Source organism: Amphiprion ocellaris, chromosome 14 (assembly GCF_022539595.1).
Source record: "Amphiprion ocellaris isolate individual 3 ecotype Okinawa chromosome 14, ASM2253959v1, whole genome shotgun sequence".
Classification (NCBI taxonomy): domain Eukaryota; kingdom Metazoa; phylum Chordata; class Actinopteri; family Pomacentridae; genus Amphiprion; species Amphiprion ocellaris.
The window spans coordinates 14,444,425-14,516,513 of record NC_072779.1 but is presented as its reverse complement, the minus strand read 5'-3'; the positions used below and the strand labels follow the sequence as shown (position 1 = coordinate 14,516,513).

Genomic DNA, 72,089 nt, shown 5'->3' with positions numbered 1-72,089 from the left:
GACTCCAGGCTTTAAAGTTCAATAGAACATTCCACGTAATAATACAAGAAATCTACAAACAATATGCATAGTGATCAAACAAAAACCTCCGTAGAGCAAAAAAAATAAGGCACACCACAAAAGATGAGAGTGGTATTAGTCATGTTCACTGCTATTTTAAAAGTAATCAAGTTTTGAGTTGTCGGTTTCCTTTAAAACAAATCTCATAAGTGTTAGCCTAAGATTTTTTCCAGTTACCATATCATTTCCTATTTCACAACCAATGACCTCTGTGATTTTTGTGTGCTAGACCTTACAGACCTCACAGGCTTTGGCCAGAGACAGAGCTGTGCATTGTAATAAGATAAGAAAGGACAGGTGGCCCAGTGATCAGGTGCCAGACTGCCTGCTTTAGATCTCAGCTGAAGCCTACTGTGCGTCTACTACAGCTATCCTCATATCCACGTACAGCGCTTAAATAGTACATAACTGTGAGAGAAGTTTCTACAACCTCCCACATGCTGAACTATTTGGGGACTCATTTATAACACAAAGCACCTGCTGTAGGACTAGCACTAGCCAAATAGTCCCATTCTACTTAGTATTTCCTGTTTGAATTAATCGACGGGACATGTGCCAGAAAGTAACAGTGCTGACTCTAGAACCGGCTTGTCAGTAATTTTTTAACATTACCAACTGTTTTTATAAGTCACACGCCAAAGGACTTGAGACTCTACCTGTGACGTCAACCACTGAAATATACTGGCTCAGGTAAGATAAAGAAACCAGCGGGTAAACATATATTACACTTTATTAATTAGAACAAATCTTCCTTTTCAACCAAACTGACAGACCAGCATGACTCTTACCTTGAAGCTGTTTAAATCGTCCTTCCAGGATGTTAGAGTATTGCACCTGATTCACAAATGCTGCTGGGGACAAGCAGGGCTCTCTGTCCCTGTGGTCAAACTCCATGGTTGGTTTTCTCGATCTCTGCTAAATATTCCTCAGACACAGAATGAATGGGAGTTTTCCTACATAGCACAGAAGGGGCAACCCTAAAAAATGTACCAGATCCTTCAGAGGGTTTTCCAGAGAAAAAGTTTTATATATCCGAAATGCCTTGCTTTATCCCTCTCTTAGATTCCCTGCTGTGCCTTAATAAGGCACAACACAAGCTTGAAAATATTGCCGCCTGTTCCTTTCTTCATCTAAAGTATGTCCCACCTTGTCCAATGAAAACACAGCAATGAGTGCAAAAGTGGAGGGTTTTTCAAAGAATCATTTCAGACAGAACTGCAGAACAAAATGTTCTCTTGTTTCATTTATTTTACCACACCGGTGGCCTCTGAGCAAAGTAAAAAAAACCTTTGGTTGTACTCCCTCGTGGTTCTGGCGAAGAAACCCTGTGTATTCCTTCCCTCCAAACTGTGAACAGGCATTTGCTGGAGCAGAGCACAGCAGAGCAAGCTAACCGGCCACGGTTGGATAGCTGTGTAAACAAAGCCTGCTGTGCAGTCTGAAAATTGTGTCATTTGCATAAGGTGTGTTTGAGGGAGGAGCACAAAGGAAGAACATGGCAGAAGGCTAGGAGGAGGGAGGAGGTGTAGAGGTGGACTAAACCATTACAGTCTTTTGCTCAGTGTAGCTTGAGGTGGATTATCTAACTCCACCTTAATTCCAGGGAGCACTGGGGTGTGGCCTGTCAAGAAGGTGCATCACGAAAGTCCCCATTAGATTGCACGGTCTTATCCCTGCGTGGTTTCTTCTTATTTCTATCACTCTCTAAGACAGCATTTGATCTCCCCGGTTCTGCACATGGGGGCTGCCTCACAGTAAGGCGTTAAGACAGGAAGGAAGTTGTTGAGAAAGTCTCAGATACACAACAAGCACTTTCCTGCCTGAACAAGATTTTAAATTGTCAACTTGTGTGTGTGTGTGTTTGTGTGTGTTTATCAGCAGATGGTGAGGCAGGGGTGGGGGTGGAAGTGAGTGATTATCTGTCTAAAACAATTATAGGACTATATTGTTTTAACACGTTTTATGTCGCACTAGATTAGGAACAAGTGTGTAAATGATGATGTTAAGGAAACTGTATTTCTTCTTGTTCATGTCATTATGGTATTTTCTCTGTCAGGTTAAGAAACTGTTTGCAAACACGAGAAGAAAAAGTGCAGAGAAGTTGCAAAATAAGTGTTTTTACTAAATCAATGAACAAAGGCACACCATTTCATCACAACAGTAATTATAGCCTTTTAGTGCATACTTAAGATTCTCAAGCAAGTTTATGTACTATGTTCCAAATATTAATAAGAAATCATTAATATTTCACATTTATGTAAAGCATACTAAAATTATTTTTGACAAAATCAGTGTATTAAGTCTAAAAAAAATTTAAATGTAACTAACACTGAATGAAACATTTATTATTTCTTGCAGCTAAATTAACACCCTGAAAAATGTAACTACAAGGCAAAGTTACAGATTCAATAAATGCCTGAGCAAGAATTACACAAGACTATAAACACAGTGAGTACTAAGGTCATAGCCTTTCTTCTGAGAGGATGGCTTTTTGGTCTGGTCAGGGGGCAGTGGCATAAAGGTCTCATTATTTTTTGTTTGTCCTGATGAGCTGGCAGCATCTGGATGGGTCTCATTGGAGGACTAAATGCCCCAGGCTTTCTGCGACTGGGTGTTTATAGAGGAGGACTTGCCTAATGAGATCCAAAGCAGACACACTCCCTTCTGAGGAACAGATGATATACTATGGTCACATGCAGTGGCAAAACTAGTAAACCACAGTGAGGCCTATTTAGGATCCCATTGGGGATACATCAAACATGGCAATCCTGTTTAACATGAGACACAGATGTGATAGTGAGACTGCATGTCTGACATAACCTTCTTAACACATCATGTTAAGGACGTTTCCTCCCTATGCCTGCCATCAATAGGGTGTATTATTCAGTAAACATACTAAACAGCTACTTTATTAATCTTGTGTAATATGTACACAAACAGAGAGAAATCTGTCAAAAGGAAATGTGGGAGAAACTCCTGCATTGACCACAGTGGAATTAATGATTATTAATGATGGCCTGGTGTAGTAAATGAACCCAGACAAAAAAAGAGGAAAAGATAGAAGCTGCGAAGGGAGTAAGCACTATCAGAAGGGGGAAAAAAAGGAAAGACCTATTGCTCAGCAGATAAATTTTATCCATCTCACAGCCCAACCCCTTTTAAGGACCCAGGGGAGGCTAGACCAAAATCCAAACACTGGCAGTAAATATCTGATCTAAGGGGAAATCCCCCTGGAGCAAGTAAGGTTCAACTCTCATGAGAGTGCCACCGTCAGTCAACTTAGTCCCAGTGTCTGCAAATGTGGCCAAATGCATGAGTAAATTAGCATAATATTTTATATTACACATTCGCTCAAGTCCTCAAGCTTTTATGTCATTTCATAGTTCATTATATATACATGAAATATGACTGCATGGTCTGAATTTATTCCAGATTTAAATGGCTTGTGATGTCTATGATAACAATGTGAATATATTGTGAAAAATAACTGTTAAAAGAAAGCATGGATACTTTTAAAAAGCCTTGCTGTCTCCAACTGTCGAAGCTTTCACAAGTAAATACATGTAACTGTTAGAGTGTGGGGCGTTGCTTAAAAAATGCAAATATGCACAGCTTGCCTTGCTACCCACACAGTATAGGACAGCAGATAAGTGGTTATCTAGGCAAATTATTATGATCTTAACTCAGGGGAGGCTCTCTGGTTTGAAACAAGTGGCACCCACTGCTGATTCCAACACACTGGAAGATGCAGAAGAGGTGTGAAGTAGAGAATTAGGTAATCGAATTACACAGACAAAAGCAGAGAGAGAGATTGATTGAGAAAGACTGTAAGTGAGAAGTGTAAGTCAGCAGCACCTAACAGAATGCAGCAGGTCTTGTCATTTGGGGATACATTGTAAAAGGTGGGCAGGAGTTAAGCCTGGGGGGAAATAGCTGCTATAGCACGTCGAAGAATGTGCACATCATGTCCGCACTTGTTAAACTGAGATGGTATCACTGGCATTCACACAAGAGTGCACACACGTACACACACACACACACCCTATCTACTCTTGTCACACTTATGCAAAAGATATTACAGCACACACTACAACATAGTATAACATAACACAATTACATGACGGTAAAAAATCTCTTTAAATAAAGTACAATGTGTACACAGTCAGAAAACAGCCACACCTAAAGTGTGTTTTCTGTTGGCATGAGGAAATGTGTTGGGCCTAATTTGTAAGTGAAATGAGGTTTATCTTTCAGAAATACTTTGACTGCAGCAGTGCTGAAAGATCATCTGAGTATGTGGTTTCTGCTCCAAATGTGTGTGTTTCTACATGTGTCCCTATGTGTGTCTTGGGGCCTGCCTGTTGCTCCCCTCTGCTGGGTTCTTTATGACACTGCAACTTGTTTTGACGATCAACATTACAGTTTTTATCTGCACAGTGTGCAACCAGGCCTTCAACGGGGTAGTTAAACAAATACACATACACACTGGATGTGGATAAAGATTTTAACCTGGGTCGCCTTCTTTGGAGCTTTCCAACAAAGCCAAGCAGGCGTGCATCTGCACTCCTTGGAAGGATGTCAAGAGTGTCAAAGGTAGACAAGCATCTTATGAAATAAAGCTGTCATCAAAGTAACATTAGCACTGTATCAAAAAAAAATGTGGTCTCTTCAGTAAGGTTGTAGTAAGGCCACCATCTGGGCATAACATGGATTTAAATGCAGAGAGCTCTGGCAAAAAAAGAAATACTTATCCAGAAAAAAGAATAACCTGGCTAAAGTTGCTCTTTGGTGAACTGACTATACAGCTGGCTGGCTTTGTCCTCTTTTTGAAAGTATTTCTGTCTTGCCCTAAAAAGAGAGAATTGTGCCTTTTGGGACAGAAAAGAATCCAATCTGTTCCCCAGTCTACAGAAGCTAATTAGATTTTGCACATTGCTGTTAGTCTTTGATTTTGTCTAAGCTGTCATCTGTTCCTCAACTCTTGTTGCATATTTAAAAGTGTTATTTTGAAATCTGTTGCCACATTGGCCATGAAATAAGATGCCGTTATTTCTGATAAATATTGAAAAATGGCTTTAAGTATACTCTCGGACTAAAGATTTCACAACCCCAACTGTTCTGTTTGAGTGTCATTTTACAAGTTGTGTTGCACGTTGTTCCTTATCCTTAATGCCACTCATGGTTTATGTTGTCTTGCCACAGTGGACAGCATCTCCTGACTACCTCACCACAGAAATAGACAGAATGCAGAAATCTGTCAAGCGTCCAAGAATTTTGCTGTCAAAGTCTGTCATGTTTGTACATGTTGAGGGCAAAAAGGAAGTCTTAAAAATGTCACAGAAAAAATAGTAACAGAAGAATTCCTCGAGGTCCCTAACTGGCTGTCAGCAAAAGCTCAACAAAGGAGGGTATCGGTATATAAATACTGCATCTTGTCGATTACCTTTAAAGCACTGACATACATCACTTTAGCATCTGATCTACAAAATTTTAAGAACAATTTCAAAGATTTCAATCAAAGCACTTCTAATTAGGTCTTCTAAAACTATGTAGTACCATTATGTTTGATGTAAGACTAAGCAGTATGTTCTAATAATGATATTTAATGGAGTACAACCACATTACTGATTTTTGCTTGATGTCTCTTTTGCTTGCATATAAGAGAGTACTTTTTAAGTCTTGTGACTACAATTTGATCGCAACATAATTCCATCACACCGTTCTGCTCAGCGTGATTTTATAGAGCAAGCAGTGCAATTTTTCCATCAAGTCATGATTGGAAAATAAGATTGTTTTTCTCTTCTCATTTGCAGTTTGCTTTGCTGTGAAACTGCCACACATATTCTTACTACTATTACCCAACTATTGACATTTAATAAGTTGCACTACAAACACCTTTAAGATAATCCCCTCCACCACAACCACATTCACTGCAGCCTCAAAAATGACCACAGAGCTTAATCAACACCTTGCACACAATATTAAGGTAGGGTTTGTATTGGATTGAACATGCTCATGCAAGTGTAACTAATAAACTGTACCCAGTATAATTTCAGAGTTATAATTCTGTGAATTAAAGTGTGACCTATATGAGCCAAAAGAATAATGTTTCAGACAGAACCAGATGTTTGTATATAGGTGTATGCATGTATAAATCAGTAAGTGGTAAAAAGGTGTCTGGCAGCTGTCCAGTTTGGCTAGTTGCTGGAGGTTCATGACCAGCTAAACTAGGACTTTTATACGCTAAAACAGGCCAGGAGTCGAGTGCCTGTCAGCAAAGACCCGCTGTAGCAAATAATGTTGTTAAAGTTCAGGAACAGCAGGACTCTGATTACATGCAAGTGATAAAGTATATCAGTGACGCTCTGCTCAGTGCATAAATACATTTTAGAGCTGGCAGTAAATACTGACAGATTTCCTGGACTGATAAAGTTGCAGTGACAGTACTTCTGAAAATTTGTTCCAGGTGAGAAGCTGTTTCCAGCAGCTGGACGAACTTTAACGTCACTGAACATGTCCTTCCATCATGTAGCTATAAAGATTATTTTGATAGAAACCAACGTGAGAGATTAAAAACATTACTGGTCATTTACTGTGAAAGACTGCAGTGTCTTGGCTTTCTTTACTTTGTCAGAGTAATCATTCAATGGCACTTTTGAGTGAAGTCATTATTCTTTGCTATTTTATTTGTATTCCAAATGCTGACAGAATGTAACCATGTACACCGATGAAGCCTGAAGTGTAACATACCTGCAAGAGCCTTAATGCGTGAGCGTTCAAAGAGGCGTGCTGAACTGTTCTCATTATCCCAGTCAGTCTCTGCTGCCAGGTCCCAGCGGTTGTTGATGTCATTATACTGCTGCTGGATCTCCAAGCTGTCAAAGTCTGTTGGCGAGATTGTGCTCATGGTGTCCAGGCAGGAGGAAAACACATTCAACCTACAGTTTTGACACAGAAACACAAAAGCATCCAAAGTCAGCATCTACAGCAGGGAGAGAACATTGCATAATACCAGAAGCTTCCCAAAGCTAACCCTTGAAATTTTTCTGAGCTAATGTTTGGAGGATTCAATTTTAGAAACTGAGAGTCTATTCCTATTTCAGCTGGGGCAAAATGATGCACATCACCCACACTCTTCACACACAGCCTCCCAGCTGCACTCTAGTTTTATATACTCAAATGGCATATGCAAATGTAAGCTACAGCAGTACAACTGCCAGAGTCAGTAATAGATGGAAACTTTGAGATATGTTCAGGAACTGTCATACAGTCGTTAAGTTAGCCGACCACCAATTGAACAGAAGTTCCCGTAATCTAATTTTATTTTGACCGTTAATGGCAGAGCAATCCTAGTCGACATTAAGTAGTTCTTAACTTGTGCATGCACGATTAAGCTATACCAACACACACCAAACCAAGCAAGCAAAACCACTGCACACATACATCAGCAGTACAAGCACACACACACCCATGCCACAGTAGGCCTGGGTTGTACCGACACAATTACAGGTATTAATGCAGCAATACCTGAGAATACCTGTTGATGCCTACACAAGATATCCCACTGAACAAAGTTTGTGACTGAAATTAGTAGGAATGTAATATTAAAACAGGAAGTGACATTCATCAATAGGCCTAAAAAATAAAGAAATGTCTAGTCTTGAACACAACTGAATGACATTTATAAAAAATTCACACCGTTACAATAATCAGAGACAGTACCTAGTTTATGCCAAAATATCAGTATCATCTCATGCTTTGGTGCTAATTCTGTACTACTAATACACAGAACTAGACAGCTTGTATGGTGTTCTTGTTAGCTGCCACTTTTACTATTTCCTCACATGATAAGCTTGTGGCATGCATGGGCATCCATATGCAAGTAGTACATGGTATGAATAGCAAGAGGACGTCATCAAAATACTGCCTTACAGCCCTACACTGGTAAGGCGAAATTATTGAGCTGTTGTCCTTGCATCCCTGCTCACCATGCAACATCGCTCAGATCCTGCTGTTTGTACAGATTCAGCATCCAGTAATAAAAATAAGGCTTCCTAATATGGCAACACTCAATACTTCATACACAAGAAGGTCAGTCCCACTCAATTTCTCCAGCTGGGTGAGTATCAGATTTTGAGGCAGAAGCAAATGCATGTTCTTCTCTATTTAGTGTATCGCATGTAACAATTATTCAAAGGAAAATGGTTCAAATTCTTGTAGGACTGCATAGGAAATCATTTACACTTCTGGTAATATTTGTACACATGCCTGATCTGGCTATTATAGACAGGCAAAGACTGCAAATACAAAAAAAGATCTGTATATCCCATTCTGTTATTATATCAAAAACATCACATTTTTGCCAAACATTAATAGTTTGATGATACTGATGAATCCTCAACATCACACAGAGCAAATGGACAATATACTATACCATGTGATATCAGTAAAAATGTGCTATTGTTGACAATGTGTGTTAAAAAAATGCACATGACAAACTGCATGTAACCAGACAGATCTTGTCTTTGCTATTGTATTATGCACTGAGACACAATGGGGGACATACATTAAGATTAAGCCCCATGCCAGAGAGACCCATTAACTAACTGAGGTCATTTGCTTAAGAGCATTGAACAGATTAATAGATGATGTTCAGTAGTCAGTTTGCTAATACCTGTTAGTTTATCTTTTGTTGTGTCTACTAGCTGTCGCAGGCTTTATCAGTAAGCAGAGAGGAAAGGAGGTAGAAAACTGGTGGGTCGTTGCAGGAAGTATTTCTATAGTAAGCGTGAGCAGATTGCCAAACCTGTCCTTTGATTCAATATTGCAAACAGCAGTTCTCCAGATTTTAGTAATACAGAACAGTTTGTGTTTGTCTTGCTAATGCTAGCATTGATGGTGCCTTAAGAGATGTGCAAGTTATCCATCCCATGTGCACTAACATACCCAAATATCCTCACAGATGCTGACTAAGGAAATTTGTGTTGATAACAAGTAAAATGGTTTCTCTTCAGCCTACAAGATGCTGTGTCCATGATTTCCAAAGACAATTTTCTTCTTTGCCACAGTCCATCTTAGATGAGTCTAAACTCAGTCAAGGCAGCAGAATTCCTGGATCTTGTTCACATGTACAGCAAGCTGTGCAAATGTAGCTACTTACAATGGTTTCTGGAAGTGTCCCTGTGCACATGCAGTGATTTCCGCTAAGGAGCCATGTCTGTTTTTAATGCGGTGCCACCTGAGGGCCCACAGACCACGGCCATTTAAAAGCAGCCTGCCTTGGCCTTGTTCCTAGTCTGCAGGGATTTCACTAGGTTCATTTGATGATACTGTTTACTGTAGATGTAGAAATTCCAAACTCCCCAATTTTTTTTTCAATTTTACATTGAGAATTATTCTTAAATTGTTGCACTATTTGCCCACGCAGTCTTCAACAACATGGTTAAGCCTTCCCCACTGTTACTTCTAGAAGACTCAGCCTCTCTGGAATGCTATTTTTGCACCCTGTAATGTTACTGGTCTGTTGCCAAGTAACCGAATTAGTTGAGAGACTTTTCACCAGGTGTTTTTTCTTTATTGCAAAGCTTTTTCTGTCGTTTGTGCTTCTCTCTCATTTTTAAAAATGTTTTCCTGGCATCAAACTCAAAATTAGCAAATCTATAAATATAAATACATATTGATATTCTGTCTTTCAGCAAATTTCAACAAACCATAGGTGTAAATGATTTGCAAATCACTGCATTCTGTCTTTATCTGTTTTTTACCCAGCATCCCAAGCTATTCTGGAAAGGGGATTATATAAACTTTGCTCAACATGCCTGATATGAGGAGTTTTGTTTAGTCTGTGTTAGAGTATACTGTGCTACAGTGAGAAGATCGGAGGAAAAGGCTTGACATCAGGGAAAAAACAAGACAATTCTCTAGAGGAAATTAAGTGGGCTAGCGGAGTAGCATATCACGCATTAATGAGGTTATGTGTTCTTTTTCTGTTCTTTTCCTTCAGGTCTGACTAACAAGCATGATAACAGCTGATGGCAAAGATTTATCTAGGTGAATGTAAAGTTGTAACGTGTCTGCTAGGACCATTCTTGGACTAGTCATGCCATGCCGAGTCAATGCATCGCTTAAATCTAATCTGAAAATCAATAACAGACAGCTGCCAGAACCAACACCTATCAATAGTGTACATTTCTTGTGTATAGCATGACTGGGTCTATACATAGTACTCTCCTTTCATCATTAAGTGCAAAAAATGCATAAAAGACAAGCAATAGCATTCTTGAGCAGAGTATTAAAAAGGGTGAATGATGTGATGAACATTCGAAAAGCTTAACTTCAAGATCAGTTTGTAGCACTTTGTAAGCTTTTCTGTCTTAAATCACTTACAGTAATTAGCCATAGCTGTATAGGATGGAAGCGATTTACTCTGAGCCAAATTATTAGGCTTCATTGAGGCATTTGTATTGTACTTTCTTGGCAATTATATTTTATTTTTGTTTTTTGTTTTTTTTTTTACTAATTTTGCATTTATTGGACAGTTTACTGTAGGTAAAGCTAGTAAATAAAAAAGAAAGAGGGAGATGAAATAAAACAATGTTAGATTTATGTGTACGCAATTTAAATCTGTTAAGCCACCAGGATGCTTTTGTTGATTTTGTTGAAATCATGCACAGGTGATTCTGTTGTGCAGTACAACAATTAATTTACCATTACCCATCACCTAAAAACTTTGTCAGATTTCTCAGAATAAATTTTAACCTATAGCCCATTGTCCATCATCCTTAACCCTTTGATACACAACATGGATCAAAAGTGACCCAAATCCAGTGGAAAATGGGTATTTCCTGACTCACACGGCACATCAAAGGGTTAAACCGAAAGTGCACCAAACTAGTGCAAAGACAAGTCAAGCAAGTCACACAGATCCTTGCTATAAAACAAAACAAAAGAAAAAACAAACAAACAAAAAAAAAAAAACAAAAGCTTGGCCAATCCTATTAGTGCTAGATTAAGAAGTGGCTTGGAATAGAAACTAAATGCAGGGATTAGAGAAGAAGGTAGAAAACGCCTCCACATTGCCCCCCGACCTGTCACCTCTCTATTCACTGGCACCCCAGGCCTTGGCAAGTGCCTTGAAGCCACTTACTGTGCAAAGGCAGTCTAATAGTATGTTTATTCTCAAATGCTGAACCATTTCAAGGCTGAAAAGACACAAATACTCAAAGCACTATTACACAGGCAGTCATCGCTTCACAAATTTCATTCTTTTCAGCTTATGTCTTCCTCATAACCATGTCAAATTATGGGGAATATGAAAAAAAAAGAAACCATAACACATGCAGGCCTACACCATGCAACCAACTGTGGTGTGGTGCAGCAGACAAAAAGCGGTAAGATTTGTACATGGCGTCACAGCATGGAAGCAAGAGCCACGCTGCTACAGGCTATCCAGAGCAGGCCTTGCAGTGATACAATGAGGCAATCTGTTTGTGGGAGTGGACCGGGGTGGGGGCAGGACCAGTGAGGTCACAAGAGTCTAGCAGTGGCAAACGAGGGGCAATCCTCCTCTTGTTGTGGGTAGAAGGAGGCTAAGCTCAGTGTCTGAACTAATCACTTCTCAATGGATCAGACAAACAATCCCCTGACCTACTATGATACAACCTACTGCACTCATCCTCCTGCGCACAACACAGTGTGACATAAAAACCGCACATACAAGCTGAGCTGACCTATTACACCCTACCACCACCAACACGTACACACTCCGTGCTTCTAAAAGCCCAACGCACAAATCCACCCACCCAGCATGTAGCCATATGCTATCGACATTCAGCACACAAAGTGGGTCGGTCCAACACCTACAACCATTTTAGCCTGTGGGATGAGCAATTGCCTACCCATAGTCCAGACAGAAACCAGATGAGAGATAGACAAGAAAACTTAAACTGTAAATTCTGTACAAAGCTACAAGGCACAGAGAAGCGCAAACCTTTAGGAGACATCAGAAGTTATCCCCAAAGCTAGCACTATGCAACATCCAACAACAAAGCTCTTATCAGAAAAAAAAAAAGACACAGATGGGTAGACAGATGTGGCACAAAAAGGGGGCATAAAAGAGGTTCCATGAAAGGAAATCCCCTCAAGCTAATCCACAGATACACAACAAAAGCCACACATTAATGTAATGAAAGAGTGTGAATCAGTCACATATCCTTCATGTGTCAATATGCCTTTGAGAAATGACTGAACAATTATTAGGGCAATCAAGACAAAAATAATAATTAACTGCAATAACAGTAAAGTAGGGTTGCGTCAACAGAAAGAAAACTGAAGGTAGTACGTTTTCTGTACTGTTGTGAAATGTCCTCAAGTTATGGCTTACATGAAAACTAACCTGCTAAACTATGTTTTCTAAACTCAAAATAGGAAAGCAGGACATGTATCGCAAGACTGTGACAGCTCAGGAAAATATTGCTTCTGAAAAAGGGAAGAACGGAAGTAGGGCAGATAGGAATGCCTCAAGGCTAAAGCCCAGCTTCTGACTGGGCAGACACACATCAGGCTATCGCTCACAACGGAATAACACCGGGCAAGAAAGCAGGGCAGAGCCGGCGGCATGCTAGGCAGCACCACCACCTCTTTCTTTTATCACCCTCTGTCATCCCCTCCTCCCTTCCCAGAGCTGCTTCCCTTCGCCCAGCTGGTCTGTTTGTCACTGCACCCGTTAATCAGGGACAGAGGGAAAGAGGAATAGAGCCCACAATCAGTCACCCGCAGGGAATTAGGCCTGTGCACATTAGCCAGCCACACTGCCACCGTGCACCAGGGGAATAGGGTAGACACACACACACACACACACACACACACACACAAAACCACTCCCTGTAGCACCAAACAAAAGGAGCCTTGCCATACAATTCCAACCAAAAGCCACAGTACAATACTAACATTCAAAATACTAAAATACAATCTGTAAAATATCCTTCTTTGGTCAATATGCATCGGAAGAATTACTAAAATTAAAGAAAACAGCTGTCTGATTCTGGCTGCATTATGAGCATAAAGCATTCATGAGATTCACGTATACATATATTAGTTCAAGTTCAGGTGGCACTTCTGTACTGGCCTAAGTCAACCTGCCCATGACACTCAGATGAGGCTGGAGGGTGGGCAGGCAGATCCCGAAATGCAGCACACAAAGCCTGCCCCGCCAAACTGGCCCCACACAATGGAGGAGTCAGCAGAGAGTTGAGGCCAGCCGTTCAAGCCTTTCCTGTTTGCAGAGATGAGGCGGCCTGAGGCACATATGCATCAGAGGCCCCTCCACAGGCTGCTGATCCTGGCCTGAATGCCCTGATGAATAGGACAGCAGCGGTCCTTTGTTGACCTGTAGCATCACATTCATCAAACACTCAAGCGGCCAGCATGCCCTCCGCACATCGACGGAGACATGTTACTTTGGTTTTTGGAACCGGCACTGAATACAGCACAATGAAATGCATTAATTTCATTCCATTTTATTTCCATTATTTCTAAAAATAAATAAATCAATCAAAAAAGTGCGCCTAAATTTATCTAAATGCATTATATCAAGAAGTCAAATTGGTATTTAAATAACAACATGTTTAAATATGTTCAGTAGAATACAACATTTCTGGATTTTTTTTTTCAGGAATTCAAGCATATCCCTATAGACTTTTAAAATGAAATCAAAATCCATTAATATTTAAGATGAGAAAAGCAGATTTCCCATGATATTATCATCACCATACAGTTCAAAAGACTACTGTGTAATATGAATGAAATTTCAGGAGTAAATCATGCATCCCTGTGCCCTAAATAGTCTTCAATAGCGTCATAGTCCAGTGCATCACAGGTGAGTGGGCAGCACAAGCTGCATTTGATTATCTCTTTAACAAGTTCCACAGCCGAACATACCATGCATTTTAGAAGTACAAGAAGATATAATACAGATTTACAGGTACACTGAGGTCCAATGGCAATTAAGGGTCATCCATAGCATTGGCCTCAATAACACTACTAATAATAGAGCAAAGTTATTGTGTTTGGTTGCTGCTCCTGTCCTGCTGCGGTGTTGAATAAGTCCTGGGCTTAGACAGTGCTTCTAAATAAATTTGGCTGGAAGTCAAAGTAGAAGCATCAATTTCCGGGACTGCCAGAAATCCAAATTAAAAACACCAGAGAATTAAATATTCATGGAGATCAGGCTCATCCATTGTGGATTGGCTCTTGTCATTTTTAAACACACAAGAGCTAGTGCAGGCATAAGCACAGTCAGCATGTCTGTACATCTGCTCTTGTGTGTGTGACAATGCATGGTGCTATCTTATTTATATCAGATACATATCACTGAAAACACCTATAACAACACAGGAAGCTTTTTTTAATTTGTGGACAATGTAAAACACCTGACACCAACAAAACCATCCAACCAAGACATGAATATGGACCTAAAAGTGAAACTACATTAGAAACCCAACACAATGTCCTGCTTGTTCTTAAACTAACCCTAACCCTAAGCAATTTCCCCTCAGGGATCAATAAAGTATTTATGATTCTGATTCAGAGCCCAGCTTGGTAATATACGCTCATTTTGTTGACAGAGTAAAAAACAGTCTACATTTCAAGTCTAAGGGAACATTTAAATCACCAGGTTGGTGTTCCTTGTAGTAGCGGTGTCAAGCAGCTGCTGTTTGAAATGTTCTGAAATGACGTGTGACTTCTGAGCCTTCATTTAGTAAATTGCAACCTTTGTTGAAATCGTGCTCACTTCAAGTAAAAGGTAGTGTTGCTTAACCCTAAAAAGGCACAGACTGATGAAATGAACACAAAAAGAAATGATATTACTTATCCTTATAGTCAGATAATTACAAACAAATGTTTTTTATTTGCTTTTTTTAACCTAAGTAGTAAAATGCTGTCCATGCCAGTATTGTCTGACATAACTCTACGCCTTGAATTGGCAGTGGGATATTTTACTTTCAGATTTCTGGGGGGGTGTTGCAACATTTTTGACCCTGTGAAGCCCAGGTGCAACAATTGATCACAATTTCCGTCTCTGCATGCAAAGTCTTCCCACACAAAGGGCACTGTACAAAGTCCTTCCAATAGCCTAATCTTGAAAGGGGATGTCTATCCATTAACAGCATGCTAGATATATAGTTTTAGTAGTACATAATGTGGCATGAATACAAAAAAAAGTAAAAATCAGGCATGTTTAGATGGTTGTGTGGCTATGGCTAGTTTCATCCTGTTATCAGACGAGGTGTCTCTACATTTTCAACATTGTTTAACATAGACAAAACAAGTGGGCTGTCCTTTTTTTAAACTATTGGGCTTTTAGCTGTGTTTGTGATTCCAACTTTGACAGTTCCACAGTTATCATAGTGTCTCTCCCTTGTAATTTGGCAGTTGCTTGTCTAACTTTAGAGTTCATAGGGCCAGAGTCATGCCAAACCTGGTGAACATTCCAAGTATATCAAAGTAAAATTAAGAAACTAGTTTTATGCAGGCACAAGATTTTCATTAAAATAACACTAACATGAACATAATATATTGCAATAAGTATGAAAAAACAAGAATGGGGTCAGTGCAGACCATTTAAACACCCATCCTTTAAAACATGTGCTAGGCCTGAATGCCAAATATCGTTTATCTAAGAACTGTAAATGCTATTAAAGCAATCAAATACCTTTCGATCAGCTGCACTCACTGGTTACTGTTCAATTATAGATGGAAGATAATTTTACATGTATATTAATGACACTTAAACACTTAATGCATATTTTATGCAGACGACACAGTATCTCAGGATAGTTTTCTGGTTTATTTAGCTGTTTGAAAAATGAAAAAAAAAATCTTCCGTTGCATAAAATAAGATACAGCTATTTGGAGATAATTGTAATGATCTGCATGATGCTTTGTCTGAAAGATGCTGAGAAATGCTAATCATGCTGTTGACCTACTTTGTAGAATTCTGAAAATAAACTGGCAGGTTGTGGTGAGTGAAAACCTCAAATGTATCTCCAGAACGTCAGATTTTCAAGAACAAAGTTAAAACTGTGTTAGTTTTTTCCTGACAAGCATACCTGAACCTGTAAAAACCCATTAACCAAGACTGGACATTCTTTATCTTTTTTTTTAATGCAGTTTATTTTTCCAAAGCTTGGTCTCCATTCTCTGCCCAACAAGCAGATTTTAAAAAGAAAGATTTTGACTTCACGTCGTCGTCAATATCACTTTTGGTCTCCACAACAGAGAGTACATGTGGGAGTAGCTTTGCTCTCAGTGTGTTTCTTACAACTATATAAAAAACACTGGACAAATTAACGCAGGAAAAAGCACAACAATTACCTATTTTAAACTCTAGACACCAGTTTGAGGTGTTGCTGTGTACAAACCTAAATAAAATGAAACGTCAAATGAAGCACTGCACATAAGCAAGCAGCCACACAAGGCGAATGCTGGGTTAGTGACATGGTTCACCGCAGCAAAATGAAAGTGTGAATGGCATGAATTGAAAAAAAGCTTGTTCGAGAGGGATTTTGAGAATCAGCACTATGGGGGGCCCACATTCACAGTCCCATTCTATTGTCGGATGTTGTTCGTCTAGTCAGCCACCCAGCCAATTCACAGCCATTTCTCATCCATCTATCATCATATCCCATCTGTTTTGCCATCCACCAGTTTCCACAGTTGTTTCAATCTGTGGCCATGAACACCATAACAAAGTAGGACCTCCCTAGTATTCTTTGAGGCTAGTTTTCAACATGCAGACTATATATATTCTAAAGAAAGAATGTTAGTGCATTAAATCAAGTTTAATTTGATACATGTTCCAAACGGAAAACCAAACAGTGCTTTTTAAATTATATACAATAAGTCAGAGGTAACTTTTATCACAGCAACACACAATGCCCTTTGCTTCCCTTTTAAAGCTGCAATGAATAAACATTATATATATAGATATATAGATAGATATATATCAACCAACACAAACAACAACAAGGCTCACTGTCATCTATCTCACAGTGAGGTGCAAACATATTTGATATTTCAGGAAGTTTCAGTTTTGTGTGCACGGTGCATTACAGTTTGTCCATCAGCATCTGAAAGAAGCCTTCTCATGCTGGCTAATGTTGTTTGCACAGGGAGGCTGGGTAAGCAATGACAGAGACAAAGAAACACGTCAACTACACAATGGCCAATAAATTATTCCAAGTACACTGAGCGTTTGACGCACAATCACATTGTATTATTTTCCTTGTAATTTCCCCAGTTGCCCTTTTGTCAAATCACAGCAGGCCTCTGAGGCTAGATGTCAGCCTCAGCTCCAAAGGGATGTTTTTAATTATTAAATATAATGTACATGGTCTGCTTCGACCTCATACCTAATACTGCCTGCCGGCAATGCTCCACAAGAATGATACCAACAAGGTGAAGAATGACAAAGGGAAAGTCATCATGACGCCCTCTAGTGGTACCATTCACGGTTACATACATATGATTTACACTAATTAAAATGACTGGCCAGTCGGTTCAATTATCTGTTTCAAAAGCAGATTCTATCTGTAGCAATACAGGTTGAGACCTACTCCACAATAAATGTGACACGCAGTATGTGTGAGCAAAATTGAATGTTTGAATTAGTACCTCCGTATAATTTGTGATAATATATATAAATTATATTTTGGATATTTGTGTCACTGTTTTTAAATCTGTGCAGGCGTTCATGCAATAAAAATAAATTTTTCATTTTTCAATACACATTTCAGCTGCCAAACCATACAAAGCAGCCAAATTCAAGACAATATAATGCAATTTTGACACTGTATCTCTTATTTCTAGTATGAACCACATCTCAGACTACAGTTTACTTTTCATATGTTAGCATGATTATCAAAGCATCACCTTTGCACTGTATTTACTTGCTATTCAACCATGTTGCTATTCTGACCTTCTATGCAGAGCTGTGGTTCATACCAAATACATGGAAATGGCAAAGTTAAACTTCTGATTGGATGTGAAGGTGCTGAAAGCTGCAAGGCAAGTTATAATGGAGAGCGCATTACAGCACACTGTAAACCAAGACCACATTCTGTTTCTTATCTGCTGCTCATTTCCTCAATTGAAAATAGAATAAAAATATTCTTTGAGCATATGCATGTGTTTATTTTGGAGACCTCAGAGTTGCTTCATTCATTTTACTACGATTATGCTTGGTTCCTCAATTATTAAACTGAGATTTCCAGCAAAGCTTCAAGTCAGACTATAACAGAAACTATAAAGTTGCTGCTTGGTTTAGAGACCAAGCAGCGATGACTAAATATCAAATTGTGGACTTCGTACAAGAGGCTGTGAATCATTTATGAAGTGTATCGGGGGGTATCCCTAGCCCACTAATCAAAAATAATAAACTGCTGAGGATATCCAGTGCAACGTTAGGGCTATCCCTGTTATGGTGACTGATCAGCTGAGCCTTTACTAAGTAGAAAAACAATTAAATAAATTAAAAGACTCATTTGGCAGATCCTACGGAGGAAATAAAATAATCCAAGTGGGGAATTGCTAAACAGGAGTCATTAAGAATATACATAAACAAATAAAGGAGAGCAATAAACATAAGTATACGTACAATAATTACAATCTGATTGCATTAATAAGTTATTTACTGCCATGCTTTTTTAGCCATTTGTCTGAGGTTGAAAAAAACATTTAGCTGATACTGTTTTGTCAAATTGCCATCTATATAAACCAGTTTTGTGATCACAGTGAAGAGGAGGCAGTAGGTGGGTAAAGGAGGCAACTCATGGCTTCTATTCGACCCTCCAGATGACTGCAGTTTATTGCATTCAGCTTGTACATCAGTCGCTTTATAAAAGTGAGCAAAAAAACCCCAAAACAGGTATGCTTTCCAAAGACCTGCTGACATATGACCATCCTCAGCTGGAAAGACTCTGATTTGGTTTCACAAAAAAGCAAGAATCTCCTTAAAAAACTCAGAACCATTTCCTGACTGACTGTGAACTTATCTGGGCCAAAACAACAGCTAAGTGACATCACTGTATGCAACTGTAAAGTTTTGCCTTACAGCATCTCATCCTTTCAACTCTGTTTCTCAGATTTCAGCTTTCCATTTACCACTGAAAAGTAATAATCAATAGACACTCCGAGAATATACTGTATCTTGCAATACCCACTATTCTCTCCATCGTGGGTGTTAAGCACCATGCATGCTGTGCAAAAATCCAAATATGAACAAAAAGCTCATGGAGAATGTTGATTTAACAGTAAATATACATACTTGTGTGCTTTTCTTTTCTAATATTTTATCAATGGGCTGCTGATTTTTCTGGGAAACATGTTCCTGCACGTGGTAGCCAGTAAATGTCAGCTACCTGCTAGATCTGAGGTGCTGTTTTGACTGACAGATATGCATGAAGAAAACTTACACATTTCTAAATAACGTGTCCGCTGGTTTTAGTTTCCTGTGATCTTTTGCCAGCAAAGGCCACCTTTTAACACACTTTTACCTGATGCATCTGTGCTATGAGTCACAGTCTAGGCCAGGCACGCAGTAGAAATCTGTATCATAACATAACCACACAGCCCACAATGTCGAAAGAAAAAAAAACTGCAGCTTTACAAGATGCCAGCAGTGTAGCATATATTAGTATGATAGGGGGGAAAAAAGACAACCGGGGACAACGAGCAACAAGGCTGGGTCGGTTTAGCAGCAGATGCTGAATCAAAGATCCACAGGCTGGCTGTACAGAACACGCAGATAAAATGTGGCTGCGTTTGACATCGATTCAAACAAAGGCAAGAAGACACAGACATACAGAGAAATGGTTCCCAATAACTGAGGCGTTGCAGTGACACATTTATGAAGCAGGCAGCTAGCATACGAGAAAAGCAAGTGGGTTTATGTCTGCCCGAGTTACAGAAAATGCAACAGAAAAACGTTATGTATTGGCTTGGGAAGCTAATAGCAGTGGCAAGCTAACACCTGAACACCAGACTCCTCTCTCATCAGCTTTGTTATTAGTAGGTAGCCTGCTGCTAGTGCTGCTGCTGCTGCTGCTGCTGCTGCTGGATAAAAAGAAGAAGAAAAAAAATCACGCTTACCCGTTATTTTGTCTTCTGGTAAAAGAACTAGTCGATATTACGTCTGTCGTGTCACTATATTGGAGCAGACATGTACAAAAAAAAATATCTTCCTTGGCTAACCGAGGCGTGCGGCTAATTCGCTAATTCGAATTTTAACGGTTAAAAATCCCAGGTGACACTGATCACGTCTGTCCGTTAAATCCGCATCCTCGGTTAGAAAAATAAAGAAAAAAAAACACCCGCTTTCCGCGCTGCTACCCGGTGCAGCGCGTTACGAAACCAAAACCAGCCTCTCTTTTTCTCTCTCACACACAAAACGGTCAGCGGGGAAGAAGAAGAAGGGGGGAATAAAAGAGACACAGAGGCGATGAGCAGAGCCCCGTTTTAGAGGCAGGTACGAGACGGATATCCGCAGCAGCAGCAGCAGCTTCTTCTTCTCCCCCCTCCTCCCCGCGGCCGAGCATCCGAAGGGCCGTCCGAGCTACACCGACTCCCCGCCGCCTGCGCTCCCGTCCAGCCGGGAGAAGAAAGAAAAGAGTGGACGCGGACGTTGGTGCTGGTGGTTAGGGGTGTGCGTGGTGGAGGTGGAGGGGTAGGTGGGTGGGTGTGGGTGTGTGGGTGGATGTGTAGGTGGGTTTTCTGACCCCTCGCAGTCACATGGGAGACACAGTGCACGTTCTCACTGTTCTCAACAACAAAGATCAACACTGAGAGAGAGGAGATGCTCCGTCCTTGTGTCTGGTGCTGTCCCTGGTGCTAAAACTGGAAGCTTTCACATTCACACATCACTCTGCTTCCTTTCTTCTTTCTTTTTTTTCATTTCAAGTTTTCGAAAATCAGGCTATTGCCCATGCATCATTGGTTAATTCAACAGGGGAAATTCTGCAAGCATGGAAAATTTGCATTGAATGCACAATGCAGCTCCAACCATTTCCTCCTTTGTGTGAGTTTCTTTAAAAGGTATTCAATATACGGCGATGTCTTCTTTTTGGAACCCTCCTATCTATCTATCTATCTATCTATCTATCTATCTATCTATCTATCTATCTATCTATCTATCTATCTATCTATCTATCTATCTATCTATCTATCTATCTATCTATCTATCTATCTATCTATCTATCTATCTATCTATCTATCTATCTATCGTAGTTTTTACAAATTCCCATTATATATTCTAATATATGGGTGACAAATAAAATTTTAACCCTTGACCCCTACAGTGAGGGGATGGGTTGCATCAATATTTAGAGCACATGCATTTGTCTCCCCAATGAAAAAATTAAAGAAGTAAATCACTTTTTTTTTAAATAGATGCAACAATATGTAAGTATGCAGAGAAGGTACAGATTGGTGCAAAAACAGTCACCAGCATGCAAGAAATTACATGTTTTAATCTCAGACTTTCTTGGAGGCGGATCCCCAGACTCCTCATTTAATGTATCCTTCCTTCTTTCTAATGTTTATACTAAACCTACAGCCATGTCTGGTGCTCTGTTACACTATGGGAGGCATTTTGCTGGCATGGTTTGGGTCCATTTGTCTCCTTATAGGGAAGGGTTCCTGCAAATCAATACAAAATCATTCTGAGTGATAATCTTTACCCTTTGATGAAAGATTTCTGTCATGATGGGAGTAGTCTTCTCCAGGATTACAAGCCTACATCTTCAGTATAAGGCCACTGAATGGTTTGATGAGTATGAAAATGATGTGAAATATGCTGTGGTCCCCAGATTTCAACACATATCGGAGATTTTGGAGCTATTTCTTAGACAGCACTCTCACACCATCATTAAAACACCAAATGCAGGCATATCTTTTGGAAGAACTGTGCTCCATCCCTGTTGTGTTCCAGAAACTTGGAAAATAAAGGTACACTGAAGGCACCACGCCTTCCTAAGACATTTTATGTTGGTTTTTCCTTTATTTTGTCATCCGTCTGCAATTTGAACTGCACAATTAGTGATCCACTGAAGCATCCCCACTCTTTACTACGTCAAAATATATTTTTAGAAATCAAAAACCCATCTCAGACATTCCAATCTTTCAGGTTTTCTTCCATTTCTTGTACAGGTTTATCTTGGAGGAGCTGCAGTTGCACTGAATAATTCCTGAGACACTGTGCCACACCTGGCCAGTGTGTGACATAAAGCAAGTCATCAAGAACTGGGTTATTCATAAAGCACTGGAAGATCCTCGTGCAGGCGAGCCTCAAGAGCAGGATAAGTGTCTTCCCCTGTGCTTTTCTCTGCTGCAATTTATAGCGATGTGAGCAGTGATTTGACGTTTATGGCAGTCGAGTTAGAAAAGATGTTCTCTCTAGAGAGCGACTCATTCATGTTGGAGCCCTGCAGACAGGAACCAAGAAAGGCACCCAAACTCTGACACCTAAATCAGCTTTGAGTCTTTTTGTGCGCTCGTCTGCGCTGGGTGTGTATCTGTGAGCATGGGTGTAGCTGGGCCAGTTAAGTGGTAGTGGTGAGGACTTTATGGGATGATGGGTCTCTCAGGGAGGGCCTCGCAGTTTGGGAAATAGCACGCTACTCATTATAAGCAGTTAGTGGTAATGCCAAAACTCTGCTGTGTTGTTAGTGCGGTTCCAGTATTTTGCATTTTCTGCTGTGGATGTGTTATTGCACTTGAAGCTTTCCAGCTGCAGCTGTAGCACCGATGGCTGCCACGGATTTGCACTATCAACATATTAAAGTAAATTCGTCTTCCCTGCTTTGCACCTGACTCATTCCAGTGGGGGCTGAATGATGATTGAGCGATCGTTCCTACAGCAAGCATCGTGCCTCAAAGAGAACACTGTCAGGCAAAGTTGTGGGAAAAGTGGGCGTTACTTGCACTTCAAAGAAAGAAAAGGGAAATAAATTATGCATAGATATATACATTCTCTTAGAGAAATGAGCCAGTAGTGGTAGAGTAGAGGATTGCTTAAGGTTGGTCAGTAAACAGTCAGACTAAAATGCTGGTTGCTGTTTGGGTTAAAAAAACATATGCTTATGATTTAGAGCCTTATAAGCTTGAAGGGATTTTAAGCAATAACAGCTGGATTTATGACAGAAAATGTACTTTTAAAGCTCGATAACAAGCACAAATGAGATTATGTGATGTCTCTGGCTGTCAGTGTGTTTTAATCAAAGCTTTCTTTAGATTTTTTCATAAACAGCATATGCTCTCATGATGGTCTACTTCTCACAGTCGTTTTTTCTATGATTGCAAGTAATGTTTAGCAGTACTGGTCTAAATGTCATCCCTCTCTCACTACCACAGCTGACGTACTATTGCGTAAAGCCCCAACCCACCAACCCTAAGGAAGGCGGCACTGCGGTTGCAATGTGCATCCTCTTAATGAATGTGTGTAACTCTGAGAGTCTGAGCTGTAGGGCTGCAACTAATGATTATTTTCACAGTCCATTATTCTGTTGATTATTTCCTTAGTTGACCGAGTAGTTGTTTGGTGTGAAAAATGTCAGAAGTTGATGAAAAGTGTTGATCAGTGGTTCCCAAAGCTCAAAATAATGTCATCAAATGTCTAATTTTGTTCACAGCAGCCCACACATCTTTTTAGAAAGACTTTGATGTATATTGTTACAATCTTATTATCCAGCCATGTAATCTTGGATTTACCTAATTTACTTTTCTATGGGACACTTCTTTTTTTTAGAGCTGATGTTTGTTATTTTGTCACATTGTTTTGTTTTTTCTATATAATATATTGACATTCTCTGAAGGATGTGAGTTATAGCAATACATATTGCTGTACACTTTGTTTATATATATTGAGCTTACATAGTCTTAAAAAGACTAAGCATTGACTTATATCAGCCTGTTACAACCTCTCTCTCTTTATGAAAATGAAAAAAAAATCCGGTTCAGGTGGATTTACATTTCACTTTCTAAAGGATACAGGTTAAATCTGAACAGACTCTCTGTCCAGATGCTCTACAGTACTTTATAAGGATAAAAGAAGACCCTCAGCTGAGCTGCATGCATGTGTGTCAGCATTGATAGCACACACACAGAACCTGTTTACGCCCTCGGCTGCAGTCCCCACCTCTGCTCGCAGACCCACACCCCAGCACAGAGCTCATCCACAATCCACCGTGACAAAGGGAAAGAGCTGAGCGCAGGATATAAGGCTGCCACTGGCTGCCAGAGTGTGTCCAGCACAGTCATTTCTGCAGATTGCAGCAGTTTGAGCTAAACCCTCCTCTGTCTGCTCACTATAGATGGGACCCTGGACGGGTGGGGTCACCATCGGTGCGTGCAATGACCAGGGTGGAGCAGCGAGGGAGGGAGGGGAGTGTTTGGTAAAGTTGGTGTGACTATACCTTCACAGCTGGGTGGATATTATCTCTTTTCTTTTTCTTTTTTCTCAGCACAATAAGTGTGTGTGACTGATATTCCCAACCTTATAGCCGAATCATATGACTCCAATCCCTGGTAATGGAGGGGGTCTCTGTGCTGCCCTTTAGTAAAGTGTCAGAGGCGGGACAGACGAAAGCTGGAGGAAAAAGAGGGAGAGTCTACCCCAGAGACCACATGTCAAACAGGTCCCTGAGGCCTGAAGCAGCCAGCTAAACACATATCCTGGTGCTGATATGTGCAGTATTATACCACCTTTCCTTTGAGATAGTATAAATTGTGAGAGGGAGGCTTTTTTCAGTCACAAACATGTAGTAAAGGTGCAGCTTCTCTTCCATCTACATCAAAGATTTACTTATTACCACTGGGTACATGACTTAAAATGTAAACTCCATTTTAAAGAAGATAGCTCATCTTTACATCTTTCTTCATGTGAGCTGATGTCCTGCCTCCCTGTGAGGCCGCCCTGTTGTTTTTCTCCTTATTAGCAACAGCTCCGATGCTCTGATAGCCATTCTTCTTCCAAATTTGGCCAGGCATATAAATATTTTCTAATGCAGATAAGCATCACTTTTCATTTGTCTCGAAGAAAAAAACACAGTTCAGTGTTTGTGGATCTGAACATTAATTTACGTATTTATGGGTACAAATTAGCCAGACGTTGGTTTGCTATTTTATTTTCCTCCGAGGGATTTTATGATTTATCAGCTGTCTTTTTGTTCCGTGCTGGTTTATGCAGTAAGCTCATAGGAAATACACTATATAAATCAACCCCTCTGTCACCAAGAATCTACAAGATACTGAGTAAACAGGCTTTCCCAGGAAGGTCATAAAAATACCTTTCCACACACAATGTTTCCCACTTTTCTCTCCCCATTGTATAAATCAGCCAGTGCAATTACAGTGATACTGATGACTGAACAAATCTGAAGTGACTGACAGACGGACCTAATCATTCTAATTAATTAGAGGAGCCTTGTCCAGAGTTTCTGCACTGTAAATGGGGGGAGAAATAGCAGATTGTCTGTGTTCGCCAAGTAGCAGATGTGAAATATGCAAGTCATCTCCAAGCATCATAATTATCTTGATACGTTATGTCATGTTTGTCCCTCAGCCTCCAACTAAAGTTGTATTGGCCAAGAAAGGATAAAGTTTAGTCGCTGCAGTCTGCGGCCACCAGCACCCAATGGGTTATACTCCGGTCAGCGCGACCTACTAAAAGATATTTATAACCTCAACACCACTTTTTTGAGTCATCTCCCAAGGACAGCTCTGCTATTTCTGCTTTGGCTCTTGCTCATCCTCTGTCTCTCCCGTCCCTTTTCTTCTATCAGTTTCTCCCTAAACTAGTTGCTGAAGGTCACCCTGCTGCTCCAGTTTCAAATTATATAATAATTAGACAGAATGAAACCAGGACAGCGAGGAGCTGTGGAGCCCCAAAGGTGCAACGTGACCAACGGAGCTCAGGACCATCTATAGGGCTGTGCAAAGAGGGAGCGAGACGGTCTCTGTGAGTTATGACACCCAGTTCTTGGTGTGCAAATCAGAGGACAAGCTGTTTCACAGGCAGTTAACATTTATGAATCACATGATAACACTGTGGTTTCATTCATATGTGAACTGGGAGGCTTTCTAGGTGGGAAATGACAACAGGTGTGGCAGCTAATTGAAAACACACCTGCAGTATCTCCAATACATGACACAAGACAATGTGAGACAGCTGCATTATTTACACGTGTAATTCAAACTTCCTTTTTCTTGAAACTATTACAGCATTTATCATATCAGACCAAAGTCACAAACAACGAGAAAACCTTCAGAGTTATTTTGATGACTGACAGAAACAAAGATAAGAAGAAATGTAATGTAATGTCTTTATTGACAATGAACTTCATAAACTGAGGCTTCAGTTATGATTACAACATCTACAGTGTCTTTACCCCACAATTTATGAAACAAGAACAAATGAACATGAATAATACATTTATTGTACTGGAGGAGCAGTGGGATTATGAATATTGACATTTATACCTTATATTTAACTCCCACTCACACACCTCAGATGTGCTACATAATCTTTTCCATTTTGCCATCAGATATGATGACATCATATAGTGGAGACATCCGGAGGCTGAGAACCCTGTTAAATTAATGGAAACCAGATTCAGTGCTGCTATCATGTATCAGCACCTCCCTCTAGTGGAGGATTTTTTTTTATTTTTTTTTTTGGCCTCATTTTAGAATTCCTGCAAAATCAAAAATGAAAAAAATAAACAATATTGGAGCTATTAATTGGATTTTAAGCAGCAGAACTTCATGAAAACCATGCTGTTTTATGATTTCAACATTTTAAAATGTTGACCTATGAACATTAACCTAAATAATAGGCTGTGGGACAGATTGTGTATCAGACAGTATTGTGTAGAAGAAAATCTTATATTTAATGCATTGTATTAAATGGTTTTGGATCACAACTCAGACCAATGCTGCAAGCAATCAGCTGCTCCTCACTGACGCTGCTTTCTCTGATCTCAGTTATGCTCTAATAGGCTGTAAAAGCAGGCAATTTAAGGCTTTCCTGCTTTATTCTTTTGTGAATGATAGATGCACAGTGATGTGTAAATGTAGACAATTATAATGACAGTCTTTGATTTTATTCATTACAGGTCATTGAATTAAATCAACAAATAAAATTTAAAAAATACTAAAAACATCCCCTGAGGTTTGGCAAGGAAGACACAGTGCACTCATCTGTATCCTCACTGCAGTATTTCAAGCTGTTCAGTGGGCTACGAGATCCTTTTCACCACCAGTAATATTTTTTTTTTCTGCCAGAAAGCATAACACAACACGGCATCACAATAAATTCTCCAATTAGGTGTGACGTTGACGCGATACAAAAAGTGAGTGGAGCATTAATATTCTTTCTTTGACCACAGAAAGCGAGTAAGAACAAAAGGTCTGATTAATGAACAAATCTGTGACCTCAGGGGGATTCAGATAAATGCCTCGGTGCTGTTCTGACTCATGGACTGTCTGAGCAGGAGTGCAGCCTCATCTGTAAAGCTTTTTACTCACGGTGCTGTTTCACTGACTGTCTGCCTCCACAGGTTGGGATAGGACTGGCTAAGTGGGACGACTTCTCATTTATCATCTCAACATCAGCTTTAGTCGCTGAATAAACTAACTTTGGGGGTTGTTTTTCAGACAAAACTGTTGTGAAACCTAACTGCATTGCATTATATAATGCAGGAACTAAGAGTCTGGGTGGAACTGGAGTAAGAATAGATATTTTTTTGGTGTTGTGGAATATGGTCAAGTAATTTTAAATCATTCATTTGCAGAGAAAAATGTGCTTTTTGAGTTGAATAACCCAACCAAGGATGCTTACAGTGAAGTCATTTGGCTATGAGGCAGACGTGCATTAAACTAAAGTTTTATCTTCATTTAAATAGCAGAAGTCAACGAGCACAACTTTTTTTCTCAGTTTCTGTTTCAAAATCAGAATTAATTAACTGTTGCATTACATTAATAGCTAACACCGGCTCATATTTCATCAGAATGACTGCTGTGATACTGACATATAAAACACTGATCTATAGGATATTTGTAGGATAGGATCATATTCGTGAGTTGTTCATTTTCATTTACATTATTTATTCGACAATAGTTATTTTGCTTTTTTTCCCCATTATTGAGTAGTCAAAATCTGAATTATTACATATTTACATTTTCTCTCAGGTACACTTGTGTTTTTGTTTCTTTTTTATCAATAGCGGCTTAATGTAAAGCTAGATCCCGCCGTATGACCAGAGAAGAAAACGTAAACGTAACAGTGTGCTATATCTCTTTTAGGGTGGCATCTATACAAATCATGACAAGTGCGACAACATGACATTAGTAGTATCCCTAAACAACTACACCAGTACAAGCAATGTTATGGAATAAACACAAATCAAGACTTCACATCAATGGTATTCTCTGTGTACTTGTTGCAAAGCCTAGTGTGGCCTGCATGAGTCTCAGCTGCTTCTCTGATTTTTAGAAACACAAACAGCCAAATTGGAGGCAAAGCTACTTTTTTTTCAATCAAATTTTCCTGAAGTTATGAGGTCAGGTTCATATCTCAGAACATGTAGAATGAGACACATCTACAAAAGAACAATAAACAACAAAACAAAGAAATGGAACTGGATAAAACTAAATGCAAGAGTTCACCTGATTTCAAATAGAAAACAGCAGTAGATGAGATGGAGCCAAATGACATTTAATAGTTCAAATGAAACTGAAAAGAAATCTTTACCCGCCACAGCTGTGCACTGACCTGTGGCCTGCTATAGTTACTCTGGCCTGAAAAACCAAAAGCTGCATTCTACTGTAAGTTTCACAAAGTGCTGCTTGTGTTCTCTGTAGGAATTATAGTGACACAAAAGGGCCACAAGATGTCGCTGTTCTTCAGATTCTGATAAGGTCAGTGGCTTTTTAGTTTTTGTCCCATATGCTTCTCTCAGTAGCATTTTACTCCAAGTTGAACCAGCCCCACTGAGTTATTTATAATGCTTTGTTACTGTGGTGTTTAATAAAGAGAAATTGAAATCTGTTTGCGAACAAAGAAAACGTTCAAAAATAGATGTCTGAGGTTCTGATACAGGCCATCCTTCACCCCTCTTAATGCAGTCCACTATGAATTCAGCAAAAAAGAAAATTTAATATGCTACAACTTTGATATTTCTTTTTTTTACACTATATTTCTGTTCCTCGGTCAAGCTTTTACCAGTTATTCATTTGGATTATTGTGATATTTAAGTAGAGCTGGATATTAAACCTCAACTAAAACAAAGTGAATCATTCATTTATTTTTGAAGTACTTATTCTACTACTAGAACACGTTGAAATTTGTTTTTGCTACATTTAATGTTTGCATGACCCGCTGAACTGGATTACACTTGCAATTAGGTAGAAATAAATGGAAGTTAAATATTTCCCATGGAAAACACATTACTGACAAATTTAACTTTCTCTGTTGGACAGTTTACAAGTGTCATTAAAGAAAGGGATGATTTAAATGTGGAGGTGTTTCTGTAGCAGCAGAACAGAATTAACTCAGGTATTCTTAGCAGATGGCAGAAGATACAAGATTAGAGTACAAGATTAGAGTAGCAAACACTGGCAGGAACCTGGTCTGGGGCTATTTAGGGCCAACAACACGAACTTCAGCCTTCTTGCATGACATCTTATGAGTAATTGTGTTATTTCCACAAGTAACTCAATCACTGGATATTTGCATATCTTGCAGGAACGTGTTTTCATCTGTTAGGAAATAATCGGATAGAAGAGAATCATAGTTTATCTGTGACTTTTTTTTATAAAGGTTACAGCAACAATCTGGTTGCACAAACATCTCCGGGGAATAATTTGCAGCACTGAAGGAGCAGCAAATTTACTGCCACTTTAATGCTCGAAACCTTTCCGTTCATGAAAATAAAAACAAGATGAGTCTTGATGCTGCAAAACATTTGGTTTCAAATATTAATACAGTGCTATGTGTGAGGCAGCCAAAGAACGCCTTTAAAAATGCAAATGTACACAAAACAGCACGTTAACCAGCCAGAATCAGTGGGAAAAAAGAAAATAAATCTACGAATGTCACAGACTTGTATATTGAAGTAAAAAGTAAAATAACATAGAAGTAAACCTAATAGAAGACGTATGGAAGCCTTGCTATGTGCTGGGTTTATTTGCTTTCTAGGCGTGTTTGAAAGGCAACACTGAATCATCCACAGTACAGACCTGCATGACTTCTTAACCTCGAGAACTCTGTGCCTCACTGTCTGAACTTAGAGCATCACTATTTTCTCTTCATGTCTTCATACATGTAAACAAAACCTATTGCCCCTAAAACACAAGAGAAACAAAAGCATGACTGGTTGACACGTTCTTTTTTTTAATTAAATTCTTCTTATCACAACAGCGTCTTTGGTTTTCTAAATACTTTGATGCAGCAATTATGACAATAGATGTTAAACGTTCTTGGTTTTCCGGGAAAAAAAGCTACATTTAGCAAATATTCCCACTATTTTCATTGCTTAGTGCATGAACTTCTTTTTTTTGTAAAAAAAATCTTGCTTAAGTACACTTAGGTGCACATGTCAAATTATACAAAAACCTCAGGTTTCTCTTATTTTACATCAACAAATAAACAGGAGTAGGACAGGGGCCCTTCTGCTGAACAAACTGTACAATAAAACAAAATCAGCAAAGTGTGGCTAGCAAGAAAATACAATTCATCTGATTGAGAATTAAACATGAAAGAATGCGGATTAAATGGGAATGTAAAGGGGAACACCACATCATGTAAAAGTTCATTCCTGTGGTATAGAAGCTTTAAATGGGTCGAAGACAACAGTTATGCCGTGGGGATCTTTGAAACACATTTCCTTATTAAAACAAGAGTTTGCTTGAGATTCAAATTAAGATCAATGCAACAGGGAGAACGCAAAAAAGCACATTTTTAAACTTAAACTACAAAAACAGTTTTAAAAAAATAATTATTACAAAAAATGCTTAACAAACAACCATATTCCTCGTCTTTATTGAGTACTTTTTAAAATGTGAAATGGCGACTGAAAGAGGAGCTGACGGTGATATGTTTCGTACGCTTCATATGAGCTGTTGCTATGATGTGGCTCCCGACGAGAACACGTTTTTTTAGGTTCACTGCGTACACACAGTCCCATGTTTATACTATGAAATAGAAGTGTACGTACAGCATGTACAGGGTGGGAGTTTGAGTGTGCTGCGTAGACGGGGACAAACAGAGTGGCACCCGGAGGTTACCGAGTTCTGCGACGGGCGCACACGTTTGGCCTGCGTGTGGCCACAAAGCCGTGTTTGCAGAAGCACTTGTATGAGCCGGCGGTGTTCACACAGCGGGCGTTCTTGCACGGACTGACACGGGCTCCTGGTTCTGCACACTCGTCAATGTCTGGAACAAATAAACACCAGCACGTATCAATGAGAGGGAGCAGAAATGAAATGAATCACTCAGAGGCACAGAGTTCCCATGTGTGCATATATATTGCTCAAAAAGCATCACATTTTTAATGAAAAAGAAGTATGTTTTATATATATGTAGCGAGTACAGACCTATACAGCGGGTACGGGAGTGGTCTAGCCTAAAGCCTGGGTTACAATCACACATGGTGCCCAGATAGGAACGGACACAGCGGCCATTTGCACAGCTGCACTCGTCCGAATCCTCTTCTGAGCTGTCACCTTTTCATGATCAAACAGGTAGGAGACAACAGAAAATGTGACAGAGAGAGAGGTAAATAAATAAGGCTTACTTGAGGGCGAATAGACGGGCCTGACATGCGGGGATACTGACTACAAAGATGGTCTTACCTGGGTTATAGTTGGCGAAAGCTGCCAAGAAATCCTGCTCCCCATCGGACTCGGTCTCGAGATGCATCTCACACAGACGGCTGAACATCTCTGTGCAAGAAATAAACTTGTTTTTAGTTCAAAAGAAGGGCAAAGTGGCACCATGAGAGGCCAGGGGGACCTTCAGTCGGCTCACCTGAGTTTCTGGGTGGACAGGTGTTACACTCGGGCCCCCAGCCTCGACCGTAGTGACAGCAGCACTCTGAGTAAGTCACCACCATGCCGTTCCTGGCCTGGCTGCACATGGAACCCTCGTCAACCTGCAGGAAACACACATCCTTGTGGGCTGCAGTGCGATCTAAGGACGAAAAACAGACATGAAACTTTATATTCTCAGATGCACATGAAGTTCCTTCCATTTGCATTGAAATTCATAGTTGAAGTAGAGAACGTCGCATTCTGACAGTTCGGAGCTCTAAGAAAAACATCAGGTTTGTGTGAAACGCTCTTCTGCAGGAGAACCGTTGTCATTTCAGATGTATTCAGCATGTGCCACAGGAAATTCTCAAAACAAGTGGAATATTTAGCTTGGAGGAAAGTCATTCCATCAGGTTACGTTGAATCTCAATATATGTTCAGTAAAGAAATGAGTGTGTCACAATGCAGTGGGTACTTGTATAGCTCAGAGTGGTCATAACACTTGTTTAGCCTGATATGACGTGTAGTAAATGTATTCTTAGTGCAGGTGATGCTTGAAACTGTTAACTTTTGCATATGTGCATGAAACTTGATGGACAGTCTGGGGCCGTGTCGAAATTTGTATTTGTCATGTATTTTGCACCATATCACCTGATAAAACAGAAAAAACTATGTATGTGTCTGTTTTAATGGTCAGAGAGTACAATGACAGTATAACGCAGCATCATTAACTGTCCAGGTGAGAAGTTAATGGTGAATCCAACAATGTGAGAAGGAAATCACAACATCATCTGCCTTTAAGTGCACAGCTCTGTGTCAGTAAGAAGGAAATAGTGCACAATAACCTCAGTAACAACAACACAATCAAAATGTGTTACTGAAATGCATTATTTTGAAGTGAATATTTGCGTTTCTTAAGCTAAGATGGCTATTTTGAATGTTGCTCTAGTCTTTACTGTCACAATATTTTCAGGGTTAATGAACAGAATCTGTCCACAGACATCATGTTACCACTGTGACATTTCCCCATTAACTATTAAACTGAACAGTTTCTGATGTTGCGTATGGTGTTATTGTGATCTTTGACATTCATTGAGCAGACTTCATCTTTACTTGTTTCAGGATTTATAGTGCAAAAATACAGAATTTGGTTTGTACGGAAATTAAAATGGCCACCATGACTGTCAAGATGCATTGTTAATGGCTCCATTTCTTAAAATGTTCAGATTTCCAAACTGTAAAGATGTAAAAAGTTTCATGCTTTTATGAGACACAGAAGATATCATTTAGGGTATCTGTTAGTAGCCAACTTAACCAACTATACTGTTCATGCAGTATGGAGTACTGTGGCACATAGAGACTAATGCATTTTAATAGACTGTATTTATTTACAAATACAACTATTAGAATGAGGATACAAATGTTAAAGTTACCACATAAAAAGTGCCAAAAATGTCATATCTGCAAATAACAACCAGTTTTATATTGATATCACATTTTAAGTCGCCACCAGATCCATAATAGATTTTAATATGTACAGTGCAGCTGGCAGCCAAATTACAATTATCAAAAGTGACAAGTTCACACCTACCATTCCTTAGTGTTATTTTGTCAGATGTAAAAAGTATTATAGTGTTTATTGCAAATAATAAAACAGCTAATAGCAGCCCACTGGCTTCAAAAACATTTCAATATTGTGACTCATGTACCTTGCATGCAAAAGTATCATTAGTGAGCTCAGAACATTTTCCACTAAATGTACTCAGATGCTGAGTCTGTCTTTTCTCTAAACAAATCATCCATAATAGTAGAGACAAAAGAAACAAACTGTTTTGAACAAAACCATGCAGGGGAACTGCTAAAAGTGATACTGTTTTGTGCACTCATTCAATATAACTACACAAAGTGGTTTCTGTCCAAGAATAGGAAACTGTCTCTATTAAAGGGCGTAAAAGGGGAAACAGTACATCGTAAAGCCAGCATTGGCCAGATGGGACACACACTGGGAGGCATTGCAAAGAGTAACATGAGTGGCAGATGTCGAGGTAAGCCAAAACTCATTTTAAAAGGCCAGGCTCAGGTGAGCTGACACTGATTTTACCCACCGTCATAGACGCACTGTTTCAGCGCTGCACTGAAGGTGAGGGGAGGGTCGCAAAAACAGTGAAAGGAGCCGGGCGTGTTCTCACACCTCCCATTCTTACAGTACGAGGGGTCCTGGCATTCATTCACATCTGCAAAGGGCACCACAGACACTGGTTACAGTATGAACATCTGCTTGGGGCCAGTCTGTAGGTGGTGAACACAGTAACAAATAAACTTGTACTAAAATATGAAATTTCATATAATTTACAGTTGTGAACAAAAGTTTACATACACTCATCATGGAAGTCTTGAGTTTCAAATGACTCCTACAGCTCTTAATTATCTGTGATGGAATCACTGAAACACATCTTTGTCACATAAAACAGTCATGCATTTTGGGTCTTTCATGAATTTATTTCAGATCTTCTGGAAATATGACAAAATCTGCCAAGTAAAACATATACATACAGCAGTTCTAATATTTGGCTAAAGGTCCTTTGTGCCATTTTCACATCAGTTAGGCACTTTTGGTAGCTGTTCACAAGCTTCTGGCAAGCACATGTATGTTTGTTGTATGTATGTGTGACCACTGCTCTTGACAGAATTGGTTTTGAACTAAATTTCAGGTCTAAATTTGTTAGCTTTCTGACACTGACTCATTTCTTCAGCATAGTCCCGAGGTTCTTGATGTTATTTAAGTCCGGACTTTGGGGAGACCAGCCTAAAACCTAACTTCTGGCCTGATTTAGCCAATTCTTTACCATGTGTGATGCATGTTTTGGGTCATTGTCTTGCTGGAACAGCCAACTGCATCTAAGACCCTTCTGTCCGATGGTTTTAGGTTTTCCAGAAGAATGTAGAGGAGATTCTCTTTCTTTGCTATTTCATTTATTTTGTGTAAAGCTGCCTGTTTTGCTGTTGGCAACACAGCAACAGAGCTTGATGCTGGTTGGTGTTCTTGAGCATAAGGACCTTGCCTTCTCTCCTCCAAACATATTTCTGCTCATTATGGCCAAATAACGTAACTTTTGTTTCATTTGACCACAGGACTTTCATCCTGAAGGCCTTTTCTGTGTCCATGTGATCAGCAGCAAACTACAGTTGAGCCTTAAAAGTGCCACCTCTAGAGAAAGTGCCTCCTTCATGCATAGTAGCCTCTCAGCCCATGGCAATGTGAAACAGCCTTGGACACTGACTCTGGTGTTCCAGCAGCTTCTAATTCATTGCAGACTCTTCACCATCTTGACCAATTGTTTCTAAGCAGCAGGGGATACTTTGTGTTTCTACAGTGATACAACTACACCATGCACTTTATACTTAAAAACATTTGTTTTCAAATCATTCAGATGATTTTGGAATATATACTTGCTATGAAATGGCTCCACGTGTCTTTCTTGACTTGTTCAAGCCAGTGATTTACTTTTTCAGATCTGTGCTGAGGTCCTCTGTTCTCCCCATTGTAGTGTTTCTGGCTCAGAAAGTTTCTCACTCAGAGGAGTCAGCAGCTGTAGTCAATCGTAATCACTCATGAGAAGTTAAGAGGCCATGCCACTATGAAAATTAGATTAACACAACTTTCTGTATCACCAAAACTGACAACTGAAGTTGCTGTATGTATATTTTAGATCCAGTAGATGTTGCCATATTACCAGATCTATACTAAGTTTATGAAAGAACCAAAATGTATGATTGTTTTTTGTTGCAAAAACATGTTTCAATGATTCCATCAAAGAAAATTACGTGCTGTAGGAGTCATTCGAAACTCAAGACTGCCATAGTATACATGGTCTTTACAAGTGTACGTTTCTTTACAACTGTAGCCTGCAATAACTGCTCCATCTGTGAAATGTTCTGTATGATGTCCAGTTGTTTCTATGGTTGCGTAAAGAATATTTGTTTCACTCTGTACAAACCGTTGAAGCTGTAGTGTGAGGTGGATCTGCATTACTTAATCCACCTTCTTTAGGTAACAGGACGTCATGAATAAATGTAGCTCTGATACGGTCCAAACAAAAACTGTTTCAGCTGGTAATGTTATTGTGTCCACCCCCTTGTATGTTCTGTTTTTTTCTGTTTATGCTTCTACCATGAATGTTGCATGCAAGATTGTGCTTAAGACAAAAAAAGATTCAGTCATGCACAATGCTGCAGCTGCTGTCTCGTAAAAATGCAACCACACTGTGATATCTGCAAGGTTAAAAGAGGGAGCTTGGTTCCAGCAGCACTACAATGTGCCAAGAGGTTAGCAGGAACTGCTATGTAGGCCAGGGTGTACCGCTGTGTGGATGCATTATACGGATAAAGTTTCTATTTATTACTTTATTTTGGGTGTCTGTTTTTTTGAGCTTGAACAGAACCCAACATGGTGTCACTAGACTGAAACCTGAAGAACGAGGGTCTAGAAGTCTTGCAAAACAGAAATATTTAGGGTTTTCCAGCTCTTCAATAAATCTTATTGCCCTATTTCCAAGACATTCCAGGACAAGCCATACACACTTTCATTCAGTCCCTAAAACTTAACTAACTTGAAACTGTAGATTCGAATGGCTTCCAACAATGCTTTTGCTATTTTGTTTTTTAATTTAACTACATTTTTGAGACAAATTATTTCTGTCCTTAGTACAGATACAGTAGTGCTCTGGGTACACAGTTAACGTCAATTTTACATCAACCAAATACTTTCTTTAACCATCAGTTTCAAGACAAAATAGGTGCCCAAGCATGTGGTTTTTAAGTTCATCGGAATCTAACAACTATTTATTCATGCCATAGTTGCAGAGATAACTGGGAGACCAGAGCCATCCATACTTCATATTCTCAAGAAATCAGGAATTGTCCCAAACTCCAGGAGGTGGGAGTGTTTTATTTCAATGCCAAGATGCAGCAGCTTAATATGGAGTTCCTTTCAGTGTGGAGAAATACAATTTCCACTGCTTGTAACCCTACTTCAAGCTTGTGACCATATGTGAGACTCAAAATGAAGAACATTCAGCATTTTGCTGTCTAACATCACAGCCAGCTTTAACATTAGCTTTATCACAGTCAACATGCAGAACCAGAGGTCAATGTCAAGATTCTGAAGAAGAACCAGAGTAATTCTACCTTTGGTAAGACAGAACCTCCCTGTCAAACTTGGGTCTGTGCCCCAACTCTGCCACATTCAGCAACAAACTGCTCCTGTATACATGGCATGCACTAACTAAAAGGACAAGTTCATCTGCACGTTGGCAACAGCACCTCAGTGTCACTGAATCAGACATTTTCCAGACCTCAGCTATGTAAAATATGACAAACATAAGCAGTGACAGGGACACTTTGAATGCTGGACCACATTTTTACACAGAGAAATTCCTACAAATTACTTCTGGCAACATGTTCACAGGACAACTACCCCAAAGTCATTCTTCACTGCCACTTCATACTACTCACTGCACTCAATAAATGTGCTTCAACTAATACTGCTGCTACGACCAACCTTCTTTAATTGGATGCAGTGTAACTGTAACTGCATGTCCCCATTCTCTGATCATACTGTTTTTAACAAAACCTGACTCTGTGCAACTCAATATGGAATGGCAATCAGTTGAAAGTCATATTTTGCTTCAGGTTTTATGAAAGCTATACAAAAATTCTCCTTTTTCCAAAGTGGTACGAAGCTAACAAACATCACAAAATCCAAGGATGTGTGGCTTTTTCAGAAATCCAAGGGACATTTGTAGATGTAAATGTGGATTTCCCCATGATGAACGTAATATTTGTTGATTATATTTGCTGATTGTTTATGAGTCATGCATCTTGAAATTTAGGCAGCAATTCCAAGAAATAACATTACAAAGGTGAACAGCGATTGGAATTGTGCTGCATGAAGAAAATATATCTTATAACCTCAGTGTGTAAGTATTATTTTTCCATCACATGTATAAAATGTTAGATATATGCAAAAAAAAAAAAACCCAAAAAAAACAAAGGTTGCTGAGTATTTTCAAGGTTGTTCCAAGCACTGACACCTACAAAAAAAGTTCATTGGACTCCTTCACCTTCTTTTCCAGTTTAGGACAGAAAACAGTTTTGCATCACATATAATGTGTCTCACAAGCGTTTTGCTCGGTCTAAACTGCTGTTGCCCACCACTGGCTTGCTGTTATCTGTACCTGCTGTACTGCAGAGGGTTTCCACTCACCAGCCTGCTCCTCAGGAGTCACACAGCTGTTCCGGTCAGTAGCCAGGGCCCAGGGTGGAGAGCAGATGCAGTAGTACGACCCTGGCGTGTCCACACAGAGGCCATTCTTACAGTTTTCTGGATCCTCACACTCGTTTACATCTGCACAACACAGAGACAGGCGCTCAAGATGACTCCTCTAGCAGCTAGATAAATGCAGTTTAAGCTGGGAGAAGATAGTTTACTGACCTGCAACCGTCACCATCACACACTTCTTCTTGTTGTAGTCAGGGGTCCAGGGCCGGTTACAGTTGCAGTAGAAGGAGCCTTCGGTGTTGACGCATTGACCATTAGTGCACAGGGATTCATCGTGGCATTCATTCACATCTAGGGGGGGAAACAACAGCATGTTGCAGATCATCTATAAAACTGCTGAGAAAAGCTTTAGGTGTCATTTTATGCCGTTTATCAAAGCACTTACCAATGCACTCGAGGAGGTTGCTGTCGTAGTAGAAGCCTTGTTGACAGTAGCACTCATATCCTGGCAGCGTGTTCTCACAGCGACCCTTCTTACAGATTTCATCAGCAAACAAGGAGCACTCATCAATATCTGCAGACAAGAAAGAAAAAAATGTTTTTTTTGTTCACAGGTTCACAGCTGATGTGTTTGCAATGGTGAATTATGGAAAATGGTCTGACAGCTTTTTCTGATAAACCTGTTTGGACAAGGGTCACTACAAAGGTAGTTTAATTCAAGTGCTACTGAGATGATTATATCATGAAAATAAGAAAATATGCACCATGGTAGGCAGGCAGGCTGTACTGGAATCCCTCTTCATAGTAGAGACCTTGTCCATTTGGACAAAGGAAGTGGAACTCGGCTGGATTGGAGAAGAGAAGGAGGTTAATAAACAGAACATTTAAAATACAGTAGATAGATTCAGATTATGGCTTAATATTTGCCATTTGTGAGACATATCTAAGTCTACTTGTAAGTAAGTAAGTAAAATGTAAAATGTATTTATATAGCACCTTTCGCAGATATAAAATCGTAAGGTGCTTTACAACAATAATGAAACTAGAATAAAAACAAAAACAATAACGCTAAAGGTATTAAACTGTTAAAACAGGGGAGCAGCAGCTAAAATAAAGTGCATCAAAACAACAAATAAAATGAAGCAGTTACAGGTCAACAAAGGCCTGTCGGAATAAAAACGTTTTCAGCTGCCTCATAAAAGCTCCACAGGAGTCGACCGATCTCAACTGCAGGGGAAGAGCATTCCACGGTTTTGGTGCAAGAGCTTGGAAAGCACAGTCACCACGGGTTTCATACTTGGAACGAGGGACAGCAAGTCATTTTTGTTGGCCTGACCTGAGAGCTCTATTGGTTGCGTACGGCTGAAGGAGGTCGGAGATATACTGTGGATATACCGTTGTGAGTTCACTTGCATTTCTATGCACAGAACAATGCAAATGTACCTGAATGGGAGACAGGACAGGGGTAGATCTCACAGTGATCCCCCCATCCCACTCCAATGGAGCAGCAGCACTCCTGCTTGGTGACGTTGGTTGCCAAGACGCTGTCACAGAACACGGTGTCATCCAGGTTCAGGTAGCACTCCTTCTTCTCATCCGTCAGCACTCGAACTGCTACAGGAAAAATAGAAATTACAGATTTTAGTGAGCATATCCAGTGGACTTCAGATTTCCTTCAAATTTTAGTGCTTTAAAGTTTGTGCCTTGGTTCATACACATATAGGATTTGGTCATTCATGATTATAATTGGATGGATTTCAGGATTTCAGATTCGCTTCGGATTTGAACTGAAAGTTTGTGGTTTGGGGCAGACTGGGATTACATGTTCAGCATTTTAAGCTCTGGGATGAATGTGGCTCTACAGTAAACTAAAGGAATCAGAGCAGCTTACCCTCGCAGCTGTGTTTGTCCTCCGAGAGGACATAACCGTGGTTGCAGACGCACACATACGAGCCCGGCCTGTTCTCACAAGAGCCGTAGGGCTGGCAGAGACTTCTGTCTGCGGCACATTCGTCTATGTCTGAAAGGTAAATCACAGGGCCTGCTCTAAGCATTTGTTTCAGTCCAAACACCGTCTGAGTTGCAAATAAGGCAACATTTAGTTATTGTTAGATTTGCATAAACATTTAACATATTGATTCTCATCCCGACGAAATCCACCTGTAATTAAATTGAATTCTGGCATCATACACACTGTCATACACAGAAATAAATAATAAAACACAAAAATATAACAATGCGCATTATAATAACGACAAAAGCTTATAATTGACAGATGACATTAAAGATAGGAAGTCACATATGAGAAAATTCTTGAAGTCATTTTAAATTTGTTGCAAAAGTTTGGCAAGAAGGCAAAATCATGGTGATTCATCTCGTATAAGAAATTAAAGAAAACAGATAGAAGATAAAGATTTGCTAAGAACAAAATCAAATGAATAAATATGAGAAACATCTGCTGCACAGCAGTTGGATGTCACACATTTGAAAACACTGACCTTGGCATCCCCTGCCTCCAGCCAGCGTGTACCCCTTCTGACACTCACAGTGGTATGAACCCATGCTGTTAATGCAACGGCCCTTCAGACAGCTTGATGGCCTCTCACACTCATTGATATCTGAAGGAGTTAAAAACAACGAAACGTGGAGGGAAGTTGAAGCTCTGCACCTTACTCACTGATCTGACTCAACTCAGTCAGTTGTTATTTGTACAGTCTGATGCTGATGGACAAGCCGGTGAGTGTATTATGTTCTAGGTCAGGGGCGTCAAACATGCGGCCCGCGGGCCAAAACCGGGCCGCCAGAGGGTCCAATCCGGCCCGTGGGACGATTTTATAAAGTGCGAAAATTACATAGAAGACATTAACTGCAGATTGTAAATTTGTAAAACTATAAGTTTAGAATAATTTCCAGAACATGACAAGTTGTTTTGATCATAAAGTAAAATACTGGATTGCTCACTGTTGTTTTGTGTCTAACTTTTGTAATATTTTGTCTTATTTTTGTTGTTTTTTTTGTCTTTTTTTGTCTGACTTTTGTCGTTTGTCTCATGTTTTTGTCATTTTGTTTCTTGTTTTTGTCGTTTTGTTTCGCTTTTGTCTCGCTTGTGTTTTAGTCTTATTTTTGTCATTTTGTTTCGCATTTTTGTCATTTTTTTGTCTAATTTTTGTCTAATTTTTGATTAGCTTTATGGCATTTTTGTCATTTTTTGTCATTTTGCGTTTTGTTTTATTATTTATATATATATATATATATATATATATATATATATATATATAATATATATATATATATATAAAAATAAAAATATAAAATTTTATAATATTTTGTCTCGTTTTTGTTGTTTTTTCTCTTTTGTTGTCTGACTTTTGTCGTTTTGATCATAAAGTAAAATACTATATCATTCAGTTCCAGACACCTGTGACTAAATGTTTTGTTCCTTTGCAGATAAACTGTGATCTGAAAGTTCAAATGTGTAAAGGATGAACTGAGGCATAATAGTGCTGAAATTTAATCTATTTTTCTTAAGAAATTTCAGGTTGTTCATAATGTTTTGTAAAAAGATAATTCCTGAAATGTGAACATTTTTGCACTAAAACAAAGGAAAAAGTTGAAGGTGTGGTTATTTATAGGTTATTATGCTGTGATTTTACTGGTTCGGTCCACTTGAGATCATATTAGGCTGGATGTGGCCCCTGAACTGAGATGAGTTTGACACCCCTGCTCTAGATGATAAAAGAATAGCATATCAGGTTAATGTAACACGACTTAAATACATGGTTTCTTGAATAATTCATACCTTCGCAGTGGCTGCCCTCCTGTGTGCGCTGGTATCCTGGGTAACAATGGCACTTAAAGGAGCCGTCAGTATTGATGCAGCGTCCGTAAGCACACAGCCGAACGTCCTCACACTCATCGATGTCTGTTAGGGAGAAATTTTTAAAAAGCAGTCGCTGAACATCTAGAAAATACACCTTCTTTCATGACAAACCAGCATTAGGAGTCACTCAGCTGTATAACAAGCTTATTGTAGGTAGTGTCGTGTAAAGGTCAGGTTGAATCACTTACCACTGCAACCTTTGCTGTCTGCAAATGGGAGGAAGCCCTCGTTGCACAGGCAGCGGTAAGTACCAGGCAGGTTCTCGCAGCGGCCGTTAGGACAAATGCCAGGCTTCTGACACTCATTAATGTCTGTAGGAGAGAATAAAGGAGGGTAACTTACTTTGATCCCAGCTTGCAAGGAATTGTCCAACATTCTCACAGTGCTTGAAAAGAAAATGTTTAAATCTAACTTTGAAAGTGTATTTTAACGACACTCATCATTTCAAATAATGTACCAGTGAGGTTAGTAAGAGATAAAGTTCTAGCTGCAATATTCCAAAGATTCAACACAATAACAGATTCAACGTGTTATTGAGGTCTCAGAGTCCGATCCTGTAATGTGACAGATTACAGAACCAAAAATGTTTCAGGGATGTTGTTAACGGAACGCATAGAATGTTCTTCCATGAGGTGTCTCACACTGTTACATAGAGATGATAACAAAGGAGGGACATTCTCAATGCAAGATTTGGAAAACGCTTTAAGAATGTTAGGGCCTAACGGTCTAAATTAACAATGTAATCACCAAACCTTTTTAGACTCTCTTTAGAGGTTGCTATCCCAACTTGAAGAAGAACATTCCAGCACCTTTAAAAATTTTACATGAAAACTATTAGATCTTTGGAGAACTTTCTCAGACTGCTTTAGAAAAACAAATTCTACTTCGGATGTAATGACATGTTTGTAGCAAAGGATTGCCAAGTTCAGCTGCATATTAATGATTTGCTTTGAATAGTTGATTTTGACGAGGGTTTATCTTATTATCACTACAGTACAGATTCGCAATGCTAGAAAATATTTCCTAATTTCCAAGGTATTTTCCAAAAATTTGCTAATACTAATATATTTCACAGCATTTCAGTACTGATACCTTATGGCTGAACTGTATCAAGTTTACTTTTACTTGAAGTTCTGGCAAGATTACATTTATTGACCACACACACGCACAAACAGCTTTGCGGTTCTGCAGGGTTGCACTCACCATAGCAGGTTCCAGCTCGAGCCTCATGACCAGGCAAGCAAGGAACGCACTCATAGGAGCCCGGTGTGTTCTCACATTGCTCACTGGGACAAGTGTCGGGATTCAAACACTCATTTATGTCTGGAAAAAAAGAGCAGAAGTTTTACAAAGTGGATTTGTGCATATATGCAGGAACACACAGAGCACAGATATACATATGCCTACACATTATAGTGACGCACACACCATGAGTGTGTCGTCAGTGGAACATCCGTACTGTGATAATAATCAGTGTCTTTGTACCTTCACAAGCTGGATGACGGTGTGACTTGCTCCTGAATCCGGGGTGACATTCACATTTGTACGAACCAGGCAGGTTCACACACTGGCCTCCGACCCCACAGATGTCCTGCTTCGAGCACTCGTTCACATCTGCACACACAGAGAGGTTTTGAGCCAAAGCAGGGACTTACAGAATAAACACTGTAACATGACAATCACTCAGACTAACTCACCTATGCACTTAAGCCTCCCATGCTGCACCATGTGTTTATAGCCCTGGCGACAGTGGCATTTGTAGCCTCCTTCTGTGTTGACGCAGTGGCCTCTGCCGTGGCCACACGGCTCTGACTCACATTCATCATCATCTAGACAACAGGAGTGAGAAAAAGGAGTGCAATGACTACACACAAAGGAAACCGTGTTGAGTGCTTGAGACAGACGGCAGAGAGTCGAAGAGCTCAGAGAACAATGTGCTTCAATTCCGGGAAGTGTTTTTCATGACCTACAATAACCTGCCATTTATTAGCAATAACTGTGTGACGCCATGCATCAGATCAACTACTTCATACTCACTACCAGATCAGATATCACATCGATCAGGCACAACATTATCACCACCTGCCTAATATTGTGTTCATCCCCTTTATGCTGCTAAAACTCCTCTGACCCAGTGGGGCATGAACACAGGACCTATGGGGGATGTCTTGTGGCACTGGGATGGTGGCAGTGAATTCTGTGGGTCCTGTGGGTTGCAGGGTGGAACTTATCTAGATCAGGCTTATCCTGGCACATCCCATAGATGCTTAGTAAGATTTGGATCTAGGGAGTGAGGAACCCGGGTGAACACCTTAGCTCTGCTGTGTTCCTCGGGCTACTCCTGCAGTTTCTGCAGTGTGTCAGGGTGTTTTGCCCTGCTGAAGGTGGCAACTGGCATGAAGGACTGCTGTTGCCATGGGGGTGTGTGGGTGGTTTGGGGGTTGCTTGACCTGCAATGTTTAGGTGGGTGGTGCATGTCAAACATCCACATGAATGTCAGGACTCAAGGTTTCCCAGCAGAACATCACATTATAACAAGATGATCGATGTTATTCACTTCACCTGTCACTGGTCATAATGTTGTGGCTCATCGGTGTATACAAGCTAAAAAAACAACACTAGAAATCAATCAATCATTTCATTGTACTCTAAAAATGAAGTTCACATCTCAGCAGAAGTATAAATGCAGTAAGTGATAAACTGCATGCATATTGTTGTCTTGGTCTTCTGCATTTTTAACCCGTCAAGAGAAAAATTGTAGCTCATTGCAGTGACTTGTTGCTTTTGTCATGCATGATGAAAATATTGACTGTATTAATCATACTTCATACATACTGCCATGAATGTCCAAGCAGGCACAATTATTCTTGTATATTATAATGTGAATGAGCATTTACAGTCAAGATAATCAGTCTAGGTTCAGAGAAAAATCAAAAGCAGCGAGCTAGAGACTGTGGAAACAGAAAAACATGTAAATATTTTAATTCATCATTCTTGTCGTGTATCTATTTTTCATTCAGTATCCAAACAAATCTGAGAGTGATTCCATCCAGTAGACAATGTTGCTATTTTTCTGCTCATTTTCTGCTCATTTTAAGTAAGCAGTCATGCTACAGTGGCCACGATCAATGCTACTATTTGAACTTCATGGATGGATCAATTTTTAACGATTAAACAAATTGCAGGTTTTAAGTTCCTATTTTTTCTAAATAATTCTAACTGTGAGGGGAAACGTTAACTTGAAACAAATAGACAACATGAATTCCTGGAACCTGAATGACATGTATTTGCCTCATGCATAAGAAACTTCATGAGAAATTTCTGGTCGACACTCATGCGGCGCCTCCTCTACCCGCTGCTTCTACCATTGTCTCTTACCCTCACAGATGTTCCTCTGAGGGTTGAGATGGTAGCCAGGGTGACAGTGACAGATGTGGCCGTTCAGGCTGTTCTCACACTCTCCATGACCACAAATGTTTCTGCTTAGCCTACATTCATCTGTCTCTGCTTCAAGGAGGAAACAAAAAAGCGCACCAGCATCATATATATACATGCATATACAGTATATATATATATACAGATACATAGATGTTTGCGGTTATATATATTGTTTAATATATATAGAAAGCTGGTAAGCTGACCCATGCCATGCCAAAATTTGTCTGTCTTTGGCCATGTTCACACTATTGTAGCTTTTAAAATGCCTTTTCATATCAAAGCCAATGACACGTCAGTGATAAAGATTGGAGAGAGCTGCTTTGAGAGAGAAATTGAATTCAAAATCTTAAGAGTTGCTTTCCATAAATCATAAATGAGCACACGTGGCAGACCAGGATCAGACTGAGAAAGCAGCAGAAGCATTAAAACAGTAGTTTCCACCACTCCTATGACCGTGTGTTGATCCAAGTCAGTGCTTATCGCTCATATCTTTGGGGGAATGTTTTTTTTTCTTTTCATGGAGTGTTGTGTATCACATAACCCTGCTTTTAAATACCAACACAAGCTCTAGTTATGGCAACACTTTGCCTCCATAAAATAAGAGAGTGTGAACATCGCCTAAAGGCTGGTTCATGCTTCATGGCTGAATGAACACGACATGCACTGTACCCAAAAGCATCAGTTAATCATTTAAAAAACATGCGTCAGACTTGATATAATTTAGTGTTAAATTAACGGCACTAATATTTGTTTCTTTTTATGTGCAGCACCACACGTCGTCATAGTGTTGAAAATCCAACATACCTCCCCTGCATGCTATGATAAATGTTATTTACTGCACGGAGAAAGTCAACATGTCATTTGTGAGAAATGGACCCAAAGCTCGCCACCATATCTTCTCTTACTGGGCAAAGTGGAGAGCAGGAACTCCCAGTTTTGAGGTACATGAAACATGAACCAGCATTTACAAATGGAACTCCTTACGAGGTTAATACAGAGTAGATCTCTTAAGTCAGTTTGAGGTTTTGTGTGAACTCACGGAAGACTTTAGTCTGTGTTTCGAAGGGGTCATTGCCCGGGGTCATTCGGACGATTGTCGGAGGGGTGGGTTTAACAACTGTGGATCCAACAGAGGAGAAGTGAAGTGGACAGACTTGAGGAGGAACTATGACATGTTGAACTTTAGCCCTGATATTTTTGCCGTCACCACACACGGGGAACATTTCTCTACACTGTTCTATCGCCTGTTGTTGCAGTTAGCGGTAAGAAAGAAACCTTCCCCTTATTGTGACAGCTGGGGTACATTTAGTGGCACCGGTGAATAAATTGTTACTGTTTTATCTCTGGGGTTATGAATGAGTCTGACTGGGGGCACTGGAGGTTTGTTTACCAGGAACGCGAGGACTGCTGGTGCTGGTCGGAGTCTGCTGCACGGCAGTTGTCGTCTCTGGAGGCCTCTCCTGATCGAAAGAGAAAATCAGACTCACAACAGAAAAAATAACCTGTTATTATTCCTGTATTAGAAACAGAGATCTGGTCTTACCATCCAGTCTGGTTCTGAAAGGAAAAGAGATGGACAGGAATTAAAACTATGTACTCACATGATCTTCACAAAAAAAAAACTCACAAGTAGAAACATTAAAAATGCTTTGCGTATTTGAGGAGTCACCTTCCAGTTCAGGCTTGCGGGCGAAGATGATGGGAGGCAAGGCCACAGTTTGTCTTCTGTTTTGCAGAAAATAGCCTTTTCCAGCAGGGCAGATCTTACTGAAGGCCACTGAATACCACATGGAGAAAGAGGATTATTGTAACCTTGTTGCAATTTATTAAGGATCTCACAATTTTGTAAATTAAAAGCAGCCAGTTTGAATAATTTTTCAGAATCGCTCTTTTGCGACATCCAAATAGAAAATATAACCTCCAGGATTCCAACATGAAATAAATTATATAAAAATGTATGATAACCCTGAAAGTTAGAAACCAAATTGAAGCTTAACCTTAAAAAGGAAGCGACCCTTTTCCAGCATTCAAACAGATGGTGATTTAAGGATTGTACTAGCTGGAAACAATTTATTCTGTTATTGATTGGTTGATTTCTTCTTAAGGAAAGATTATTTTTGAGGAATTTTTGCCTTTTTTAAAGAGGGACAGATGAAGAGAAACTCCAAAGGATAGAGAGAAAGAGAGAGGGCATGACATGCAGCAAAGGGCCGAGGCTGGACTCAAACTCAGTCGACTGTTTTATATATTTAAAAAACTGATTTCTGAACATTTCTAAACCCTAAAGATATTATCATGTTATCACATAATACTGAGTAAAACAGCAAATCTTCACAGTTGATGTGTGTGATTTTTGCTTGAAAAAAAGTGAAACTTAAAATGAAGAAACAATGAGAAAAGCATTTGATTATTTTTCTGTTGACCATCTAATAAATTAATTGTTTCATTTTCTCCAGGTGGTCCGGCTTCCTCCCACAGTTCAAAGACTTGCATGGCAGGGTAATGACTGATTTGAAATTGGCTGTAGGTGGGTTTTAGCCCTGAACTGGTCTAACTTGATGGACGTAGATTGCTGGATGTGAATTTCGCAAAATCCCCTCCCACCATGAGAATATGGGAATACGGCAGCCCTGCAAGTTTTTGTTTTGTCTGTGAATTATCCATTTTAAAGGCACTAGTCATCTCCTTGCATGCAAAAGTTCCACCAAAACAATTTCCTAATCAATATTTTGAGTGAACATTGCTAGTCCATTCTATTCTTAGCTTTGCACAATTTGATTGTCACTAGTTTAAAGAAATATAAACAAGCCAGAGCTTTTCGCCCCAATAGCAGAATGAAAACAAGGTGTAGCCAGACTGTTCTACTCAGTTTCAGCACTTGAGAATGGTCTGACTATGTGAGATGAGTGATGGACTGTCCAGGGTCTATCCTGCCTCTCACACAGTGTCAGTAAGAAAAGGCTCCAGCCCTGTAACCCTTTACAGCAGGGGTGTTAAACGTGCGGCCCACGGGCCAAAACCAGTCCTCCATAGGGTCCAATCCGGCCCACGGGACGACTTTGTAAAGTGGGAAAATTACAGAGAAGACATTAACTTCAAATTGTAAATTTGTAAAACTACAAATTTAAAATAATCCCTAGACAATGACTAGCTGTTTTGATCATAAAGTAAAATACTAGATTGCTCATTGTCCTTTAGTCATTTTGTGTCTCATTTTTGTAATATTTTGCCTTGTTCTTGTTTTTTTTGTTGTTTGCTTGTGTATTTTGTCTCATTTTTGTCATTTTGTGTTTTGCTTTACTCCTTGCTTCTGTTTCATTTTTGTCTTTGCGTTTAATTTTTTTTAGCGCTTTGTAACTTTTTTTCTAATTTTTTCAATTTTTTGGGGACATTTTGTTTCTCGCTTTTTCCATTTTGTGTCTCATTTTTGGAATATTTTGTTTTGTTTTTGTTGTCTTTTGTCTTTTTGAAAGTAAAATACTATATCATTCAGTTCTAGATACCTGTGAGTAAATGTTTTGTGCCTTTGTAGATACTCTGATCTGTAACTGAATTTATTTTTTAAATAATTTATATTTCTTAAAGGGCTGCACAGTGGCGTAGTGGTTAGCACTTTCGCCTTGCAGCAAGAAGGTCCCTGGTTCGCGTCCCGGCTTTCCCGGGATCTTTCTGCATGGAGTTTGCATGTTCTCCCTGTGCATGCGTGGGTTTTCTCCGGGTACTCCGGCTTCCTCCCACAGTCCAAAAATATGCTGAGGTTAATTGATTATTCTAAATTGCCCGTAGGTGTGAATGTGAGAGTGCTTGTTTGTCTTTGTATGTAGCCCTGTGACAGACTGGTGACCTGTCTAGGGTGTCCCCTGCCTTCGCCCGAGTCAGCTGGGATAGACTCCAGCCCCCCCCGCGACCCTAGTGAGGATTAAGCGGTGTATAGATAATGGATGGATATTTCTTAAAAAATTTCAGTTTGTTCGTAACGTTTTGTAAGATTATTCCTTAAATGTGAATATTTTCAGAATGTATTTTTTTGCGGTAAAACCAAGGAAAATTTTGGAGTTGTGGTTATTTATAGGTTATTATGCTGTGATTTTACTGGTCTGTCCCACTTGAGATCCAGTTGGGATGTATGTAGCCCCTGAACTAAAATGAGTTTGACACCCCTGCTTTACAGGATAAAGAAGGTCTAGATAATAGAAGGAGGGACTAATAATTTTCTCTCTAAGCCTGGCTTTCATTCATATACTAAATGTCCTCACATGAGCAACACTATGCAAAGCTTGAATGATTCGTGTATTCATATCACTAGTGTATAAACATATTTCATGGTTAGTGTCATCAGAAGTGAAGAGCGAGCAAGTCTTCACATGAGCAATAACGTGCACTTGAGCTGCATAACAACCCGGAATAATTACTGCAATTCATCACACTAAATCAAAAACGTGACCATTTATTATACAGGGGGTGAAATTTCTGTCACCAGCTCTTAATTCATTCATAAAATGTGTTTATGTGCATACAGGTGTCACTGCTACAACACAGAACATAATGTACCACATACAGGTTGAACTGAACCCAGAGCACTGTTCATTAAAGGTCACTCACCTGTGCCCACCTGAGGACATCTTTCACAGTTTGGGCCCCAAGCTTTGCCTACTGTGCAGCAGCACATCTCCTGGGTGATGTCGGTTTGCAGCGGGTGCTCGCAGCCTCTGGCATCGGACGCTATCCGGAAGCACTGAGCCTGCTCAGCTGGAGACTCTAACAGAAGAAGAGAAGTTAAGTTTCATTCTGATGGGAAAATTCTGATTTTGAAAGTGGTGATTTTGAAGTGGAAACGCGGCGAAAAGCAGAGAGGAGACAAAACCCACAGGGGCCTCACACTCACCAACACATTGATTCCTCTCCAAGACAAAACCAGATTTACAGGAACATTTGAAGCTGCCCAGTGTGTTCAGGCAGTCTCCGTTCTGACAGACGCCCTGTATGGAGCACTCGTTGATGTCTTCAAAGGTCAGGAGGTGACGTGTAATAAAACAAAGATGTTATTTTCATGATGTCTATACAGTGATATAGTGACAGCAGCTTCACCACAGGGAGACTCTAGTTTTATTAAGCACATAAAACTGGAAATGGCAAAAACAACTTCCAAACTGAGTTCTTAGCTCTGATTCACCCTTGTTGTATGCTTCGTCCTGCCAGCGTTACCTTGACAGTGAGTGCTGTTGAATCTTTTATAGCCTTGTGGACAGGTGGAGCCGTAGTCTTCCACAATGGTCTGTTTGACTGATGCATCTGAGGGAGGAGAAGACGCAGCAAAGAAACATGTGAGAAAAGCCGAGAGAAGTGCTGCTGCAAGTGGATGAGCCAAAACTAAATAAAACTGTAAAAGCCAGAACTGATAACACACAAAAGTTGTAGTTAAATTAGTGTGAACACCTAATAAAACATAGCATTTCAGCGCCTGTAAGCATTTAGGCTGCAAAAAGAGAATAAATCCCAAAACCAACGTTGAAAATACGTGCAAATGTTAAAGATTTATTAATGACAGACATTTTTACAAGGTGTTTTCCAGCTCAGTCTGCTGCAGTTACAGTATTTGTAACTTTCTGAAACTCTACAACAAGCCCCACTTTCTGCAGCCATGTGTTCAGAGGTATAAAAGTTAACAAGGTATGGACTTCTCTTTCAAGCTCTTTTCTACATGTAACTACTTCCATCACTTTTTTACACGCACAAACGATTGTAACGCCTTCAAAGCCTTCAAGGAAAGTCTGTCCCAAAGTGTGAATATTTATGTGATCCCTGATTTGTTGACATGACTACAGTGTTTGCCTTTGATTTCCTTTGAAGCACACTGAGGCCCGTAGGGGTTCAACTATTACTGGAAATTCACCTGGTTCTAAAGTAGGGGAGTATATTGAGATTTTGGGAGAAGGATTTATTTGATTTCTTTTTGAGAGTTACATTAGAAGATTGATTCCACTCTCATGTCTGTGCATTGAGTTTGACATTACAGCCGGAAGGCGGCGGCTTGGTTTAACATCACGGCTGGAAACAGTAGAAGACCACTTCTCTGACTATGTCCTAAGTTGACAAATATAACTTACAGTGCTTAAAAATCTTGTCTCCTTAACTGTACAAAACAATTAGCTGTGATTCTTGGCAAGAAAACACATACTTTTGACAAAATATTCTTTTGATAAATATATTAATATTAGCCTCAAAGCATAAAAAGCTTCAATACAGGCGGTCAAATTATAGAGGCAGGAATGCATTTTTGTTTGCAGTGAAGCTATTACAGAGTAGAAGCGATCGCATCCAACTTTGACAAGCAAATTTTTTATTTGAAGTTAATGCATCATGTTGTGAGTGTAAATGTTAGCACCTGGTCTATATTTGAGTTCTGGGGCGGATTCTGATGCTGATTTGTTGTGTGAAAAATCACACACAGCCCATATATGAGCTCTTTATCGATGTTACACATGTTGACAAGGGAAAATTATGGGATCAGTGTTTCAACTTGACAGAAATGTATTTGACAACCCAATTAGCATCCCGCTGTGAAGACACCGTTTGACTCCGCACCACCGTCTACTCTGCTACATGTGCTGCAAACAGTGCTAAAACAAAGGGAGTCGAAGTTGCTCTTCTGGAAAAACTCATTGATGGCATCATTTCTAAATTATCCCAAGCACAATGCTCTGAACTGTTATAAAAAGTTTTCACATTGCTGCATAATAAACAAAATAACAGCAATACAGAAAACTACTGACAGGCTAATTTCAGCTAACAAAACCGATTTGTTCGTCAGGCTCCAGTAGGCATGTTGGATTTTGTGATTGTTGGACAAATCTGTTCAGGTGTTTCGTCTGTGGTTAAAAAAAAAAAAAAGAGTGAATTTCCCGGAATTTCAAACTACTCCTTGCTAATTTTACGATTAGACAAACCTATTTTCTTCTTTGCTTTCCTTCATGTTTTCTTCTGTAATGGCCGTTTTTATGAAGCCTTTGATGAAGTGTTTGCTTGTAACCGAACAGACTGAAAAGTCTTTCATGAGGTCAGAGCTCGTAAAATGCAACATTCTTCTTCTTATTCTTACCCTAAATGAGCCTTGAACTCCTAACACAGAGGTCTGTTCTGCTTTCCATGAGGGAGTAAAAACATGTTGGGCAGTTTTATTACTGAGCTGTGGGAACACGGTGAGTTATGAAAGCACAATGAAAGAGGCCGGATCACGGCTCACCTTTGCCTTTCTTATGAAAAGAAGAGAAGCTCAAAAATGGACACGAGTGTAACAAAGCAGACAGCACTCCGGGCAAGAACGCAGTAGTCTAAAGACTAACCAGACGAACAGTATCAGGTTTTGTCAAAGGCCGCATTGTCTGAGCCAGAACCGAGAGACGGAATAATAGCAGAGTGGAAAAATGTGAGTAGCCAAGATTTTCTTGAAATTCAATCTCCTAGAGTGTGATGACAGTCCTGCACTGGGCAGGTTCATAGGAACATGCTTAAGTAGAGGGTTATTTTCCACATTCTCTTTTTCTGTCTCACTGTCTGCGTGTAATTCCCGTAATTTCTTCCGTTTTCTCCTTCCAAACATTTCACACACTCCCTACCCCACCTTACCACTAACTTTCATGTACACATTTTTATAGGGGTATGAAGTAATTGTTTTAATCCAGGGCCATAATTTCATAAGGTGGAAGGTATAAATTGGTGGGAATGCTTGACATTTTTGGCTCAATAAACAATAATTATTCTCAGGGAACACACAAGATGGTGATTGCATACAAATCTACCAAGGAACACTGGAGGAAAACATCTCTTTTGGCACGTTCACATCTGAATATAAACATGAGATATTGCTGAACAAACTGTTGTGTGGCATCTACAAAGCCAGAATAGTAAATTAGAGGCATTTCCTGAAGTTGGATGTGACTCACTTGGTAGTTTGGGGCACTGATAACACTTGTTCTGTCCCCACGAGTTCCCCACACTGCCACAGCAATCCTCCTGATTGGTCAGAACAGGTAGCGGCGTGCTGTTGCACTAAAAACATGGAGGAACAATATAAGTGGAAGCAACAAACATGTGGTCAATATTCATCACCTGGGAACTCACAGCTTGTTTGGGTGTGGTCTCCTGGAAGCAGCGCCCCTTTGGTTTGTGTCTCAATGGGAACAGACGAGGCCCAGTCTTAAGAGGAGGTTTGATATCTGATGCGTCAAGAGGCTGAATGACTACAGAGGTGTCCGGCGTGTGGTGAACACGTACGTTAATCTGCACTGAAAACAGAGAAAAGGTAGATGTCAGACGCATTAAACACATCATAAACCAAACAGAAAAGTGCTGAGGCCAGCTCTAGATACCTTCTGATGAGTGGTGCCCCACTTGTGACAAAGGCAGGGTGAAAACCGAGTGTGTTTGCGTCATCTGCGTCCGCCCAATGCCTGAATGCTCCACCAGTTTCTGGCCGTCTGGCTTCAAAGGTACGGGGTACACAGGCTGCTTGTTGCCCCGCGCTGCCTGAGCTTGTCGCATCTGCTGGAGTGGAAACTGGCAGAGCCGACCGGTGAAGCCCGGAGGGCACAGGCAGTGCTTCCTGGAGCTGCATACTCCTCCATTCATACATGTCAGGGGACACACAACTGCAGAGAGACAGACCAGGAAGGAATTTGTTACGTTGAGATGTGCAGAAACTCCCACAGGTTCATAGCTATGAATCACATCAGATGAGAGGAAGAAATTACTAACACCACTGGTGCAAGAATGTAATAAAACAAAGGAAGAGGTGGAAGCATGTTTTTGAATCGATCAATATTTATTCATATTATGATTTAAGCTCCACTGAGTTCAGAGACAGATTGACTTTTATTAGATCACGTGAACGGCCTGAGGATTTAGTGTTACATAACATAAATATGGCAGGCAGAAAAAAACTTGTGGCGTAACCAGGACCACGTAAAATATTCACTTTGAACTGTACCACTGTAAAAATCACGAGCCTGACGGACTGACAGGCCGCTCTGGCCAGGAGGTTTAGCAGGAAAGCAGGTAAAGTCATTGATCTGTATAACAGCTTCATTCTGGCATATGGGAAAGATCTTGAAATCTGTGGGAAAGCTGCCGGCTGGAGAGAGGTTCATGGCATATATAGTATTCACTGCAGCTTTATTGGCTCTCCCATTGTGTTCTGTCCAACAGCAGAACAATCAGAGGAAAGAGATAGAGAGCAGAAAAAAAAAGCACAGAGGAATCTAGAGAGATTAGGCCAAACAATGTTACGAGTAGTACGACTCTGTCAGCTAATAAAGTCATAATTACAGATCATCCAGGAAGGCCATCTCATTTCAGTACCTCTTTTACATGTTATGGCTGGATAACATCCAAAGGTTTGGCCAATATGCCGAGTGTCAACACCAAGACATGCTTCAACTCCTTACTCTAAATGTATATGTAATTATGTAAAAGCAAATTATTTACAAAAACTTGCTTGTTATTTTATCAAAACAGTCAAACATCTGAAATGCTGCAATTGTAAATCAGCATAAATTATTGAACAAAGTCAAAAGGGGATTAATTAATTAATTGATCAGCAACTACTTTGATAAGTATTTAAGCAGCTGACACTTTAAGTTTGTGGTTAAGAAATTGTTGTTGTTTTGACACTTTTTGCATGTAGTAAACAAATGAGATCTAGCATAATTAGTATATGATTATAAGAACAGTAGCATTCTAATAATTAAGGAATGAATGCCAGACTGGCATCAGAAGGACTCCACTACTGTTTCAAGCAACAATGCCAAAAATTTACTACTTCTAGCTCCTCACGTGAATACTTTTAGTAGTCTTTTTTGTCCTCTTTGATAGCGAATTGAAAAACAATGTGCTTTTGACTGTTGGCTGAACAATACAAGCAACTTGAAGAGTTCAATTTTCGCAGGAGAAATTTTATAAACCAAACAAATAATCAAGAAAATGACCTGAGAAATGAGTTGATGAAAACAAACCGTATTTGCATCCCTATAGCCAGTCAAAAAAGACATAAACAAGACAACAAATGTTTCACAAGGTTTTAGTTTCATTACTCAGCACAGCTGTTTTCCTCAATGCACTTTATCCAGTTGGTTTGCTCCACATCCTCCTTTCTTTTATAGTAACACCAAAACTTTTACTTTGCCACTGTGTTTTTCTCTTTTTTCCTCATTTCTTGATGTCAACTGAGTCTTAAATTCCTTGTTAAATACGTTCAATATTGTATTGCTGTTCAGTCCGCAACACTCCTCTTCCTCCTCACCAAGATCTCAACTATCTTCCATTGTTCATCCCACATCAACTCTGTTTTATTCCTAAAAATGTAAAAAATACAGCATTCACAGGAGAGGAGAGGAGAGGAGAGGAGAGGAGAGGAGAGGAGAGGAGAGGAGAGGAGAGGAGAGGAGAGGAGAGGAGAGGAGAGGAGAGGAGAGGAGAGGAGAGGAGAGGAGAGGAGAAGGAGAAGGAGAAGGAGAGGAGAAGGAGAGGAGAGGAGAGGAGAGGAGAGGAGAGGAGAGGAGAGGAGAGGAGAGGAGAGGAGAGGAGAGGAGAGGAGAGGAGAGGAGAGGAGAAGGAGAGGAGAGGAGAGGAGAGGAGAGGAGAGGAGAGGAGAGGAGAGGAGAGGAGAGGAGAGGAGAGGAGAAGGAGAGGAGAGGAGAGGAGAGGAGAGGAGAGGAGAGGAGAGGAGAGGAGAGGAGAGGAGGAGTTGAGGCCTCTTTGTGTCGCTGAGCTGAGTGTGTGCACATGGAAGTAATTAGATGTGGACTGCCAGGGAGTCTGGGCTGCAGCGTAATTAAGGGACAAGATCACTTTAAACACAGCAGGGACATCCTCACATAGTGAAAGTCTGGCAGAAAAATGAAAGAACTTCAATGAAACACCCGTAGTGGGTAAAATATTTTAAATCTGAGGCAAGATGGATACTTCAGACGCAGCCTTTCACCACGTGACAGTGGTCTTTAAGCACCAGGACTGGGAGCAACATGCAGAATGAAGCTGGAAGGCTCAGTGGTTATGGCAGGACAAAAGATGGTGAGACTGAAGACAGACTCCTCTGACATGAGAGCTCCAGTTTCCATGGGTCAGATTTTGCCTCATTCCTGGATTTAGAATGAGAGGAAACTGGGAAAGATGCGTGGGTTGAAACTTGAGATTGCAGACTTAGAAAGAGCGCAGAGGAACCTCCCTCCAAACGTTATTACACAATGTGAACCCACAGAGACGGGGGAGATGACATACTGTAGGCTAAGTCTGGATGGAGGCCCCATCTGGCTGGGAAGGTGTCTGAGTGAGGCCTCTGATGTAGCCTCAGCTACAGAATGAACACAAAGGACAGGAGGGAAATCATATTTCAGATTGGGGTTATATCTCATGGGTGGGGACGGGGCTGGGGGGTCCTGAGAATGAAACCTTTTGACGTTGTGAAACTAGGTCAGTGTGATGACATTCTACGCAGTGCTAATCATAGAAATAATATATTTCTAAGACTTCAAGTCAAGGCTGATGTGGTGTACATTCAAATCGTATCCTTCTGTTGTTTCTGTGACTTTTCAGCTATGGTGGAAAAATCATTGAAGTCCTTTACTTCAGGAAAAAATACTAGTACAGTATTTTTTTAAAAATGCATTACAAAATAAGTTCTGCATATAAAACCCCACTACATACACTACATTTTAAAATTTTGGTGACACTTAGAAATGTCCTTATTTTTTAAATAAAAGCATTTTTTTCAATGAAGACAACATTCAATTAATCAGAAATACAGTCTAGACATTGTTCATGTGGTAAATGACTATTCTAGCTGGAAACAGATGATTTTTAATGTAATATCTACATAGAGGTACAGAGGAACATTTCCAGCAACCATCACTCCTGTGTTCTAATGCTACATTGTGTTAGCTAATGGTGTTGAAAGGCTAAATGATGATTATAAAACCCTTGTGCATTCATGTTAGCACATGAATAAAAGTGTGAGTTTACATGGAAAAAGTGAAATTGTCTGGGTGGCCCCAAACTTTTGAACAGTAGTGTAAGTATTGGCAGCAGAATATAGTTCAAATGTAGTTAAAGTATTAAGGAAAATTACAGGTTTGGTCCTCTGACTGATATATTATTATATATGACATCAAAAGATCATTACTCCTGAAGCATCAGTGTGTCAGCAGCATGTAACTGTTGTAGCTGCTGCAGGTGGAGCTGCTTTGAACTACTAAATGCACAGACTGATATACAGAGAGAGCAGATAGATCTGGGGACCCCTCAGATGATTAATGAGGGAGGAAAGAAGACAAATGAAGTTCAGATCTGTTGTCAGCTTTTGGACGTTTTCTCTAATGTTTGATTTTTGGTGAGATGCCAAATCATTTGGACATTCATTGTAATTAAACCATGTCAAGAAAGAGAAATAATTGTTTGATGGAGCTCGATAGAACAATATTTCCCTCTGGAATGGAGTGAAGTGGAATTATAAAGTAACATGAAATGATAATCTACATTACTAAATTTGTACCTAACTATAGACCTCAAGTAAATGTACTTTCTTACGTTCCACCACTGCTGGTCGGTTTGACACTGACTCATAAAACATACAGTTTTATATATTTCGTATGTTGCCTCAAACAGGAAACAAGCAATAAAAAGAGTATGCCATTCACAGCATACATAAATTATATTTTTATAGCCCTGGCATGAAGGATCGTCCACTTCAGTGGAAATTTGATCCCTTGTTTGTGTCTCCCAGCTGTTTACAGGATCAAAAATATACTTCTGATGTTGTGCAAAGTGGATGGTAGTTCTGACTAAACTTGTCTGTAACTTATGTAGCATTATATGTAAAAAAAAAAAAAAAAAAAAAAAAAAAAAAAAACGAACAGAATTTGATCCTAAAATGTCTAATCTCTCTTTTTAAGTGCCTAAACAGTTATGGAACTGTTAAGGAAGCAAAATATCATATCATAAATGGCAAAATCCCTTACTTTTCAGGCTAAGCGCTTCATTGACATCCGGTATTTACATGAGTTAAACTTTGTTTTGTTACTGTTGCACATTCTTCGATCTCATTTCTATATTCTTTTCTACATACCTCCATAGCAACACATTTTAACAGCACCTTCTAAGACATCTGGAGACGCTTTTTGCAGCAATTTAAATAAAAGATCCAACTTTACAAAAAAAAACCAAAACAAAACAGTACATTTACGCAGTGAATGAAACTGCCTAATGTGATTTTCCACTTACTTAGAGTCTGGCTGGGCAAGTGGAAAAACACTATTTCCACCAATCTAAATTTCCCTTTATTTTTTTTTTTACTGTAATTAGGGCAGAAAAAAAGCATTTAACTTCAGAAAAAGTAAATTTACTGGCAAATCCAATCAACATCACTGCAGACAGGTGATTATCAGGTAAACTCGTCCGCATACAGTGGTGAGGAAAGTTTCCAGCTTCATTAGCATTAAGTCAAATCTCCCAACAGCAGGTGGCATTACAACACGCCTCTATTATCCTGATTACTGGATTCTGTTTAAATTAGCCGTCTCATTTCTGTTTGTCTCCACGGCTCCAGCAAGACTGAATGATTTGTGTGTTTTAGAGACTCCCTTATTTCACATCTGCCTCCTTCATTTAAGCTCGAGGAACGCTGGCGATGCACAGGCTAATGTTTTCTGCAGATCCTGTATGTAAACGGGCGTATGAGTGCTATTAAGTGGTGGGCGTAGCGTCTCCCGGAGAGTCGCTGTGGTTGACTACATACTGAAAAGAGCAGAAAAGCTTAAAAAGTTGAGATCATAAGGAGGATTTTACTTTCCAGCGGGCTTTCCCTTTTAAATCATCACCTCGGAGTTCATTAGTAGAATTTATGATCCAAAATCGCTCATTGACTGTCTTTGTCGGCCTCAGTGGCAGCCGCCCTCTGTTTGGTACCACACCTTTGTCTTTAGAGATCTTACACATTCCTGAGATGAGAGGTGGTGTGTTATTAAAAATCAAAGGTGCCTAAGAGTTATTTAGTGGTCTAAATGAATGTGAGGCATGAATAGGGCTGGCTGCCTGAATGGAGGAGGGGGTGGGACTTGTGATTTGGAAGCTGGTATGTTATCGTGAACATTATTTTCCACATGCTCCAGTCAAAGAGGGAAGTGAAGAACAATCCATTTTGCATGTGTGGCACTCAGATCAGCACACAGCGTTGTTCGATTCACTTTCATTTCACTGAAAACACCCTGTGCTGTCATTGAATACACTGCCATGTCTCTCTAAAGTATGGCTTCATTTAAGCTAAGAAAACATTCAAAGCTGACTTTATCCTTTGCTGTCACGTCTTTGAAACCTAATTTAATATTGAACATCAGCTTTCAGGTACGTTCCAGGAGTCAGGCAACGTGTAATTTTCCCACACAGTGCTCACTTCAACTACAAGGGCAATCTGAGCGGCATAAAGAAACAGAAGGAGGGAAGTCTGTTTGTCTTCAAGCTCTTATCTTTCTTCGAAATGTCACCATTAACTACGAGAGGAGAAAAACAGATTTCTTCACAGCACGAGAGAGTAGAGAGAACATATATCTGTCATTTATATCATATATCTGGGAAAATGAGGGAATAAAGCAGCACGGAGCACAGAGGAGGGATGTAAAATCCAGAAAATAAAGAATAATGGGATGTTTCAGAGGGATTATTGTGATTCCCAGACACTTTTGTTTTTCATTTAAAAAAACATACTGTACATTCCTCAACTGCTAAGTAAGCAAGCCAAGCGTAACAAGCAGGACATGGAAGCCATGTATGTCTGAAAACACATAAAGACAGACTCAGATGCATGTTTTACCACATAGCAGGTAATAAACTGTGGCGACAATCGACTATTACTCTCACTTGTTTTGCAAGCTGAAGAGAAAAAAGTGTACTTCTGACAAAAAAAAGAAAGAATGAAAGAAAGAAGGGAAAGCTTGTCCTTTGAGTGCCCTGTGAACACCCACCCACCAACCCACCCACCCACCCACCCACTCACTCCTGTCTGTCTGGAGATGACGCATCACAGGCCCCCCTCCCGCCACAGGGTCCTCTCAGCCACAGCCGCACCCTCCCAGCACAAAAACAACAAACTGCAGTCCTACAAACCGCAGCTCGCTGAAATAAAAGCTACTGCAGACATAATCTCCAACCATACGCATGATACAATGCTTTGATCTGTCTCATTCTGTGACTAGAGTCTTCTGGCAGGATAGCAATTTACCCAGCGTGCAGGATTCAGACACCAAAATCAGTGACGATGCCCACTGAGTCACTTTCACTATGATTCAGTCTGAATCAACCCACTCGGAGATTTTAAAATGAATGTTTTTTTGGTTAACATGCAATCATTTCCATGACCTCGCTGGTTGATGTAGTAATACACACTATGATACGATCGCAAACCGAGTTTCCACTGGTCGTGTTTTCCAATTGTTGCTGATGCAGACTTCTAAAACACATCTTGGACTGCAGTTTCAATGGAAGAAATTATCACAAATGACATCAAACTAAATGTAGAAGCTTTTTTTGGTATAAACCTTCATGTATTTATTTACATGATTAGTTATCTTCATCAGTGTTTCTCCTATAAGTTTCACAAGGTTCATTAAAGAGCCCATATGAAGCATATTTACAGGTTTGTAATTTTATTTATTGGGGTCTATTAGAATATGTTTACATGCTTTAATATTCAAAAAACATGTTATTTTTCTCCTGCTGTACATTGCTTCTCATCCTCTGACTATAATATGCCCTATTAGTTCCTGTTTCTTTAAGGCCCTCCTCCTGAAACGCTCTTATCTGTCAGCTGACCTGATGAAAGTGAGGTAATGTTGGTTACACGCTGTAACCCCAGATCTCTGAGTATAGGGATGTAGCCGTAGCAGAAGAAGCTCTAGCGACTGCAAGGTAGCTGCTCATTCTTTGAGTATGTACCAAACTAATTGCAAGGCCAGGCGTTATGCAAATGTGTTACACGGTGACATCGATGAGCACCAGAAGCAAAGCCTGGACTTCAAAGGAGGCGGTTTAGGCCATGAAGGAGCAATGTTTTCTGTAGGAGAAAAGCAGTTTCACTGGTGTGGACTTTGAGGTTTGTAAGCGTGCAGACCTTTTACATGCACATAAAAGTGTGTACCACTATGCTACCACATCCGAAAAACAAAAACTCTAAAAGCATAATATTTGCTTATTAACCCTCTGAAACCCCAAACCCATTTGATGTGGATTTGAAAGACATTTTAGACTTTAAAAATGCAAAGATTATGCCATTTGTCAGCACCAGAAATTGTAAAAATTGCTGCAGTATGTAAGGTAAATCCAAACCAGTCGGCTACCAGTCACACAACATAAAAACATCTCTAATCTCTAAAAGGAAGAATACAACTGAACTTAAAATTGTTTTATTTCAGCAAAATAATGTTATTTTACAATCCTCATTCAAAACATTGCCAAATATTAGGCATGTAGTCTAAGCAGATTCTGTAAAAAACTAAAAATTTTGCACTCTGACACACAACTGTGAAGCTTTTAGTAACTCAGCTGAGACCAACAGTAACATAATAAAAATTCGGTGAGTTTTTTTTTAGCACAAATGGCTTGAACTGCAGGCTGTGTTTACACAGAGCAGACAGAAGAGTATGGAAATGGAGTCAGGAAAAAAAACAGAAATAGAACCACCATTTTTCTAGTTTTGGCAACAACTGTGAGCACAAAAATGTTGTACATGTCGATCACCTTTTTTACTTCTTTTTTTTAAATCATAGAGATTCAACTTCTCTCTGCTTCGAGTCATGGTTGTGTTGCTTCCATAGAGCTTAAAGACTTCAGAGGGTTAATGCCCACATTAAAACATAACCACTGAAGCTTCATATCATACTGCCTCAGTCTGGTGTGGCATATGAAAGTGGTGAGATACAATTTGTGTCAACGCCCTGCCAGAGAAACCAAAACAATGACTTAGAAATAGCTAAAAGCTGCACGGAGCTACATTGACTCTCATTTGGTTCAGCACTGTGACCTTTTCACAGTACACAGCCATTGTTATAAGCACTCCAGTTAAACAGTATCCCTCTTCATGGTATTTTTTAACTTCTCTGACGCGACAGACTCATGACTAAACAACGCTGGCTGCAGTAAATGGCAAACACAGTTTCCACCAGGGCCCCTGTTTTAAAAGAGAATAGAAGACTGGCTCCCATCATGACGTGCTTCCCTTCACCATCAGCTCCAAAGCAGGAAACCACGTCCCCAAATACACCTACCATCCACTGGCACTGTGAGACCACATACCGCTCTGAGTGCACAGCGACGTATGAAGTGGGTCAGACTGCTGCAGCTGAGCCAGACGTTGGGAGTAAATGACATAATCACTGCCTTTTCACAACACAAACCTGACTACGCATTCCTCCTCCCCTCTACACAACTCTCCAACCCCCAAGAAACTCTGAGCAGCCTCTGCTTCAGCTAACCAAACAATAGTGCTGCCCTTTGCCTGGATTGAGCGCTGTCACCAAAGGCCTTCATTACCTCTCGCAGTCGGCCTAAAACAACAGTTTGTTAACGTTACAGAGAGTGGGGGATGACGACGAGCAAAAACCCCTCCTGAAGCGGCCATCATCGGGAAGATCAGGAAGGATTTGAGTGGGAAGGGTTGCAATTATCTAAATCTAAATCAAACTCTCCTTTGCACAACGTGATTTTCACATGCCATGGAAATATGCGATGTGGTTTACATAGCTCTTGGGTGGGCACAAATCCAGTGTTGCCCTGTCACTCCCCTATGGCAGAGATGTTTGTGGAAAGAGAGCCAGAGAGTCAGACAGGATCTTGGCACCGCCGCAGATGATGTCATATAATGAGTATCTAAAAGCCTGAGCTATAGGGACTGGAGGGCAGGCAGGTAGAGGAGTGCTGACAGTGCTCTGCTGAGATTATGTCAGATACCTGCCCTGTGGGATCCTCAGCAGTGCAGCGCGTGGCAGGTAATGTCTGCAGGCTACACAGTCTCAGAGAGGCAGCACTGGCAGAGTGCATGTTATTCTGTTTACCCTGGCTAATCGCTACAGCTACAGGGTCCTGCACGGTGTGGGTGCAGTCCCGAGCGCTCGCATTCCTCCGAGCGGCTTTAAATAACTGCTCCGTTTCTCCCCCCTTGCTACGCAAATGGGAGGAGAGTGTTAAAGATGGCAAAGAAGGTTGTTTGTTTGAGTTGGGTTCAGTACGTTGCTCCTGAGGACGCTCACATGCAAACATACACACTGTTCCCTCTTTTAAAAAGCCAACTCTAATTGCCGCTTTGTTTTCCAGTTTGAGTTTAATGTGATCCTTTTCAACCAGGAGGAGCGTGATTTCATAGAGAAACTCCTGCAATGAAAACAGAAAGAACTGGAAGGACTGTGGATTGAAAACCTTTCAACAACCACGTTTCTTTTGGGAAAAAACGGGAAGAAACTGATTAATGTTCATTGTGAATATTTGTTCTACTAACTTTGTGATTAAAATTGGACACACATTCATCACATTGTTGGACTGTCAAACTGATTTAAGAGCAGGAAGCGCACAACTAAAGCTAATGGAAACTGTTTTCAGTCCAATTTGTTAAACTCTGCAGCACAGACACTCAACATATTATCAGCACTATATGATAAAACAATGTTCCTGGATTATATTATAACAGGGACACTTTTTTCACAGGGACTTAAGATTTATTTATGCATACATGGCATGTTTATTTTCTTGCAAATTTTCACAGCACCATCGCATGTGGTTCTGTATCCTGATCCCACTTGTAGCTAGAGGTTAATAAGCTCAGAAGACCCCAAATAACCCCGTGTATTATTTTTTCCAACAAGCATAAATAGACAGAGCGAGGTGACAGAATGTGCACCCATATTAAAACTCAGCCTTGTCAAGAGTTTCACGCTCAGGCCGCAAATCCACACGAAGCCCATTTCCCCAAATGTAGGAAGCTTTCACAATTAATGAGCTGCAAATGAATGTGCATGAGACTCCCTCACGATTGTGTATGTTTGTGTTTGAGAGGGTGTGAGAGCGGGAGCCATGCCCAGCTTCGCCTCTGAGTTCAGTCCAACCTGCGGCAAAAATCCGGAGTGCTGCAGGTTTTTGGTTGCCTGTGTTAGACCGCCTTCTCCAAAGTTTGGCATGAGAGAAAGAGGAGTGTGTGGGGAAGAGCAGAGGGCTTTGAAAGGTAAAATAAACTCCCCTCCCTAAATAGAGAGAAAGTAGAACCAGGCTCGCCTACTGTATTTAACTTGACTTGTCTTCATTTTCAGGCTCCCATGGACCTCTGACCTATGCCAAGGGAAAACCAAAACAAACCACAAGGCTACTACTGTCGCTTTACTCTAAATACAAAACCACATGGGAAATCCTGAAATAGCCATTTCCACTCATCATCATGCCCATTTTAGGGGAGACAAGTCCAGACTGGGATACGATAAGGCCTCCTACGTAAGATGAGGCCCCGTGCTCTCATTTATTCCAGAAAAAGATGGGAATCCAGATCAGCTTGGACGTCTGGAGCCCCGACAATGATGAGATGCTGCTGAGATGCAGAGAAGAGACGGAGGGCTGTCTGGGAGCCGAGCAGCTGCTGTCAGTAAGGCTGATATATGGGATGCCTCTGTGCTAGCAACGGCAAAGAAAAAAAATTAGACTTGGACTAATTCTTGTTGGAAAAACCACACTTCAATCACAACGACTGAGGCCTGTGTACAGATTTTTATGTAACCACTGTATTTTGGAGGGATTTCTTTGATGACTGCTGAAAATAAAGCCAGACAGATGCACACACATATACAAAAACACCTTTTCTAACCATTTACAGAAAGCGCAGAAGATAAAAAAAACTGTATATAATAGGTGGCTGTTAGGTATTTTGTCAGCCAAACACATGGAGATCATCACAAAGATAGTTTTGATCTGCCAGTAAACAGCCTCAGGTTGAAGAGAGATATGGAAAAGAGTGTGCAATCAGATCAGCATGCAGTTTTGACATTTAAAAATCCAACTTTCAACCCCTGTCACATGCAATCTTGCTTTTTTCTATCTCGCTACTCCTACTGAATGCTGTGCTACACAATAAGAGAAATGTAATAAGTAAAACAATATGCACTCATTCTTTCATTCCTGACATAAACGATAACAACGTTTCTGCCTCCGCCCCTGCAGAGCCCTGTGATGACTTACACAGATACCATGCGGAGTCAATGAAAAGGCTATAAGTGTCAACTTTTCACTGCCTGCCAACACGCCTGGGAGGATTTCAGGTTTCTGGGCTTTCATCAGTTTTAGGAAGTGTACAGGGAAGTATAGATCTATTTAATGGCCTGTGGATTCCCTGGAAACATATGATGAGAGCATATCTGACATATTTTAAATGCACTTGCAGTGGCGCAGGTATAAAATGATTACAAAAGTAGATGCTCCCATGGCATTTTCTGTATATACTGTGGATTAAATGGAGCTAATCTGCTATTTACTCAACCATGATTGATGCTCTCTAATCTTTGTCTGTGTTTGCGCTCTCTCAAAGACATATAAAGTAGAAAGGAGCCGCCTGTCATTCAGGTGGTTTATTCTTGTGTAGAGCAGGTGATTCAGACTGAGACAGTCTGCTCTGTCTGAACATCTGGGTTGTGATCATTCTTATTGTCTGTCCCAGTCTGGAGCAGCATAATTACACCCTGCTCAGATGGCTTATTATCTATATTTATTACTTGATATAAATTTAGGTGACTGATGTTTAGGAACCAAGTTTTAAAAAGTCAAGAGTCTGGAAGCAAGTAAAGTTAAAAGTTACTAAGTAAAGCAAGCAGCATACCAGAGTAAAACGCTGCTGGAACAACTGGCAGAAACTAAAAGCAATTGTTTCAAGCTGCTCTAATCAATGTGTAATCAATTTACTACATGCATATGAGGATCAGATGCCTCCTGACTCAACCGTTCCCCTCAGCTCACTGGTTTAGTTTTGGGTCATCGCTCTACTAAGGCAGCTGTCTTCGGCCGATAATGACCTATCACACATATATATGAAAATTTATTTTAGAACATACCACAGCAAAATGTGCCAAGAGTGATTTAGGAATGGTGTCGTCGCATAGTCTGTGGAGCAGAGCACTTCCAACTCCATTGTTTACAAGACTAAGCACTGTCTGCAGCACATGTAGCAGAGAATAAATAGCAGCTGTGATAAGTCATTTAGTTTGCGAAATTTGTTGAGGGAAACTGAACAAAGAATGATCCGATAATTTTTGCTTTTCAGTGTAACTCTGAAAAATTGTATGTATATATACATATATATTGGCAAATATCTTGATACCAGAGTTTATAGAAATCCCCAAGATATAATTTTTAATATCATCTAAAGTACAGACACTCCTCTTTCTATTAAACTGATACAGAGGTGCTGTATTGAGGTGACGTATTGTATTGCACGAGGGATCCACCGATTATTGGCCTGCCCGTTTATCCGATCAAATGTTTAGCATATTTTCGATCATGTGTATTGTTTGTTGTTTTTTAAGCTATTTCCATAATAGAATAAATTAATTTTAAAACAGTTCTACTTTGGCTATGAATCAGCAGCCTCTCTCTATCTGTTGTCACCACACTGTGGTCTTGAGCAACATTCCGCCTACAGCAATATCTGATGCCTTTCACAACACTGCAGGATAAATCCTGAAAGCTTTTCTCTTAATGAAACATATGCAAAACATAAATAAACAAATGAATTTCAACAAAGTTTTGTGGCGGATGTTCGGGTTTTTAAAACTATCATGATGTTTATCTTTATTGTAAATGTATAACATTCCAAATACAATTTATCGGTCCGATTGATCACTTATAATTGGTACTGGTATCAGCCCAGGAAAAGACATATTTTTCAACCAACATAATGCCACCATAATCCAAATCTCTGAACATAACCTGCTCCAGACCAGGTTAATCTGCAGCATAGGTTACCATGGAGACCTAGTTGATTAAAGAGAGACACATTTGTGACATTGAAAACTCTGACTTAAAGCTCAACACACCTCGCTAACACACTAATCTCATTCAGTTGTTCAGTTTCCAGACATCTGATTGGACTGGTGGACCATGCAGCTGAGCTGAGAAAGATGGTGACTACGACTGCTACATACTTGTCACCAAACATCAAGATTACGCGACTAGTAAAAAAGAAAAATGGGAATGGAAAGGACGACTTCTTCCAGCTACACAAGCAGCTTATTAGTCACATGGTTTATCCAACTGTCAGTCTGCCACCACCATCTCCGTTTAGCCCACTGATGCGTCAGAAACTGCTGGATCAACGTGAACCTACAGACCTACATTACCGTCCATTGAGCCACAGCTCTCACATGCCTAAAAATATCAAACATTAGCTGGTTAAAGCTATTAATGGAATTTTGCTTGCATTTATCAGTTTAATATCACTGTAAAAACTCAAAGCGTTCCTCCTTGGAAGCACAAACCTCCACCACTGATCCATTCTCCAGCTGTTTGAAACAGAAACTTGGGTTTGTCATCCTCATGTTTTCAGTCACTTACTCATGTCAACCTGCCCAGTGAAGGTAAAAAAAAGATTTTGAAAAAGCTTCTTGCTCTATTAAAGTTATGGCCTTGAAATGACATTCATGTGTTGGCCAAAATCCCAGAAACCAGATCATGACTAAAACCTGACTGTTTTTTGGGCCTCAACTTGTTTGTTCACCCAATTCAGTCTTTGAAAATCCTGGTACGTACTAAAGCACACAACCTTGGCGATATTTCTAGGCTTACACACTCTGACAGGAACCATACTGCTCCTGAGGAAAGGTTTAGTTGGGTTTATTCACTCTGGGCCTCAGCCTCTCTGCACTGGCATCACAACCACTCAAATATGGAAAAGTCTTCATATTGTTGCTGCTATAGCCATGGCCGTTTTAACACGGGAGAGAGAAATTTCCACTTGTCCACACCACATTCCAGCGCTCACACTGAACAGCACACATCTCCTCTCCAGGCTGAAGTCGAAACCCCCTCTATCCCTCTCCAGCGAAAAACTCATACAACTCAGCGAGGATCTTTTCAGATAAATCCAGCGAGGCAGGTCACTGTATGGCAGATTCGTTATCCAGACCAAATGTGCAGCAGCGTGAGGTATTCCTGGAATTTAATGTCTCTCCTGAATTATTTGACACAGAAGCTCCAAAACGTGACGCACTACAAGGAAACCGGGGGAGAATAAAGGGGGAGAAGACCGGTGTCCGAGCCAAGTCTCTGACTCCACGCGGTGTCAAAGAGGAACAATTCGCTCACGGCGCTACGAGGAGGATTCACTTAGCCTCGATTAAATCCAGCCTGCTTACCTCCACATGGGCATACCAGAGAAAACAGCTGGAGAGGCTGCATGTGTACCGAAAAACGACAGCTTCTCTGTGCAGAACTGAGTGAGAACTGTAAGAAGCAACACAGGACTGATTTATTCATACTGATTTTCATTTGATCTCCACAGGCATCGCTTAAGAGCCATTTGCTGTTTAGTAGTGCTGAATCTTAAAATCCAAATATAAAAACATGTGTTCAAGCACACAGGGAGACTGATGAAGTTTAAGAATTTAGAGGGGAAAATGGTGGTTTTAAAGTTACAAAGATATGAGGGATGAGGGAAACGATTCTGGTTCTGAAACATAAGTTCTATTGCAGCTTACATATACTAAATGTGGCTTTTACTTTCATTAATAATATTGAGTTCATATCAATCAATGTGAAATTATGTTGATGAAACAGAGACAAAGCAACTGGCAATCATTCAGCAATAAAAAATAACTCGGACCATGTGTATCATAGTGTTTTAACCATATTTTCTGGATTTTTTTTCCTTTCTGAGTAGCTCATTCTCTGCACTGCGTAATTTAAAGTAAGGAGGATCAGTCAGATCCATTTCTGGGCCGGAGACTGACGTAGACTGCAAGGCTCCATGGCTCACCACAGCTGATCTGATACAGCACAGAAAAGGCTCCACTCATGCCAACCAGACACTGGAAGTCAAAGTCAGGGGGGTGAAAGTATAGATGTTAAGAGTACATTTATATGCTATGTAATGAGCCATGCCTTGCTAATTAAAGTGCAGCATGGGAGCAGTTTCCAGCGATGCCGTGGAGGGTAAACCCCACTCACCTCGCCTCAGCCACCTCTTTATTTGCGGAGCAGAGTTGACACAAGACTTAATGGTGTGAATTCAATTCTTAATTTTTACTCAATTATCTGCCACTTGACAGGTAAATTTGTTCAATATTGCTCCTTTGGTTTGTGATTACTTCATTTATTTGTTGTCTGGTTGGTTTTATCCTTTGTTTTTTAATGTCTGCTTTGTGTAGCATCATTAAATTTGCTGTCTTGCATCTGTATGAGACACAAGTACAACTTGGACCAACTTCAAATTAACTCAAAGCTGAGGAGGCTCATTCTGCACAATGAGCACTTTCACTTTGGATACTTTCCCTGCTGTTACTGCTTTTCAAATCAGGAGTTTTCCTATGTAATTCAGCACAAGTGGACCCTGTAACTTAACTGAGAAGCTAATCATAAAACTTTTCCTACCACTGCCTTGTTATAACATTCAAATGTGGTCTGAAGGCCCATCATTTCGTGCGTATTTACGCATTTTTATGGAGTTCCATAGCAATTTCATTGTCCACAAAAAGGTGCATTTATGAGTAAACCAACAGGCCTCCCTCACCTCCCCAGAGGCTCCACAGAGGGGAAAAAACCCATAAACCCGGAGGTCAGGGCAGCACCATTAGTTAATCGCAGCGGCCTATTTATATGCCCTCATAAATAAAGCGCATTGTTCCAGCCTCCCCGTCACTCACCGACCCTGAAGCCCTGTCCGATGAGCGTGTCGGCCGCCTGCCCGTTCTCGGCGATCAGCGTGGTGTTGTTGCCCTGCTCGCAGGTATCCTGACACTGTCCCTTCAGGCAGATCCGCTTGCAGATGAGCGGCGCGATGACCACCTTGAAGCGCTCCCGTGTGGAGGAGCGCTCCATGCACCACACCAGCCTGTGGACGCTCAGCCAGATGACAAGCAGACGGGCGATCAGAGAGGGCATCCTGGCATCCTTCACTGCCCTCCACAGAGACCCGGGGACATGCAGATCACAAAGCTCCCAGCTCCGAGGCTCCTGCTGTATGAACACCGAGGGGGAATTTTGGACGTCTCATACGGCAAAGAGGAGAGAAGAAGAAGGAAAAAAAAAGAAACGCGCGTCCTTCCTCCTGTTTTCTCCTCAAGGAAAAAGAAAAAGGAAAATCACTTCCCTCGCAAGTGATCCGTCTGCGGAAACGAGGCGTTTGGCATCTTTGAAAGTTTTCTAGATCTTTTCAACAACAATGAAAAAGTTGCCCCTCGCTTTTGTGGCTCTTCCTTCTTCTCGCCTGTTGCTTTGGAGAGTTGGGCAGAGTGCGTATGTGGGTTTGGAGAGAGAGAAAGCAGGGAGGAGGAGAGGAGAAGGGGTGAGCCAACCCTCTCTGGAGAAAGCTGGCTGCAGGCCAGCCAGGCGGTGCAGGAGCAAAGCTCAGAGTGGTTTCCTTGTTGGTTCTTTCTCCTGACACCCCTCCTCTGCTCTGCTCTGCAAATCACCGCTACACAGCTGTGAGTGTCACTCCGAATAAAACATACTGACAGGTAATACATTACTTCATACACATTTGTGTTTGTTTAGTTCCCAAAATGATACTGGTAAATCAACAACCTCTCCATCCTGAGGTAACTGAGACCAGCATTAGATAGCCCTGCTTAGTAAAATACTCTTGTTCAACCTGCAGCGACTCTAAGATACCAATAAAACAGTCTTAATGTTTCAGACACTTCAAATGTGAAGATATTACGGACTCACTGAACACAAGAAAGTAAGCATCATTTTTTTTGAGTTGTGAAAACTTCTAAAGAAATGAAGTTCACCCAACAAACTACTCTGTCAGGTGAATTAGCTTTACCTTTATAATCAAAGGGATTTTTAATTTCCGTCTGAAAGTGTTTAAGCACGTTGAGATAGAGGAGGGGACTTGAAATTATCTTGAGGTGAAGGAAAATCAAGTTAAGCCAATTTCATTAAGTTATCTAAATTTTTATTTAGTTTTAAATGCAGAAATTTGAGTTTAAATTATCCACAAAATTGCAATTACTAACATTAATGTTTCAACCTAATCTATCAAAATAATGTCTGCAACTTAAATAGTTCATCTAACTTAGTAAATTAGTCTTCCAACCATTTGTGCAGGTGATGGGAACAGATTCC

The 72,089-nt window shown here is 40.2% G+C and overlaps 2 protein-coding genes across 11 annotated transcripts in view; both read right to left on the bottom strand.

Annotated features, from left to right (window-relative positions):
• LOC111580634 (spectrin beta chain, non-erythrocytic 1) overlaps positions 1-20,762 on the bottom strand; it is a 55,802-nt gene extending 35,040 nt beyond the window's left edge. For 2 of the 5 annotated variants that reach the window (XM_023288466.3, XM_023288467.3), the window contains exons 1-2: positions 20,209-20,762; positions 6,811-6,998 (exon numbers count right to left, since the gene is read on the bottom strand). In XM_023288466.3, the coding sequence (XP_023144234.1) occupies positions 6,811-6,967 (157 nt within the window). In that variant the 5' untranslated portion in view covers positions 6,968-6,998; positions 20,209-20,762. Of the gene's footprint in view, positions 1-848; positions 1,474-6,810; positions 6,999-20,208 lie in introns of those variants that run through there. The other 3 variants (XM_023288469.3, XM_023288468.3, XM_023288470.3) reach the window with 3 other exon arrangements.
• Positions 20,763-30,485: 9,723 nt separating this feature from the next.
• On the bottom strand, positions 30,486-71,262 carry ltbp3 (latent transforming growth factor beta binding protein 3). 6 transcript variants are annotated; one of them, XM_023288461.3, is made up of 29 exons: positions 70,664-71,262; positions 54,110-54,388; positions 53,862-54,025; positions 53,684-53,789; positions 50,946-51,032; positions 50,626-50,742; positions 50,343-50,498; positions 47,410-47,517; positions 47,284-47,297; positions 47,131-47,200; positions 46,780-46,857; positions 45,681-45,809; positions 44,000-44,131; positions 43,788-43,916; positions 43,506-43,625; positions 42,491-42,613; positions 42,222-42,344; positions 40,921-41,040; positions 40,314-40,442; positions 39,866-40,036; positions 39,187-39,267; positions 38,868-38,996; positions 38,636-38,773; positions 38,408-38,548; positions 34,248-34,376; positions 32,141-32,302; positions 31,966-32,055; positions 31,708-31,836; positions 30,486-31,546 (listed from the first exon to the last, which is right to left on the bottom strand). In XM_023288461.3, exons 1-29 carry the CDS (start codon positions 70,899-70,901, stop codon positions 31,395-31,397), a joined length of 3,744 nt encoding a protein of 1,247 aa, XP_023144229.1. In that variant the 5' UTR covers positions 70,902-71,262; the 3' UTR covers positions 30,486-31,394. The 6 variants fall into 6 exon arrangements, with proteins under 6 accessions (XP_023144229.1, XP_023144230.1, XP_023144232.1 ...); XM_023288462.3 differs by having other exon boundaries at positions 45,681-45,806; XM_023288464.3 differs by lacking the exon at positions 34,248-34,376.
• Between the last annotated feature and the right edge of the window lie 827 nt (positions 71,263-72,089).

Excerpts from the sequence above, each read along its gene's own strand:
- ltbp3 (XM_023288461.3), bottom strand. The coding sequence starts at position 70,901 with ATGCCCTCTCTGATCGCCCGTCTGCTTGTCATCTGGCTGAGCGTCCAC. Across the intron at positions 38,549-38,635 it reads TGTGATGGTGACGGTTGCAG|ATGTAAACGAGTGTGAGGAT; the intron begins GTCAGTAAACTA and ends TGTGTTGTGCAG. Across the intron at positions 31,837-31,965 it reads TTTCGCCAACTATAACCCAG|GTGACAGCTCAGAAGAGGAT; the intron begins GTAAGACCATCT and ends GATCATGAAAAG.